This window comes from Pristiophorus japonicus, chromosome 21 (assembly GCF_044704955.1).
Source record: "Pristiophorus japonicus isolate sPriJap1 chromosome 21, sPriJap1.hap1, whole genome shotgun sequence".
Taxonomy (NCBI): Eukaryota; Metazoa; Chordata; class Chondrichthyes; family Pristiophoridae; genus Pristiophorus; species Pristiophorus japonicus.
Window position 1 is genome coordinate 78,434,106 of NC_091997.1, and position 72,089 is coordinate 78,506,194.

The following is a 72,089-nucleotide window of genomic DNA, read 5'->3' on the forward strand; positions in this document are numbered from 1 at the left end:
CAGGGCCTTGGTGAGGCCACACCTGGAGTATTGTGTACAGTTTTGGTCTCCTAACTTGAGGAAGGACATTCTTGCTATTGAGGGAGTGCAGCGAAGATTCACCAGACTGATTCCCGGGATGGTGGGACTGACCTATCAAGAAAGACTGGATCAACTGGGCTTGTATTCACTGGAGTTCAGAAGAATGAGAGGGGACCTCATACAAACGTTTAACATTCTGACGGGTTTAGACAGGTTGGATGCAGGAAGAATGTTCCAAATGTTGGGGAAGTCCAGAACCAGGGGTCACAGTCTAAGGATAAGGGGTAAGCTATTTAGGACCGAGATGAGGAGAAACTTCTTCACCCAGAGAGTGGTGAACCTGTGGAATTCTCTACCACAGAAAGTAGTTGAGGCCAATTCACTAAATATATTCAAAAGGGAGTTAGATGAAGTCCTTACTACTCGGGGGATCAAGGGGTATGGCGTGAAAGCAGGAATGGGGTACTGAAGTTGAATGTTCAGCCATGAACTCATGGAATGGCGGTGCAGGCTAGTAGGGCTGAATGGTCTACTCCTGCACCTATTTTCTATGTTTCTATGTTTCTATGATCGGATCAGCCATGATCGTATTAAATGGCGGAGCAGGCTCGAGGGGCCGTATGGCCTACTCCTGCTCCTATTTCTTATGTTTTTGTGCATGTATCGCAGGTGCTATCGACGACAATTCCCATCCTTAGCCTCCAATGACCGCGACATTGGCCCTTCCCTTTCAGGGAGGGAAGGATCCTGTAAATCTGACAGTGCTGAACGAGACATTGTGCAGCGATTTGCTGCTACCGCCCCTCTTACTCCCTTTAATGCTCCAAGGGAAGTGGTAGCGCTTGATTTAAGTTTCCACTTCCCTCTTGGAGCTTGAAATCGGGTGTTCCCATCAGAATCAATTGTGTAGCGCTCAGCGATACTTTTGCACTCCTGGAAAGGTTATCACCCCAAACGGGCCCTACGCAATTTCTAGCCCAATATAACTATATTTCCAATGGAAGTCAACATTTTATCAAAAAATTCGGTTGGCATTACATAAATGTTCACATCAGGGCCTTCTTTGCACCCTATTTTGCATATTAACCCGTATCCCCATGCTCCAGATGGAAACCAAACATAGGCATTTGAATGCATCGGGGTGGGGAAACAATTTATTAAACAAACACAAGACAATTTGGTCGTTGTAATGTATTTGCTTCAGGGGCTCTTTGCTTAAGAATTCATAACAACACATTGTTATTAAGAACTAGTTGGTTGATTAACAAAGGTTTAACAATCACACTACACGTTACCAGTTCATCCACCAGGCTCACAATTGCATACCTCATCGTGGATGAGCTAGACTCAACTTGCTGGGATTTTATTGAGTCTTGTGAACATCACGTGACTGGCTAAGCCACTCACAACTCAACAGCTCCACAAACCTGTGAGCATACTCGCAGGTGCATACATTACAGTGGGGTTTGGTTGTGGGAGAGTGACTGGTTGGGGTAACCTTTGGGTAATAGACAGTTAGATTTTTGGACTCTAGGGGAATGAAGGGATATGGAGATCGGGAGGGAAGGTGGAGTTGAGTTCGATGATCAGTCATGATCTTATTGAATGGCGGAGCAGGCTCTAAGGGCCATATAGCCTACTCCAGCTCCTAATTGTTATGTTCTTATGTAAGGTATAGAAACATAGGAATTGTTAGATGGAAAAAGATCATTTAATTTGCCTTTTCATCTGTGTAGCGCGTGATACAACGATAATAAAGGTGTTGACTCATCATAGCAATCGATCTCTAGCAATGAGTCTACAGCATACTGCGATATGAGGTGAGGAAAATGGCCAGTGGTGGAGAGCTTTGGGGTAGTGTGCAGAATGTTTCAGTATAAAGGGTGTCGCAGTTGTGTGAGGTGGACTGGTTGGGTTGGGTGTTCTTCGCCTTTCGGTCATTGTTCATAGGTTTATATTTAACCTTCAAGGCTGCTAACCAAGGGCTGAGCGACTCTTTGTCAGCCAGTATGGACACGATGGGCTGAAATGGCCTCCTTCTGCGCTGTAAATTTCTATGTTTCTATGTTTCAAACCACTGGTCCAAAATCACCTGTACCTCTGAAGCAATGCTGCACTTACCATGTCATGTCTCAAATTACTCATATACGTATCTCAAAATGTTATTGTGTGAAAGAGATCTATCCAATTTGCATTTCATTGCATCAATACGAATAGCTTCCACTGTCTCACAAGGGAGCGTGTTCCATAGATTTACCATTCGCTCACTGAAATAAGTAAAGAGTTAGCAAGGCCATTAAAAAAAGCAAACCAAGCACTAGGGTTTAATTCTAGAGGTACAGAATTGAAAATTGAAGTAGTTATGCTAAACCTGTATCGAACCTTGGTTAGACCGCACTTGGAGCACTGCTCAGAGTTCTGGTCGCCATATTATAAAAAGAATATAGAGGCATTGGAGAGGGTGCAGAGAAGATTTACAAGGATGATACCAGAAATGCGAGGGTATACATATCAGGAAAGGATGAACAGGCTGGGTCTCTTTTCTCTTGGAAAAAGAAGGCTGAGGGGTGACCTAATAGAGGTCTTTAAAATTATGAAAGGTTGTGATAGAGCGGATACAGAGAGAATGTTTCCATTTTTGGGAAAGAGCATAACTAGAGGCCATCAATATAAGATAGTCACCTAGAAATCCAATAGGGAATTCAGAAGAAACTTCTTTACCCAAAGTGGGTGAGAATGTGGAACTCGCTGCCACAGGGAAAGATTGAAGCAAATAGTACCGACGCATTTAAGGGGAGGCTGGACAAGCATATGAGGGAGAAGGGAATAGAGGGTTATGCGGGAGGAAAGGAGAAGGCTCGAGTGGAGCATAAACGCCGGCATGGGTTGGTTGGGCCGAATGGCCTGTTTCTGTGCCGTATATCCGGTGTAATTCAATGTTCAGAGCTCACACAACCTCACCTTTACAAGTAGCGCAGTTGAGTTAATCTTCTTGCATCCTTGCGACACAGGCATCAGCTGCTGGGACAATGTTGAGACAATGAGCCCCCTATCAGATGATGGGGGGCGGGGGGAGTGGGATTATTCATTCTCACTTGGACCTTCGGCTGCTACTGAACCCATCTTGCACACGATTGACAATAACGTCACTCTGACCCTCCTCTGATCTCAGGCACCTGTAAGGCTAAGTGAGTCTTTTCTATGACACAAGCAAAATACCGCGGATGCTGGAATCTGAAATAAAAGCAGTGAATGCTGGCAATCTCAGCGGGTCAGGCAGCATCTGTGGAGAGAAACAAAGTAAAGGTTTCAGGTCTGGGACCCTTCATCAGAACTGGAAAAGTTCAAAATTATCAGATTCTTCAGCAGCACTGAAAGGTGTGTGTGTGGTGGTGGGGGCCGGGGGGGCGGGGCAGGGGGAGGGAGGAAAGAACAAAAGGGAAGGTCTGTGACAGGGTGGAAGACAGGAGAGATTTGAGAGATAAAAGAGATGATGGGACAACTTGAGATGGTAATGGCGGAAGTTAGAAAAAGCTGAGTCTAGATAGGGTGTGAATGACAGAATAATTACCCGCTGCCATGGAAACAGAGAGAGAAAAACATGCATACGATCAGGGGACGGGTTAATTAAAAAAGGAGGAAAGAGAGAAAAATATGGGCAGAGGTTATGGTCTGAAATTGTTGAACTCGATGTTGAGTCCAGAAGGCTGTATATTGACTCTTTTCTATGCCTGCATTCGGCTGATACAACCTCAGAGGGCAGCTCACCATTTCACTCCCTGTCCTAATACGCTGTATCTTTCTGCATCTGCTCGGTTAAAGAACCAAGGCAATCTAAGTGAACTAGTAGTATAGTATTAGGCAGTCCCTCGTATTGAGGATGACTTGCTTCCACACCAAAAAGGGATGAGTTCACGGGTGTTTCAATGAAGGACCGAATATTCCATCTTGAAGGGTGGAAGATGCCTGTGCGTGGATTTTTTTTAACGTGGGATGGCTGTTGCACACCAGCCACCACACGGGCTTGACAGAGCTAGGTCTTGGTCCAGTGTCAAAGGTTAACCAAGACGCCTGGAGACCAGCTCTGCCGCACGGACCCAGTGCACACTCTACTGTTCATAGATCACAGTGTGGGCTGGCCCATGCTGCCCCTGGGCCCTCGTCTCTTCTGGGCACAACTAGCAGAGAAACAGCTAAAGAGAGTCAGCTTGCTCCCTCGAGAAAAAGCTTACTACAGACTGTTTACCGATGCTATCATTGCTGACCATCAATTGGCTATAATGAGGGAGATATCTCTACATTCCTTTAACCAATCAGGATGAGACTGGTGTCAGAAGGCCTCACCCTTCCCACTAATCAAACCTGATTGTGGAGTCCTGTGTCTGCCAATGAGTCTCGTTGGTTTGGCTTTTCTCCCAGCGAGACAGACTTTGTATCTACGATTTTTACGAGCCTCCTATTAATCTCGAGAGTTCTTTCTCCACACAGTGTCAGCTGTGGCTCAGTGAGCAGCACACTTGCCTCTGAATCAGAAGGTTATGGGTTCAAGAGCACAACAAAATCCAGCCTGACACTCCCGTGCAGTGCTGAGGAAGCGCTGCACTGTCGGAGGTGCTCTCTTTCGGATGAGACGTTAAACCGAGGCCCCGTCTGCTCGCTCAGGTGGACATAAAAGATCCCACGGCACTATTTTGAAGAAGACCAGGGGAGTTATTCCCGGGTGTCCTGCCCAATATTTTATCCCTCAATCAACATACCAAAAACAGATTACCTGGTCGTTATCACATTGCTGTTGGTGGGAGCTTGCTGTGCACAAATTGGCTGCCGCGTTTCCCACGTTACAACAGTGACTACACTCCAATTGTACTTCATTGGCTGTAAAGCGCTTTGTGATGTCCGGTGGTTGTGAAAAGCACTGTACAAATCCAAGCCTTTATTCCTTCTTTTCACACAAATGGAAAGAAGTAACGTCTTGAAGTTCCATTCAGTGATTCCTGAGTGATGAGCGTCAAGGATAAAGGCTCCACATACCAGGGATGCCTATAGTATAATGACAGATCTTCCTGTTGCAATTAATCAAACTGTTTTATGGCTTTAATTAGTATATGGCCGGCAGCTCAGAACATTTTATGGCTGAAAAACCTGGCGAGTCTTTGAACTATCTGATAATTGTGTTAGCTATAAGCCATTTCCCCGCTTCCAGTTTGACAGCAGAACTCTACCGTGTGTGGTCATTTTTAGGGCGATCCCCCCCCCCCCCCTCACCAAACCTCAAAGGAACCCAATGGCACTTAGCAGGGCGCTGTTCCGCCAACCTTCCCACCTTGGTGGCAAACAAAACAACAACAACTTGTATTTATATAGTGCCTTTAACATCGTAAAACATCCCAAGGAACTTCACAGGCAAAACAAATAAATTTGATGCTGAGCCACATAAGAAGAAATTACGGCAGGAAACTTGGTCAAAGAGGTAGGTTTTAAGGAGCGCCTTAGAGGAGGAAAGAGAGGTAAGAGAGGTGGAGAGGTTTAGGCAGGGAGTTCCAGAGCTTGGGGCCCAGGCAATGGAGGCACGGCCACCAATGGTTGAACGATTATACTCAGGGATGCTCAAGAGGGCAGAATTAGAGGAGCGCAGACATCTCGGGGGCTTGTGGGGCTGGAGGAGGTTACAGAGATAGGGAGGGGCGAGGCCATGGAGGGATTTAAAAACAAGGATGAGAATTTTGAAAATGACCAGTGCTCCCCCCCCCCAACCCCCACCAAGGTCTTCTCGGTGCTCCATACTGCACTGAAATTGCACAGGAATCAGCTGCTTTATGGTGATCACACAGTGTTGCTCAAGACAGTAGTTGCATTCCTCACACTGTAAACAGGTGCAGGTGGGGTTATTGAAGCTGGTGATTCATCGGCTCACCCATTGTAATATCGCTGCACCATCTTGTGCAAAATAAAAAAGTGTGACACTGCGGGTTCGGGGTTCTTGTATGTAATGCTGGAGCAGTGCAAGCAAGATTCTGTTAACCCTTGATTAACTCCATTAAAGTCGTGTCCGTTCAGTGGGCAGCACACTCTCCTCTGAGTCAGAAGGTTGTTGTTTAAGGTCCTACTCCAGGGACTCGAGCACAAAAATCTAGGCTGACACTCCCAGTGCAGTGCTGAGGGAGCACTGCACTGTTGGAAGTGCTGTCTTTCGGATGTGACGTTGAACCGAGGCCCCGTCTGCTCTCTCAGGTGGATGTAAAAGATCCCATGGCACTATTTTGAAGGAGAGCAGGGGAGTTATCCCCAGTGTCCTGGCCAGTATTTATCCCTCAATGAGCATCTGTATAAAACAAAAACAAATCATTTGGTCAATTTCATGTTGTTGTTTGTGGGAGCTTGCTGTGCGTGAATTGGCTGTCCAGTTTCCTACAATAGAACAGTGACTACACTTCATTGGCTGTAAAGCACTTGGGGACATCCTGAGCTGGTGAAAGGTGCTATATTTTTTCTTTCTTTTAAGCACATAAGGGGTCGAAATTCGTTACCGCCATTTTAGAGGCGGTGTTACCGCCTGAGTGCTGAATTTACAGACAAAGGTGAGGGAGCGGCACTAAAATGTGGCGTTGTATGCTCACCCTCGGGCGGGAGCTCAGGAGGCCGACTGAATTTTGTACCAGGAGGCTGCCGCCGTGCCCGCTGGGAAACGGGAAGAAATGGGAAGAAAGAAAAAAAAACCTCAAACTTCTCCGACCCACACACACAAACGTCCCCAATGAAGAAATAAAGAAAGAATAAAACTTACCTCGCTCTCTGGCCAATTCCTCCTGAGTTCGGCTGGTCACTCATCACTTGTTTCAGGCTGTAAGAACGACTGCCGGGAATGCCAACGTTCAAACTAAACATCGCCATAGAGACGCCAAGGACGCGCTTCACGCGTACTGACGTCATGGTTTCCATGGCGTTAGCCGGCGGGATGTTAAGTTTTAACAACCTTAAACAAGGACCATCGAATTTCGCGTCCGGTGTGACGAGCACCCAGCGCCACTCCCAACCGTCTAACTCCCAGTTAAAACCTAACGCCAGCGTTATCAGCAGCCGTTAGCAACCGGATTTCGACCCCTGAGTCTTTTCGTGTTTCTTACTGATTGAGCTTCAGAACAAATGCTACAGTCACTGAGAAAAAGGAGTTCAAAGAAAAGGTTGCACATTTGCGCAGAATATTTGTGATGTATGGCATGAATAGCCTGGGGCTCTTTTCTGCAGAAAAGCGAAGGCTGACAGGTGACCTGATAGAGATCTTCAAAATGATGAAGGGGTTCGATTGGGTAGACGTAGAGAAGATGTTTCCACAGGTAGGGGATAAAAAAACTAGGGGCCACAAATATAAGATAGTCACTGATAAATCCAATAGGGAACTCAGGAGAAATGTATTTATACAAAGAGTGGGTAGAATGTGGAACTCGCTACCACAAGGAGTGGTTGAGATACACAGCATAGAGGCATTTAAGAGCATGCTAGAGAAAGACACGAGGGAGAAAGGGGATGCTCAGGAGGGCAAAATTAGAGGAGAGCAGATATCTCGGGGGTTGGAGGAGATTACAGAGGTAGGGAGGGGTGAGGTCATGGAGGGATTTGAAAACAAGGATGAGAATTTTGAAATCGAGGCGTTGCTTAACCGGGAGCCAATGTAGGCCAGCGAGCACAGAGGTGATGGGTGAACCGGAACTTGGTGCGAGTTAGGACACGGGCAGCCGAGTTTTGGATGACGTCAAGTCATTTGGTTTCATCCTTCCTGAAAGGCAACCCTGCCATCTTTCTGACACAGTATCGAGATATTCCTTAAATGTTTCCAGTGCCCTAATCAATTGTGCACCTCCACCTTCCTTCACCCCAACAATTCATCTGCCAAGGTCCCACTAGTAAGAGTTCAGTTCTAAAACCCTCCCTCCTCGCCACCTTCCTTTCCACATTTTAGATTCTCCTTTAAACCCAAGCTTTTGGTTGTCCCTCTGAATCTCTCCTTCTTTGGATTACCATACGATTTATCTTACATCTCTCTGAAACAGCTTGGACTGCTTTTCAACATTAAAGGCAAATTATTGTTGACTTGCCCAACCTTCCAGGCAATCCATTCGAACTATTGATCTTATTTAAAAAGAAAATCGTGTTGGCTGCCCTGAACTTGCTCCTCAATGCCCTGGACTGCATAAAGAAGCCCTACTAAAACTGAAGTCAATGGGAATCAGGGGGAAAACTCTCCACTGGCTGGAGTCATACCCAGCACAAAGGAAGATAGTTGCGGTTGTTGGAGGTCAATCATCACAGCCCCAGGACATCGCTGCAGGAGTTCCTCAGGGCAGTGTCCGAGGCCCAAACACCTTCAGCTACTTCATCAATGACCTTCCCTCCAACATCAGGTCAGAAGTGGAGATGTTTACTGATGATTGTACAGGTTCAGTTCCATTTGCAACTCCTCAGAAAATGAAGCAGTCTGTGTCCACATGCAGCAAGTCCTGGACAACATTCAGGCTTGGGTTGATAAGTGTCAAGTAACATTCGCGCCACACAAGTGCCAGGCAATGGCCATCTCCAACAAGAGAGAGTCTAACCACCTCCCCTTGTCATTCAACCGCATTACCATTATCAAATCCCCCACCATCAACATCCTGGAGGTCACCATTGACCAAAAACATTACTGGACCAGCCACATAAATACTGTGGCCACAAGAGCAGGTCAGAGGCTGGGTATTCTGCGGTGAGTCATCTCTTAACCCCCCCAAAGCCTTTCCACCATCTATAAGGCACAAATCAGGCGTGTGACGGAATACTCATCACTTGCCTGGATGAGTGCAGCTCCCACAACACTCAAGAATCTCGACACCATCCAGGACAAAGCAGCCCGCTTGATTGACAGCCCATCCAACACCTTAAACATTCACTCCCTCCATCACTGACGCACCGTGGCTGCAGTGTGCACCATCTACAAGATGCACTGCAGCACCTCCAAAATCCACGAACTCTATACTACCTAGAAGGACAAGGGAAACAGGAACATGGGAACACCACCACCCCCACGTTCCCCTCCAAGTCACACACCATCCTGACTTGGAAATATATCGGCTGTTCCTTCATCGTTGCTGGGTCAAAATCCTAGAACTCCCTCCCTAACAGCACTGTGGGAGCACCTTCACCACACGGACTGCAGCGGTTCAAGAAGGCGGCTCACCACCACCTTCTCAAGGGGCAATTAGGGATGGGCGCCAACCTTGCCAGCGACGCCCACTTGCCAGGAACGAATAAATAAAAAATCTCTCTCATCTTGGCAGACCTGAGTATTGTTCTCGGTTTACTTTCTTCTTGGGAAGGTTAAGTAAAGCTGCGTGGGAAAAAGGTTGGAAGAGCTTATACAGGTCAACATAGTTATTAAAAAAAAGAAAGCAGAATGGGGAACGGCAAAGAAAGGGGAACCGTGGGGATTAGCCTCATTGATTGAAATCACGACATAACTGAAACATAGCTGTAACTGGGACAGGATTGGTAATTAAATATGCCTGGGTGTAAAGCTTTCAAAAGAGAGAGGAAAGGAAGAAAAAGGCGGAGGGCTAGAGGTATTGATTAACAACATTAAACCATTGGAGCATCAAGATTTAAACAAAGAATGGTCCAAAGAGAACCCGTACAGATTGTATTGAAGACTAACAAGGCACATTACTGGGAGTATATTACGGACTGCCAAATACTCGAAAGGAAATTGAGGATGAAACATACAGACAATTAGAGAGAGATTTGTTATAATTGTCGGAAATACTTGTTATGTATGTAACTATGTAAGACTTGCCACCAGAGGGCGCGACTGTTGGAGTCCTAATAGTCACCTGCACACACGTGCAGGGCCAGTATAAAAGGTTGGCTGCCATGTTGTTTAGGCACTCTGGAGTTGGAATAAAGAAGATTAAGGTCACTCTAAGTTTAACTCACAGTACTCAGCCTCGTGGAGTTCTTCTATACACAACAATACTCATTATCCCAAAATTAACCAGGATGGGGAAAATATTGGTGGTCAACTGGGGTCAGTTTCTTGCAGTGTGTTCAGGACCATGTTGTTATTCTGACAAATCACTACCTGACCTGATTCTGGGTAATGAAGTGGGCAGCCTAAAAGTAAAGCTACATTTGGAAACTAGCAACCCAACAGAATTAGCTTCAGTATAAGGATAGAAAAGGGAAATCAAAAAAAGAAATTGCAGGAGGATCTCTTCTGTCGTTTCCTGCTGGCTTCACTCACTTGTCATTTAATAATTACCGTGTTCTGTCTTCACCAACGTGTTCTTCTTTAAACAAAGCAAGCAATGCAGTACAGAGCTCAGAATCTCGTGTTTCGGTGCAGCTTTGACGAGAAGACGGCTGAGGTTCCTGCGTTTTTAACATGGAAATGTTGATAATTAACAGAGTATAGATAATGCAAACTACCGCACAAATGGGTGGGGTTGGGGGGGGGGGGGGTCACCTTGGATCATTGGAGTACACAGCTTGAAACATTTATATTTATAGTGGAACGACATGCACTAAACAGGAGTCGAGTACAGTTCTCTCCTGATAAACAAATAATCGCTTGCCAGGAAATCTCCCGCATAACTCTGAAGTTCTAAGTGCAGCGTTTAAAATTTACCAATCCACAAAAATACTATACGACAGCCCAGTTTCCCATTTACTCAGCAAAAACCAACAGGAAATACATAATACTCCTTTTCTTAGGCAGTCCCTCGTATCGAGGGTGAATTGTTTCCATGGCAAAAATGGAGGAGTCCACAGGTGTTTCGATGAAGGACCTGATATTCCCGGTCCCGAACTACATGTTGAAGAGCGTAAGATGCCTGTGGTGGATTTTTTTAACGTGTAGTGGCCGTTGCACCTCGAGTCTTGTCACCGCGAGCATGCAGCAACCAAGCGCAGGCAGCTGAAGGAGCGTGCAGCAAACCAGTCCCACCCACCCTTTCCCTCAACCACTGTCCCACCTGTGACAGAGACTGTAATTCCCGCATTGGACTGTACAATCACCTGAGAAACATAGAAACATAGAAAATAGGTGCAGGAGTAGGCCATTCAGCCCTTCGAGCCTGCACCGCCATTCAATGAGTTCATGGCTGAACATGCAACTTCAGTACCCCATTCCTGCTTTCTCGCCATACCCCTTGATCCCCCGAGTAGTGAGGACTACATCTACCTCCTTTTTGAATATATTTAGTGAATTGGCCTCAACCACGTTCTGTGGTAGAGAATTCCACAGGTTCACTACTCTCTGGGTGAAGAAGTTTCTCCTCATCTCGGTCCTAAATGGCTTACCCCTTATCCTTAGACTGTGACCCCTGGTTCTGGACTTCGCCAACATTGTGAACATTCTTCCTGCATCTAACCTGTCTAAACCCGTCAGAATTTTAAACGTTTCTATGAGATCCCCTCTCATTCTTCTGAACTCCAGTGAATACAAGCCCAGTTGATCCAGTCTTTCTTGATAGGTCAGTCCCACCATCCCGGGAATCAGTCTGGTGAACCTTCGCTGCACTCCCTCAATAGCAAGAATGTCCTTCCTCAAGTTAGGAGACCAAAACTGTACACAATACGCCAGGTGTGGCCTCACCAAGGCCCTGTACAACTGTAGTAACACCTCCCTGCCCCTATACTCAAATGCCCTCGCTATGAAGGCCAACAGGCCATTTGCTTTCTTAACTGCCTGCTGCACCTGCATGCCAACCTTCAGTGATTAATGTACCATGACACCCAGATCTCGTTGCACCTCCCCTTTTCCTAATCTGTCACCATTCAGAGAGAGTCTGTCTCTCTGTTTTTACAACCAAAGTGGATAATCTCACATTTATCCACATTATACTTCATCTGCCATGCATTTACCCACTCACCTAACCTATCCAAGTTACTCTGCGGCCTCATAGCATCCTCCTCACATCTCACACTGCCACCCAACTTAGTGTCATCCGCAAACTTGGAGATACTACATTTAATCCGCTCATCTAAATCATTAATGTACAATGTAAACATCTGGGGCCCCAGCACAAAACCTTGCGGTACCCAACTAGTCACTGCCTGCCATTCTGAAAAGTCCCCATTTACTCCTACTCTTTGCTTCCTGTCTGACAACCAGTTCTCAATCCACGTCAGCACACTATCCCCAATCCCATGTGCTTTAACTTTGCACATTAATCTCTTGTGTGGGACCTTGTCGAAAGCCTTCTGAAAGTCTAAATACACCACATCAACTGTTCCCCCTTGTCCACTCTACTGGAAACATCCTCAAAAAATTGCAGAAGATTTGTCAAACATGATTTCCCTTTCACAAATCCATGCTGACTTGGACCTATCATGTCACCTCTTTCCAAATGCGCTGCTATGGCATCCTTAATAATTGATTCCATCATTTTACCCACTACCAATGTCAGGCTGACCGGTCTATAATTCCCTGTTTTCTCTCTCCCTCCTTTTTTAAAAAGTGGGGTTACATTAGCTACCCTCCACTCCATAGGAACTGATCCAGAGTCTATGGAATGTTGGAAAATGACTGTCAATGCATCCGCTATTTCCAAGGCCACCTCCTTAAGTACTCTGGGATGCAGACCATCAGGCCCTGGGGGTTTATCGACCTTCAATCCCATCAATTTCCCCAACACAATTTCCTGACTAATCAGGATTTCCCTCAGTTCCTCCTTCTTACTAGACCCTCTGACCCCTTTTATATACAGAAGGCCATTTGTGTCCTCCTTAGTGAATACCGAACCAAAGTACTTGTTCAATTGGTCTGCCATTTCTTTGTTCCCAGTTATGACTTCCCCTGATTCTGACTGCAGGGGACCTACATTTGTCTTTACTAACCTTTTTCTCTTTACATATCTATAGAAGCTTTTGAAGTCCATTTTAATGTTCCCTACAAGCTTCCTCTCGTACTCTATTTTCCCTGCCATAATCAAACCCTTTGTCTTCCTCTGCTGAGTTCTAAATTTCTCCCAGTTCCCGGGTTCGCTGCTATTTCTGGCCAATTTGTATGCCACTTCCTTGGCTTTAATACTATCCCTGACATCCCTTGATAGCCACAGTTGAGCCACCTTCCCTTTTTTATTTTTACGCCAGACAGGGATGTACAATTGTTGTAGCTCATCCGTGCGGTCTCTAAATGTCTGCCATTGCCCATCCACTGTCAACCCCTTAAGCATCATTCGCCAATCTATCCTAGCCAATTCACGCCTAAACCTTCAAAGTTACCCTTCTTTATGTTCTGGACCATGGTCTCTGAATTAACTGTTTCATTCTCCATCCTAATGTAGAATTCCACCATATTATGGTCACTCTTCCCCAAGGGGCCTCGCACAACGAGATTGCTAATTAGTCCTCTCTCATTACACAACACCCAGTCTAAGATGGCCTCCCCCCGAGTTGGTTCCTCGACATATTGGTCTAGAAAACCATCCCTTATGCACTCCAGGAAATCCTCCTCCACCGTATTGTTTCCAGTTTGGTTAGCCCAATCTATATGCATATTAAAGTCACCCATGATAACTGCTGCACCTTTATTGCATGCACCCCTAATTTCCTGTTTGATGCCCTCCCCAACATCACTACTACTGTTTGGAGGTCTGTACACAACTCCCACTAGCGTTTTCTGCCATTTGGTATTCCGTAGCTCCACCCATACCGATTCCACATCATCCAAGCTAATGTTTTTCCTTACAATTGCATTAATTTCCTCTTTAACCAGCAACGCCACCCCGCCTCCTTTTCCTTTCTGTCTATCCTTCCTAAATGTTGAATTCCCTTGGATGTTGAGTTCCCAGCCTTGGTCACCCTGGAGCCATGTCTCCGTGATGCCAACCACATCATATCCGTTAACTGCTATCTGCACAGTTAATTCGTCCAACTTATTCCGAATACTCCTCACATTGAGGCACAGAGCCTTCAGGCTTGTCTTTTTAACAGACTTTGACCCTTTAGAATTTTGCTGCAAAGTGGCCCTTTTTGTTTTTTGCCTTGGGTTTCTCTACCCTCCACTTTTACTCATCTCCTTTCTGTCTTTTGCTTCTGTCTCCATTTTGTTTCCCTCTGTCCCCCTGCATTGGTTCCCATTCCCACCATAATAGTTTAACTCCTCCCCATCAGCACTAGCAAACACTCCCCCCTAGGACATTGGTTCCGGTCCTGCCTAGGAACAGACCGTCCGGTTTGTACTGGTCCCACCTCCCCCAGAACCGGTTCCAATGCCCCAGGAATTTGAATCCCTCCCTGCTGCACCACTGCTCAAGCCACGTATTCATCTGCGCTGTCCTGCGAGTCCTACTCTGACTAGCACGTGGCACTGGCAGCAATCCTGAGATTACTACTTTTGAGGTCTTACCTTTTAATTTAGCTCCTAGCTCCTTAAATTCGTCTTGTAGGACCTCATCCCGTTTTTACCTATATCATTGGTACCAATGTGCACCACGACAACTGGCTGTTCACCCTCCCTTTTCAGAATGTTCTGCATCCGTTTCGAGACATCCTTGACCCTTGCACCAGGGAGGCAACATACCATCCTGGAGTCTCGGTTGCGGCCGCAGAAACGCCTGTCTATTCCCCTTACAATTGAATCCCCTATCACTATCGCTCTCCCACTCTTTTTCCTGCCCTCCTGTGCAGCAGAGCCAGCCATGGTGCCATGGACTTGGCTGCTGCTGCCTTCCCCTGATGAGTCATCCCCCTCAACAGTACTCAAAGCGGTGTATCTGTTTTGCAGGGGGATGACCTGCACTACCTTCCTTGCACTGCTCTTCCTGTTGGTCTTCCATTCCCTATCTGGCTGTGGCCCCTTTACCTGCGGTAAGACCAACTCACTACATGTGCTAATCACGTCATTCTCAGCATCGTGGATGCTCCAGAGTGAATCCACCTTCAGCTCCAATTCTGCAACGCGGTCCGTCAGGAGCTGGAGGCGGATACACTTCCCGCACGTAGTCGTCAGGGACACCGGAAGTGTCCCTGAGTTCCCACATAGTACAGGAGGAGCATATCAAGTGTCCGAGCTCTCCTGCCATGACTTAACCCTTAGATACACTTAATTTGGCGACAACAATGTTAACAGGTTACTTACTGATATAAAAAGAAAAACAAAAGCTACTTACCAATCACCAGCCAATCACTTACCCCTTTGGCTGTGATGTCACCTTTTGATTTCTTTCTACTTTTTTGCTTTCTCTCCCAGCTGGAGCTGCACAAGCTCGCCTCCCCGACTCACGCTAGGCCTCCCCGACTCACGCTGGCCTTTTGTAGGCCTGGGACGCTGCTGCTCCGCCTCTCGACCTCCCGCTGGGCCTCCCTGACTCACACTGGCCTTTTGGTGTGGAAGCAAGTCATCCTCGTTCGAGGGACCGCCTATGATATTGATGATTTACTATGTGTCAACTGCTTGAGGAATGACAAATGTAGCCACCACCCGGGCTTGACAGAGCTAGGTCTTGGTCCTGTGGCAAGGATTAGCCAAGACGACTGGAGACCAGCTCTGCTGCACGGACCTAGTGCGCACACATATAGCAGTGTGGGCTGGATCATGCTGCCCCAGGACCCTTGCCTCTTCTGGGCTCCCGAACTCACGCCCCTCCTGGGCTCCGATCACGTTGCGTCATAATACTAACATACAAAATTACACAAGTTTATTTCAATCCGAGTCACAGGATTGTGGGTTCCTGCCCAATCCCGAGCACATAAACTAAGCTGACGCTCCAGTTCCGACATTGCCCGAAACCCGTCCTTTGGGTGAGAAGTTGAATCCCGCAGCCTGTTCCGTCAGTTCAGGTGGACATGAAAGACCCATTGGATCTAATGGAAGAGAAAAAAGGAGAATTCCTGGTGTCCAGGCTTGGTTTTTATCCCTCAACCAACAGCACCAAAAACAGACGAACAAGTCATTGGAATTTTGTGGCTTTGCTGTGTGCAACAATGGCTCATCATCATAGGCAGTCCCTCGGAATCGAGGAAGATCTGCTTCCACTCTAAAAATGAGTCCTTGGGTGGTCTCCGCAATGTAAGTGCTCTACTCGCAACTCCTTCACGGCAAACGAACAATGACTACTGCATTTGTCCATACATTAGTCAGTCATTCTATTTAACCCTTGCCACTGGATAAAGGCCTAGCTCTGTCAAGCCCATGCGGTGGTTGATATGCAACAGTCACCACACGTTAAAAAAATCCACGCACCGGCATCTCCACCACTTCAATTGGAGTTCAGGACTGGAACATCGGGTCCTTCATTGAAACATCTGTGAACTCGTCCCTTTTGATCAGGCCAACATCCCCAGCATCGAAGCACTGACCACACACGACCAGCTCCATTGGGCAGGCCACATTGTTCGCGCATGCCCAACACAACGCTCCCAAAGCAAGCGCTCTACTCGGAACTCCTACACGGCAAGCAAGCCCCAGGTGGGCAGAGGAAACGTTTCAAAGACACCCTCAAAGCGTCCCTGATAAACTGCAACATCCCCACCGGCACCTGGGAATCCCTGGCCCAAGACCGCTCTAAGTGGAGGAAGAGCATCCGGGAGGGCGCTGAGCACCTCGAGTCTCGTCGCCGAGAGCATGCGGAGGACAAGCGAAGGCAGCGGATGGAGCGTGCGACAAACCAGTCCCACCCACCCGTTCCTTCAACCACTGTCTGACCTACCCGTGACAGAGACTGTAATTCCCATATTGGACTGTTCAGTCATCTGAGAACTCACTTTTAGATTGGAAGCAAGTCTTCCTCGATTCTGAGGGACTGCCTATGATGATGATGTTGATTTATTATGTCTCAACTGCTTGAAAAATGACAAATGCAAATATTAGTTTCAGTGTGTCAAGCATGACTTTGACACAATGGCAATGTAAAGTTATAGCTTGCTGCACGGCAACATTGTATTGGGAATGACATTGCAAGTAATAGGAGTTTATAGAAGTAGGAATGACCCATTGAGGTCATTGAGCCCATTTTTCACATGCACCAGAAACAACTTGCTCCGCCCTGGATTCGCTCCAACCGATCCCGTTTCCGAAGGAAAACAAACAATCAAAGATAAAACTATCAAGAATAAAGAATTTTAGGAAACGTTTTCCCTGACTTTTCCCGAACTTATTCCTTCCCAAACACCTCTGCCTCACTTTCCCTAGCTTTTCAAACATGCTTTCAGACCCCTCACTATTTCTGCATCTGTATCTGGGATCTGTTCCCTTATTTCTGCAAGCAAAAACTCTAAAGTATTAGTCTAACGTTAGAATCCAAAATGGACAACCGTCACTGCATGTATTGTCCAATTGAAACATATAGATTCTGAGGGGGCTCGACAAGGTAGATGCAGAGAGGATGTTTCTCCTCGTGGGGGAATCTAGAACTCGGGAGCATGGGGCTAGACTTTTGCCTTCATTGTCGGCGATTTTCTCGGCATTACAGCTGTTTTTCCGCCCGGCGAAAGTTTCCACTTAAGTTTTTGAACGTTATCGCCCATATCTGAAGTCACCCGCCGGGACCAAACTGCCCACGTGCAATGGCAAGAACTACCGCAGGGCATAAGTTTGGCCTAAACCGTCGACGTCCAGATCTCCGAGAGACCCACCCTGTAAAAGCCCTGCAAAGAAACGTAAGTTAAAGGTTCTTTATTTATTTTTTTAAATTTTTAAATGGCGATTCGGAATGCTATTTAGGAATGCTTTGCATGTTTTTTTTTTACTGACATTTTTTTTTAAGTTTTTCCCCCTCCCTAGACCCAACCGCAGCCTTGGACTAAATTTTACTCCTTACCGTCCATTCTGGTAATGACGGCCCGTGTTACTAACTTTCCACTTAACCACCGAGAAAACTGCCGACAATGAGTGTGCAACGCCTATTATCGCGCTGGGCAATTAGTTCTAATTACCGTACTTTAAACATAAAAATGGAAATTCTTGCCAGCGTTACTCACCGAACGTTAGCGATTCTTCTCAGCGGACAATCGGGCGTTGAGGGGCTTTAGGAAAAGTCTAGCCCATCGTCTCAGAATAAGGGGCCGCCCATTTAAAATGGAGATGAGGAGGAATTTCTTCTCTCAGAAGGTTGTGAATCTTTGGAATTCTCTGCACCAGAGAGCTGTGGAAGCTGGGTCATTGAACATATTTAAGGTGGAGATAAGACAGATTTTTGAGCGATGAGGGAGTCAGCGGTTATGGGGAGCAGGCAGGAAACTGGAGCTGACCCCAAGATCAGACCAGCCATAAACAGAAGAACATAAGAAATAAGGGCAGGAGTCCGCCATTTGGCCCCTCGAGCCTGCACTGCCTTTCAATAAGATCATGGCTGATCTGATCTTGGCCTCATCTCCACTTCCCTGATAGGGAGGGATTTGAAAATAAGTATGAGAATTTTGAAATCGAGGCATTGCTGAACCTGGAGCCAATGTGGGTCAGTGAGCACAGGGGTGATGGGTGAGCGTGACTTGATGCAAGTTTAGCAACGGGCTGCCGAGTCTTGGATGACCTCAAGTTTACATTGGGTAGAACGTGGGAGGCCAGCCAGGAGTGCGTTGGACTAGTCCAGTCTAGAGGTAACAAAGGATTGTGACTTAGGAATAGTGATCAGGCGAAATCTTCCTGCTGTGTTTAGGAAATTAGCAATAAGCAATAACTAGGGGAAATCATCTCCCGTCTAGTGCTTTACCGACATACATTCTGATGTCTCTCAGTATCTCTCATCTTGCTGTACAAACACAGGATCAGACCTGTTTATTAATGGTGAGAACATTGCAGGAGTTAAGCTCTCTTCTGCCACAACTTGCTCATTACCTGTAACTGTTGCCATACCATAATGTGCATGCAAATCTAGGTCCATTCGTTGCTGGAAAACATGCCAATCATGTTACATCAGACCAATGTTCCCTGTAAGCAGCGTTTTGTTCCGCATGGCCTGTTGCTTTTATTGCGCGGTGCCTTCAAATTTCTGCGCATGCGCGGTGCTTACAATGTAAACGCCGGTGAGGGCCTGCTCAGGACTTTTCAGATCACTGCCCGGTTGCGCGCACATTAGTGGGAACATTGCATCAGACTGTGAATTCCTGTCAGATTGTATTACAGCAGCATTGAGCTGCTTTTATTTCTGCTGGGTCTGTCCTTCACAAGTCTGGCAAGTTTATTATGGTATCGTCAGCTCTTGCACAAGATGCTTTTAAAAATAACCGGCACTCGCTTATTTTTATAATAGTGCGGTAATGTATTTTTTTATCATTCGTTCCTGCAATGTGGGCGTCGCTGGCAAGGCCGGCATTTATTGCCCCTCCCTAATTGCCCTTCAGAAGGTGGTGGTGAAGCCACCTTCTTGAACCGCGGCAGTCCGTGGGGTGAAGGTGCTCCCGCAGTGCTGACGTTGTCGTAGCAGTTTGGTATAACTGAGTGGCTCGCTGGGTCATTTCAGAAGACAGTTAAGAGTCAACCACGTTGATTAAGTGATAAATATTGGCTAGGACATAGCGCCATGGGATCTTTTACATCCACCTGAGAGAGTAGTCAGGACCTCGGTTTAACATCTCATCCGAAAGGTGGCACCTCCGACAGTGCAGCATTCTCCCAGCACTGCACTGGAGTGTCAGCCTAGATTTATGTGCTCAAATCCCTGGAGTGGGATTTGAACCCACAACCTACTGACTCAGAGGCGAGTGTGCTACCTGTTATGTATGGAGAAAGAGTCAGACTGAACACTGTGAGCTCAAAGTAACGCGTGACCTTAGTCTTTTATTGCAGGTCTCCAGAGTTTCTCTCCAACCTCCGAGGCCTCCTTAAATACCTGTGCTCTCAAGGGATTATGGGATCCATTGGGACTCCAGGGGATGAGCCCTCTGGTGGCCTTCATTGCGAGAGGGATGGAGTACAAAAGCAGGGAGGTCCTGCTGCAACTGTATAGGGTATTGGTAAGGCCGCACCTGGAGTACTGCGTGCAGTTTTGGTCACCTTACTTAAGGAAGGATATACTAGCTTTGGAGGGGGTACAGAAATGATTCACTAGGCTGATTCCGGAGATGAGGGGGTTACCTTATGATGATAGATTGAGTAGACTGGGTCTTTACTCGTTGGAGTTCAGAAGGATGAGGGGTGATCTTATAGAAACATTTAAAATAATGAAAGGGATAGACAAGATAAAGGCGGGGAGACTAGAATTAGGGGGCACAGCCTCAAAATACGGGGGAGCCAATTTAAAACCGAGTTGAGAAGGAATTTCTTCTCCCAGAGGGTTGTGAATCTGTGGAATTCTCTGCCCAAGGAAGCAGTTGAGGCTAGCTCATTGAATGTATTCAAGTCACAGATAGATAGATTTTTAACCAATAAGGGAATTAAGGGTTACGGGGAGCAGGCGGGTAAGTGGAGCTGAGTCCACGGCCAGATCAGCCATGATCTTATTGAATGGCGGAGCAGGCTCGAGGGGCTAGATGGCCTACTCCTGTTCCTAATTCTTATATTCTTATGTTCTAATGTGGCTGTACAGAGTAAATACAAGTTTACATATATAGCAACATTCCCCCCAAAGTCACTAGTGTAACTATTTACAATGTGAGTCGATCTGGGGCCCTTCTTGATTGTCTTGGTTTGAAAGCTGGTGTTGTTGAATCATTTGTTGGGCCCTCGCTAGGCTGCTGTGCAGCTGGCCTTGCTGGGCTGCTTGGTGTGTTGGGCACTGCAGGGCTGCTGTGGATGATGGATTCTGCTTCGTGGTCAACCGTGGTGCCGGTTGCCAATGGTGTGTATGTTGGGGGATCAAAAAAGGTAGGGTCCAAGGTAGGTTGCTCAGGATAGTCCGTGAATCTGAGTTTGACTTGGTCCAAGTGTTTCCAGTGAATGAGTCCATTTGAAAGTTTGGCCTGAAACACCTTGCTCCCCTTTTTGGCCACGACAGCCACTTGGGACCTTGTCCATAATTCAATACAAATACAGCATCACTGATTTCAATCTCGCGTGACACATTTGTGACACATTTGTGTTATCATGGTATGTACTCTGTTGAAGCCGCCTGCTCTCTACCTGTTCACGTAGATCAGGCTGAATGAACGACAGCCTTGTCTTTAGTGCTCTTTTCATGAGCAGTTCAGCAGGTGGGTTCCAGTGAACGAGTGGGGTCTCGTGCGGTAGCTAAGCAGGACTCAGGATAGGCGAGTCTGCAGTGAGCCTTCAATTACCCTCTTCAAGCCTTGCTTAATGGTTTGCACTGCTCTCTCTGCCTGACCATTGGACGCTGATTTAAATGGGGCAGATGTGACATGTTTGATCCCGTTATGGTTCATGAATTCTTTGAACTCAACACTGATAAAACATGGCCCGTTGTCGCTCACAAGGACATTGGGTAGCTCGTGTGTGGTAAACCTGGCCCGCAGGCTTTCAGTAGTGGCAGCGGACGTGCTAGCCGATATCATCCCATATTCAATCCACTTGGAGTACTCATCTACAACCACAAGGAACATTTTACCCAAGAACGGGCCTGCATAGTCGACGTGTACCCTCGACCACAGTTTGGAGGGCCAAGACCATAAACTTAGCGGCACCTCCTTGGGTACATTGCTTAACTGCGAGCATGTATTACATCTGTGAACGCAGGACTCTAAGTCCGCATCGATGCCTGGATAGGTACTGTGGACGTCATTGATGAAAATGCCTCTGTCCTTCTTGGAAACCACTATTTGATTCCCCACAGAAGGCAGTCTGCCTGTATAGACATTTCATCTTTGCAACGCTGGAACAGCTTTATCTCTTCCTGCATTTCCACTGGGAAACTGGACTAACTCCCGTGAAGCACATAGTTTTTGACTCGGAAAAATAAGGGGTCCTGGCTCATCCTGGTTTTGATCTGCCAGGCAGTGACGGGTAATTTCTCACTCTCAAAAGCTTCCATACCATGGCTAAATCTGCGGGCTGCGCCATTTCCACCCCTGTGGTAGGCAATGGCAGCCAACTGAGAGCATCGGCGCAGTTTTCTGTGCCTGGCCTGTGGCGGATGGTGTAGTTGTATGCGTACAATGTGAGCCCCCATCTCTGGATGTGGGCCAATGCATTGGTATTTATCCCTTTACTCTCAGAAAACAGGGATATAAGTGGCTGATGGTCAGTTTCCAATTCGAATTTTAGCCCAAATAGGTATTGATGCATTTTCTTTATCCCATAGACACACGCTAACGCTTCTTTCTCAATCATGCTGTAGGCTCTCTCAGCCTTAGACAGACTCCTGGATGCATAAGCAACTGGTTGCAGTTTCCCGAAATCATTGGCTTGTTGCAATACACACCCGATGGCATATGACGACGCATCACATGCTAGTACCAAACGCTGACATGGATCATACAACACAAGCAATTTGTTTGAGCATAACAATTTTCTCGCTTTCACAAAGTCATTTTCTTGGCTTTTGCCCCAAACCCATTCATCCCCTTTTCATAGTAAGAAGCTACCAAAGTAGTTCAGGAGTCCAAGAAACGATTGCAGCTCTGTCACGTTCTGTGGCTTCGGTGCGTTCTCAATTGTCTCCGTCTTCGAATCGATGGGCCTGATGCCGTCCGCCGCAATCCGCCTCCCCAAGAACTCCACTTCAGGTGTCAGGAAAACGCACTTCGAGCGTTTTAATCTGAGCCCCACGCGGTTGAATCGACTAAGAACCTCCTCCAGGTTCTGCAGATACTTGACTGTGCCCGCCTTTGACCAAGATGTTGTCCTGGAAAACCACAGTGCTCGGGACCGACTTCAGTAAGCTTTCCATGATTCTCTAGAATATCACCGCCGCTGATCGAATTCCAAATGAGCACCTGTTATAAATTAAAAGACCTTTGTGCGTGTAGATGCAGGTGAGACCCTTCGATGATTCCTCCAGTTCCTGCATCATGTAGGCTGAAGTCAAATCCAGCGTCGTGAATGTCTTTCCTCCCGCCAGCATTGCAAAGAGGTCGTCAGCCTTTGGTAGTGGGTATTGGTCCTGCAGGGAGAAACGCTTGATAGTTACTTTGTAATTGCCACAGATTCTGATGATGCTGTCTCCCTTGAGGACAGGAGCGATCAGGCTGGCCCACTCGTTGAACTCGATTAGTGAAATTATGCCCTCTTGTTGCAGCCGGTCGAGCTCAATCTCTACCCTTTCTCTCATCATGTGTGGTACTGCTCTCGCCTTGTGATGGATGGGTCACGCCCCCGGAATTAGGTGGATCTTCATTTTTGCTCCTTGGAATTTCCCGATGCCTGGTTCAAAATGCGAAGGGAACTTGCTTAAGACCTAGGCACACGAAGTGTCGTCAGCGGGCGATAGCGCTCGGACATCGTCCCAGTTCCAACGTATATTTCCCAGCCAGCTCCTGCCAAGCAGCGTGGGATCATCGCCCGGTACCACCCGAGTGGTAGCTTGTGCACTGCTCCATTGTCGGAGCACTGCCGATTATGGGAATCAGTTCTTTTGTGTAAGTTGTTAGTTTCGTATGAATTGGAGTTAAGACTGGCCTTGAGGCCTTGTTGCACCACAATCTTTCGAAATTCTTTTTGCCCATGTCCTCGTGCCCGTGTCCAGTTCCATTGACACTGGGAATCCATTAGTTCAACATTCAGCAATATCGGGGGACAATTCGTGGTGAATGTGTGCACCCCATGTACCTTTGCCTCCTCGGTCTGAGGCTCTGGTTCGTCGTGATCCTCAGTGGATCTATCCTCCTCTGCAACATGGTGGTTTGCAGGGTTAACAGGATTTGCAACTCGCCTGCACATACGTTGGAGATGTCCCATTGATCCACAGCCCTTGCAAATGTACCCTTTGAATCGGCATGAATGGAAATGATGATCACCCCCGCAGCGCCAACAAGGTGTTAATGGCGGGAGTCGAGAGAGGCAGCGGCTTATAAAAGGCTCAGCAGTCCGGGGAGCGTCGAGAGAGGCGGGAGTCGAGAGAGGCAGCGGCCTATAAAAGGCTCAGCAGTCCGGGGAGCGTCAAGAGAGGCGGGAGTCGAGAGAGGCAGCGGCCTATAAAAGGCTCAGCAGTCCGGGGAGCGTCGAGTGAGACGGGAGTCGAGAGAGGCAGCGGCTTATAAAAGGCTCAGCAGTCCGGGGAGCGTCGAGAGAGGCGGGAGTCGAGAGAGACAGCGGCTTATAAAAGGCTCAGCAGTCCGGGGAGCGTCGAGAGAGGCGGGAGTCGAGAGAGGCAGCGGCCTATAAAAGGCTCAGCAGTCCGGGGAGCGTCGAGAGAGGCGGGAGTCGAGAGAGGCGTACCGGTGCAGCTCCAGCTGGGAGAGAAGGCAAAAAAGGCAAAAAAGAAGTAGAAAGAAATCAAAAGGTGACGTCACAGCCAACGTGGTAAGTGATTGGCTGCTGATTGGTGAGTAGTTTTTCTTTTTCTTTATTAGTCAGTAACTTTTAACATTGTTGTCGGCAATTTAAGTGTATCTAAGGGTTAAGTCATGGCAGGACAGCTCGGTCACGTGATATGCTTCTCCTGTACCATGTGGGAACACGGGGACAACACCAGTGTCCCTGACGACTACATGTGCGGGAAGTGTGTCCACCTCCGGCTACTGACGGTCCGCGTTGCGGAGTTGGAGCTGAAGGTGGATTCACTCTGGAGCATCCACGATGCTGAGAATGACGTGAGTATCACGTGTAGCGAGTTGGTCTTACTGCAGGAGAAGGGTCCACAGCCAGCGAGGGAATGGAAGACCAACAGGAAGAGTAGTGCAAGGAAGGTAGTGCAGGGGTCCCCTGTGGTCATCCCACTGCAAAACAGATACACTGTTTTGAGTGCTGTTGAGGGGGATGACTCATCAGGAGTGGGCAGCAGCAGCCAAGTTCATGGCACCGTGGCTGGCTCTGTTGCACAGGAGGGCAGGAAAAAGAGTGGGCGAGCGATAGTGATAGGGGATTCAATTGTAAGGGGAATAGATAGGCGTTTCTGCGGCTGCAACCGAGACTCCAGGATGGTATGTTGCCTCCCTGGTGCAAGGGTCAAGGATGTCTCGGAGCGGGTGGAGGACATTCTAAAAAGGGAGGGAGAACAGCCAGTTGTCGTGGTGCACGTTGGTACCAATGACATAGGTAAAAAAAGGGATGAGTTCCTACTAAATGAATTTAAGGAGCTAGGAGCTAAATTAAAAAGTAGGACCTCAAAAGTAGTAATCTCGGGATTGCTACCAGTGCCACGTGCTAGTCAGAGTAGGAATCGCAGGATAGCTCAGATGAATACGTGGCTTGAGCAATGGTGCAGCAGGGAGGGATTCAAATTCCTGGGGCATTGGAACCGGTTCTGGGGGAGGTGGGACCAGTACAATCCGGACGGTCTGCACCTGGGCAGAATCGGAACCAATGTCCTCGGGGGAGTGTTTGCTAGTGCTGTTGGGGAGGAGTTAAACTAATATGGCAGGGGGATGGGAACCAATGCAGGGAGATAGAGGGAAACAAAAAGGAGGCAAAAACAAAAGACAGAAAGGAGATGAGGAAAAGTGGAGGGCAGAGAAACCCAAGGCAAAGAACAAAAAGGGCCATTGTACAGCAAAATTCTAAAAAGGACAGAGGGTGTTAAAAAAACAAGCCTAAAGGCTTTGTGTCTTAATGCAAGGAGTATCCGCAATAAGGTGGATGAATTAACTGTGCAAATAGATGTTAACAAATATGATGTGATTGGGATTACGGAGACGTGGCTCCAGGATGAGCAGGGCTGGGAACTCAACATCCAGGGGTATTCAACATTCAGGAAGGATAGAATAAAAGGAAAAGGAGGTGGGGTAGCATTGCTGGTTAAGGAGGAGATTAAGGCAATAGTTAGGAAGGACATTAGCTTGGATGATGTGGAATCTATATGGGTAGAGCTGCAGAACACCAAAGGGCAAAAAACATTAGTGGGAGTTGTGTACAGACCTCCAAACAGTAGTAGTGATGTTGGGGAGGGCATCAAACAGGAAATTAGGGGTGCGTGCAATAAAGGTGCAGCAGTTATAATGGGTGACTTTAATATTCACATAGATTGGGCTAACCAAACTGGAAGCAATACGGTGGAGGAGGATTTTCTGGAGTGCATAAGGGATGGTTTTTTAGACCAATATGTCGAGGAACCAACTAGAGGGGAGGCCATCTTAGACTGGGTGTTATGTAATGAGAAAGGATTAATTAGCAATCTCGTTGTGCGAGGCCCCTTGGGGAAGAGTGACCATAATATGGTGGAATTCTGCATTAGGATGGAGAATGAAACAGTTAATTCAGAGACCATGGTCCAGAACTTAAAGAAGGCTAACTTTGAAGGTATGAGGCGTGAATTGGCTGAGATGGATTGGCGAATGATACTTAAGGGGTTGACTGTGGATGGGCAATGGCAGACATTTAGAGACCGCATGGATGAACTACAACAATTGTACATTCCTGTCTGGCATAGAAATAAAAAAGGGAAGGTGGCTCAACCGTGGCTATCAAGGGAAATCAGGGATAGTATTAAAGCCAAGGAAGTGGCATACAAATTGGCCAGAAATAGCAGCGAACCTGGGGACTGGGAGAAATTTAGAACTCAGCAGAGGAGGACAAAGGGTTTGATTAGGGTAGGGAAAATGGAGTATGAGAAGAAGCTTGCAGGGAACATTAAGACGGATTGCAAAAGTTTCTATAGATATGTAACGAGAAAAAGGTTAGTAAAGACAAATGCAGTCAGAATCAGGGGAAGTCATAACGGGGAACAAAGAAATGGCGGACCAATTGAACAAGTACTTTGGTTCGGTATTCACGAAGGAGGACACGAACAACCTTCCGGTTATAAAAGGGGTCGGGGGGTCTAGTAAGGAGGAGGAACTGAGGGAAATCCTTATTAGCCGGGAAATTGTGTTGGGGAAATTGATGGGATTGAAGGCCGATAAATCCCCAGGGCCTGATGGACTGCATCCCAGAGTACTTAAGGAGGTGGCCTTGGAAATAGTGGATGCGTTGACAGTCATTTTCCAACATTCCATTGACTCTGGATCAGTTCCTATGGAGTGGAGGGTAGCCAATGTAACCCCACTTTTTAAAAAAGGAGGGAGAGAGAAAACAGGGAATTATAGACCGGTCAGCCTGACATCGGTAGTGGGTAAAATGATGGAATCAATTATTAAGGATGTCATAGCAGTGCATTTGGAAAGAGGTGACATGATAGGTCCAAGTCAGCATGGATTTGTGAAAGGGAAATCATGCTTGACAAATCTTCTGGAATTTTTTGAGGATGTTTCCAGTAGAGTGGATAAGGGAGAACCAGTTGATGTGGTATATTTGGACTTTCAGAAGGCGTTCGACAAGGTCCCACACAAGAGATTGATGTGCAAAGTTAGAGCACATGGGATTGGGGGTAGTGTACTGACATGGATTGAGAACTGGTTGTCAGACAGGAAGCAAAGAGTAGGAGTAAATGGGTACTTTTCAGAATGGCAGGCAGTGACTAGTGGGGTACCGCAAGGTTCTGTGCTGGGGCCCCAGCTGTTTACACTGTACATTAATGATTTAGATGAGGGGATTAAATGTAGTATCTCCAAATTTGCGGATGACACTAAGTTGGGTGGCAGTGTGAGCTGCGAGGAGGATGCTGTGAGGCTGCAGAGCGACTTGGATAGGTTAGGTGAGTGGGCAAATGCATGGCAGATGAAGTATAATGTGGATAAATGTGAGGTTATCCACTTTGGTGGTAAAAACAGAGAGACAGACTATTATCTGAATGGTGACAGATTAGGAAAAGGGGAGGTGCAAAGAGACCTGGGTGTCATGGTACATCAGTCATTGAAGGTTGGCATGCAGGTGCAGCAGGCGGTTAAGAAAGCAAATGGCATGTTGGCCTTCATAGCAAGGGGATTTGAGTACAGGGGCAGGGAGGTGTTGCTACAGTTGTACAGGGCATTGGTGAGGCCACACCTGGAGTATTGTGTACAGTTTTGGTCTCCTAACCTGAGGAAGGACATTCTTGCTATTGAGGGAGTGCAGCGAAGGTTCACCAGACTGATTCCCGGGATGGCGGGACTGACCTATCAAGAAAGACTGGATCAACTGGGCTTGTATTCACTGGAGTTCAGAAGAATGAGAGGGGACCTCATAGAAACATATAAAATTCTGACGGGGTTTTTAAGGTTAGATGCAGGAAGAATGTTCCCAATGTTGGGGAAGTCCAGAACCAGGGGTCACAGTCTAAGGATAAGGGGTAAGCCATTTAGGACCGAGATGCGGAGGAACTTCTTCACCCAGAGAGTGGTGAACCTGTGGAATTCTCTACCACAGAAAGTTGTTGAGGCCAATTCACTAAATATATTCAAAAAGGAGTTAGATGAGGTCCTTACTGCAAGGGGGATCAAGGGGTATGGCGAGAAAGCAGGAATGGGGTACTGAAGTTGAATGTTCAGCCATGAACTCATTGAATGGCGGTGCAGGCTAGAAGGGCCGAATGGCCTACTCCTGCACCTATTTTCTATGTCTATGTTTCTATGTTTCATCACCCTTGATGGTGGACTCTAGGATATCTGCGGACGTGTAGCTGCAGACATGTGTGGCCTGCGCTGTACGTTGCGATTTGAAAACAACATCACTTTGTTCACAGTACTTGTAGCAGCACTTGTGTGCTGAGAGATTTGCTTAGTATTGTCACTGGTGGCAATGAATGCCTGGGCTATCGCTATGGCCTTACTCGAGGTTGGGGTCTCTACAGTCAAATGTTTGCGAAATATGGTTTCGTGGCCAATGCCAAGTACAAAAAAGTCTCTGAGCATGTGCCCAAAAATATTCTTCAAATTCACAATGTCCTGCAAGGCGTCTTAGCTAGGCGACATAACTCGTCACTTCCTGGCCTTCAGACTTTTTGTAGGTGTAGAACCGGTACCTCGCCAACAGAACGCTTTCCTTCGGGTTCAAATGCTCTCGGACCAGTGTGCACAAATCATCGTATGATTTCTCCGTGGGTTTCGCTGGAGTGAGCAGATTCTTCATGAGACCATACGTTGGTGCTCCACAGACGGTGAGGAGGATCGCTCTTCGTTTGGCAGCGCTCTCTTCCCCGTCTAGCTCGTTGGTCACGAAGTATTGGTCGAGTCGCTCCACAGAAGTTTCCCAATCATCTCCCTCCGAAAATTTCTCCAGGATGCCCACTGTTCTTTGCATCTTTGGGTTCGCTATCTGCATCTCATCGCCAGTTGTTATGTATGGAGAAAGCGTCTGACTGAACACTGTGAGCTCAAAGTAAAGAGTGACCGTAGTCTTTTATTGCAGGTCTCCAGAGTGCTTCTCCAACCTGTGAGGCCTCCTTAAATACCTGTGCTCCCAAAGAATTATGGGATCCCTTGGACACCAGGGGATGAGCCCTCTGGTGGCTGTACAGAATAAATACAAGTTTACACAGATAACACTACCGACTGATCTTCTTGCCAAAACAAGATTGATTTAGGTCCACATCTGAACATAAGAAAAAGTACTTCATTAGCTGTAAAGTGTTTTGGGGCACTCTGAGGTTATGAAAGACATTATAAGAACATAATAAATAGGAGCTGGATTAGGCCATTTTGCCCCTCGAGCCTGCTTCGCCATTCAATAAGATCATGGCTGATCTGATCTTGGCCTCAGCTCCACTTCCCTGCCCGCTCCCCATAACCCTTCACTCCATTATCACACAAAAATCTGTCTACCTCCACCTTAAATATACACAGCTCTCTGGGGCAGAGAATTCCATTGATTTACAACACACTGAGAAGAAATTCCTCCTTATCTCAGTTTCAAATGGGCGGCCCCTTATTCTGAGACTTATGTCCCCGAGTTTTAGTTTCCCCTATGAGTGCAGATATCATCTCTGCATCCACCTTGTCGATCCTCCTCATTATCTTATAAGTTTCAGTAAGATCACCTCTCATTCTTCTGAACTCCAATGTGTATAGGCCCAACCTACTCAACCTATCTTCATAAGTCAACTCCCTCATCTCCGGAATCCACCTAGTGAACCTTCTCTGAACAGCCTCCAATACAAGTATATCATTCCTTAAATACGGAGACCAAAACTGTATACAGTACTCCAGGTGTGGCCTCACCAACACCCTGTACAGTTGTAGCAGGACTTCTCTGCTTTTATACTCCATCCCCTTTGCAATAAAGGCCAACATTCCATTTGCCTTCCTGATTACTTGCTGTGCCTGCATTCTAACTTTTTGTGTTTCATGCACAAAGACCCCCAGGTCCCTCTATACTGCAGCACTTTGCAATTTTTCTCCATTTAGATTATAATTTGCTTTTGTATTATTTCTGCCAAAGTGGATAACCTCACATTTTCCCACATTATACTCCATCTGCCAAATTTTGCCCACTCACTTAGCTGTCTATATCCCTTTGCAGATTTTTTGTGTCCTCCTTACAACTTGCTTTCCCACCCACCTTTGTATCATCAGCAAACTTGGCTACATTACACTCGGTCCCTTCATGCAGGTCTTTACTATAGATTGTAAATAGTTGAGGACCCAGCACCGATACCTGCGGTACCCCACTAGTCACTGTTTGCCAACCGGAAAATGACCCATTTATCCTAACTCTTTGTTTTCTGTGAGTGAGCCAATCCTCTTTCCATGTTAATATATTACCCTCAACCCTGTGAACTTTTATCTTGTTCAGTAACCTTTAATGTGGCACCTTATCGAATGCCCTCAGGAAATCCAAATACACCACATCCACTGGTTCCCCCTTATCCACCCTGCGCGTTACATCCTCAAAGAACTCCAGCAAATTTGTCAAACGTGATTTTCCTTTCATACAACCATGCTGACTCTGCCTGATTGAATTATGCTTTTCCAAATGTCCTGCTACTGCTTCCTTAAAAATGGCCTGCAGCATTTTCCCAACACAGATGTTAGGCTAACTAGTCTACAGTTTCCTGCTTTTTATCTGCCTCCTTTTTTTAAACTAGGGGCGTTACATTTGCAGTTTTCCAATCCACAACTATGTAAATACTAATGCTTTCATTATAAAAAGGTTCAAAATAGACCTCATAAAGGAGAGCATTAGCTTCACATCAAGTTACCCAACTGAATATCAGATAACTTAACACAACTTTGCCTCTAGCACATATATGTTGTGACAGGGCTTAGTATATTTCTTTCATGAGTCACTTCCTCGCCCCACCCATCTAATCCCACCCCAGTTTGAGTGTTATTTTTGAATTTTTTTTAGCACAATCGCCATTAACGTAGAGTTATAATTTTGATATCTGAGCTAAAGATTTAGTTGCCCATGCAGCTGGAACCAACTGGAAACATTATGATTATTCCAATGCCTTATAATTTTTTCATTTTTATTATATTATAGTCAATAATATATTTACTCTCGAGGAGGCTGAGGGGAGACTCACTTGAGGTGTATACAATTAGAGTGGATAGGAAGGACCTATTTCCCTTAGCAGAGGAGTCAATAACCAGTGGGCACAGATTTAAAGTAGTTGGTGGAAGGGTAATAGGGGAGTTGAGGATAATTTTTTTCACTCAAAGGGTGGTGGGGGCCTGGAACTCATTGCCTGAAAGGGTGGTAGAGGCAGAAACCCTAATAGCATTTAAAAAGTACTTGAATGTGCACTTGAAGTGCCATAACCTGCAAGGCTCCGGACCATGTCACGTGTGAATGCTTGGGGTTTACTAGCCACCAGGTGGCGCCACTGTCGGAGGTCATTGGGCTGTGCGCACGTGTGTACGGCCCAGGTATAAAAGGCCAGCCATCTTGTAATGTATTCATTTTGGGCCCGAATAAAGTAGAGCCAGATTTGTACCTGTGCGGAGTTTACAGTATTCAGTCTATTGAGTTATTGTATACACAACATTTGGCGACGAGATAAAAAGAAACTTTGAATGCAAAAATTAGCACTATTGGAATTCTGGAGCGATTCTGGAGGGAGAAGATTGGGCAGACTTTGGGAGCCCGCTTGAACCAACAAAATGGAGCACGAGACTGATGCAGTTCGGCGCCAGGTGGACCTCCTCACGGTTTGCGATCCGAAAATTTATGGACTCATAAAGTATCTCTTCTCGCCTTTATATCCAACGGACAAGGACTATGAAACATTGTGTACTCTGGTACGTGACCATCTCAAACCAGATGAAGGCATCATCATCTCAAGATATCGATTCTATACGCAAGTTCGTTCTGCGGACCAAGGTGTATCGGAATTCATTGCCGACCTAAGACGTCTAGCTGGACCATATAAGTTCGAAGCTGCAGTGGCAGACATGCTGCGGGACTTCTTTGCAATCGGCACAAACCACGAGTTGATCCTGTGTAAGCTACTGGCGGCGGAGACGCTGGATTTGAGCAAGGCCATCACAATTGTCCAATCATGCATGACGATGGACAAAAGCTTAAAACAGATATCATTGAAAAATTGGAACTCGGCAAGTACTGTAATAAGATAGTGTCAGCGTTTGGCAGAGCTGCATATGGCACGGCCTACCCGACTGCGTACGGGACACCTGTGGCTGCTCAAAGTCCGCCAATGGGAATGAATCCGATATCACCGTGTTGGCGTTGTGGGGGAAATCATCGACATCATCAGTGTCGGTTTAAACAGTACATTTGTAAAGGCTGTTCGAGAATGGGGCATCTCCAGCGCATGTGTCCGCAATTGAGCAAGCGTGCTGTGACACACCACATGGAGGATGATGACCAGTCTAGCGCAGATCCGGATATGCAATCTGAGATACCAGAGGAGGAAGTGTATGGACTGTATTTGTTCCTAACAAAGAGCCAACCGATAATGATTAATGTAACACTTAATGGTGCGCCAATATCAATAGAATTGGACACGGGTGCGAGTCAATCAATAATGAGCCAGAGGACATTCGACAGGCTGTGTGATACTAAGGCTGTGAGGCCTAAGCTGAGTCCGGTCAATGCCAAGTTGTGTACGTACACTAAAGAACCATAACGGTGATTGGCAGTGCAGTAATCAAGGTGTCATATGATGGTGTGGTTCACGATTTACAGTTATGGACTGTTCCAGGCAATGGTCTAACGCTGTTCGGCAGGAACTGGTTAGAAAAATATCAAGTGAAACTGGAACGAAATCAAAGCGTTGTCGTCAGAGGAGGATACTCCATGTGCTCAAGTGCTGAGCAAGTTCCCCTCGCTGTTTGAACCAGGCATCGGCAATTTCACAGAAGCCAAGGTGCAGATCCACGTGGACTCAGATGCAAGACCCATCCATCATAAAGCTCGGGCAGTTCCGTACATGATGAGGGAGAAGGTCAAAATCAAACTGGACAGACTCCAGCATGAAGGGATCATATCACTGGTCAAATTTAATGAATGGGCCAGCCCCATTGTTCCCGTGTTGAAAAGTGATGGCACTGTCAGGATTTCTGGAGACTACAAGGTTACGATCAACCGAGTTTCGAAACAGGATCAATACCCATTACCAAAGGCTGATGACCTGTTTGCAATGCTAGCCGGGGGGAAGTCATTCACAAAACTGGATCTGACATTGGCCTACATGACACAGGAGCTGGTCGACACATCGAAGAAACTTACATGCATCAACATTCATAAAGGACTGTTTATCTTCAACAGGTGCCCTTTTGGAATTCGCTCAGCGGCAGCCATATTTCAGAGGAACATGGAGAGTCGACTGAAGTCCATCCGCAGAACCGTCATGTTCCAAGATGACATACTGGTCACAGGTCGTGACTCCACCGAACATCTGAACAACCTGGAAGAGGTTCTACATCGTCTGGACAAAATGGGACTCAGACTGAAACGCTTGAAGTGCGTCTTCATAGCACCGGAAGTCGAATTCCTGGGGAGGAAAATTGCTGCTGACAGTATCAGGCCGACGGACTCGAAAACCAAGGCCATCAAAAATGCACCCAAGCCTCAGGGTGTGACGGAGCTGCGTTCGTTCCTTGGTCTACTCAACTACTTTGGTAATTTCTTACCTAGGTTGAGCACCTTATTAGAGCCACTACATATGCCGCTAAGAAAAGACGATAACTGGTTTTGGGGTGCATCTCAAGATAGAACTTTTGAGAAAGCTATTAATTTGCTTTGCTCTAACAAGCTGCTGGTAGATTATGATCTGTGTAAGCATCTAGTATTGGCCTGTGATAGAAACATAGAAAATAGGTGCAGGAGTAGGCCATTCAGCCCTCCTAGCCTGCACCGCCATTCAATGAGTTCATGGCTGAACATGAAACTTCAGTACCCCCTTCCTGCTTTCTCACCATACCCCTTGATCCCCCGAGTAGTAAGGACTTCATCTAACTCCCTTTTGAATATATTTAGTGAATTGGCCTCAACTACTTTCTGTGGTAGAGAATTCCACAGGTTCACCACTCTCTGGGTGAAGAAGTTTCCCTCATCTCGGTCCTAAATGGCTTCCCCCTTATCCTTAGACTGTGACCCCTGGTTCTGGACTTCCCCAACACTGGGAACATTCTTCCTGCATCTAACCTGTCTAAACCCGTCAGAATTTTAAACGTTTCTATGAGGTCCCCTCTCATTCTTCTGAACTCCAGTGAATACAAGCCCAGTTGATCCAGTCTTTCTTGATAGGTCAGTCCCACCATCCCGGGAATCAGTCTGGTGAATCTTCGCTGCACTCCCTCAATAGCAAGAATGTCCTTCCTCAAGTTAGGAGACCAAAACTGTACACAATACTCCAGGTGTGGCCTCACCAAGGCCCTGTACAACTGTAGCAACACCTCCCTGCCCCTGTACTCAAATCCCCTCGCTATGAAGGCCAACATGCCATTTGCTTTCTTAACCGCCTGCTGTACCTGCATGCCAACCTTCAATGACTGATGTACCATGACACCCAGGTCTCGTTGCACCTTCCCTTTTCCTAATCTGTCACCATTCAGATAATAGTCTGTCTCTCTGTTTTTACCACCAAAGTGGATAACCTCACATTTATCCACATTATACTTCATCTGCCATGCATTTGCCCACTCACCTAACCTGTCCAAGTCACTCTGCAGCCTCATAGCATCCTCCTCGCAGCTCACACTGCCACCCAACTTAGTGTCATCCGCAAATTTGGAGATACTGCATTTAATCCCCTCGTCTAAATCATTAATGTACAATGTAAACAGCTGGGGTCCCAGCTCAGAACCTTGCGGTACCCCACTAGTCACTGCCTGCCATTCTGAAAAGTACCCATTTACTCCTACTCTTTGCTTCGTCATGTGGAGTTGCTTGCATGCTCCAACAAGCTAATGAGTCAGGCAAATTACATCCTGTTGGATATGCTTCAAAAAGTTTGTCAAAGATGGAAAGAGCCTACAGCATGGTAGCGAAAGAAGCACTAGCCTGTGTGTATGGGATTAAAACAATGCATCAGCACCCGTTTGGTCTTCGGTTTGAACTGGAAACAGATCACAAGCCACTCATTTCATTATTTTCGGAAAACAAAGGTATCAATACCAATACCATCCAGAGGTGGGCGCTGACATTATCTACCTATGATTATGTCATTTGCCATAGATCTGGCACTGAGAATTGTGCCGATGCATTGAGCCGTCTGCCGTTGCCCACACCGGAGGTGGAAACGTCACAACCGGCAGACCTACTGTTAGTCATGGATGCTTTTGAAAGTGAAGGAACTCCTGTCACAGCTCAACAAGTTAAGACTTGGACCAGCCAGGACCCAATATTATTGGTTGTGAAATGTTGCATCCTTAGTGGTGATTGGTCTGCCATACCCAAGCAAATGTGTGAGGAGACCAAATCTTACATCCGTCGCAATTACAAACTATCCATTCAATCAGATTGTATACTGTGGAGTAATCGTGTTGTTATGCCCAAGAAAGGCAGAGAGAAATTTGTGCATGATCTACATAGCATGCATCCCGGTATTGTCATGATGAAAGCCATTGCCAGGTCTCATGTATGGTGGCCTGCAATTGACTCTGATCTGGAATCATGTGTGCATCAGTGCAACACTTGCATGCAGCTCAGCAAAGCACCAGCGGAATCGCCGCTGAGTCTGTGGTCGTGCTCCACCTCATAGTTGATAAGTTCCCCGCTGGAACGGAGCTAAACTATAGAACCAGTGGGAAGCTGTTCAACCTTCGATGTCTCCAGGCCAGGTCCAAGACCACTCCAACCTCTGTCGTCGAGCTACAGTACGCGGACAACGCCTGTGCCTGTGCACACACAGAGGCTGAACTCCAGGACATAGTCGACATATTTACCGAGGCATATGAAAGCATGGGCCTTACGCTAAACATTAGTAAGACAAAGGTCCTCCACCAGCCTGTCCTTGCCGCACAGCACTGCCCTCGCAAACATCAAGATCCACGGCATGGTCCTGGAAAACGTGGACCACTTCCCCTATCTCGGGAGCCTCCTATCAACAAGAGCAGGCATTGATGATGAGATCCAACACCGTCTCCAGTGCGCCAGTGCAGCCTTCGGCTGCCTGAGGAAAAGAGTGTTTGAAGATCAGTTCCTCAAAACTGTCACCAAACTCATGGTCTACAGGGCCGTAGTAATACCCGCCCTCCTGTGTGGCTCAGAGACGTGGACCATGTACAGTAGACACCTCAAGTCGCTGGAGAAATATCACCAGCGTTGTCTCCGTAAGATCCTGCAAATCCCCTGGGAGGACAGATGCACAAACATTAGCGTCCTCATCCAGGCCAACATTCGCAGTATTGAAGCACTGACCACACTTGATCAGCTCTGCTGGGCGGGCCATACAGTCCACATGCCAGACATGAGACTCCCAAAGCAAGCGCTCTACTCGGAACTCGTCCACGGCAAACGAGCCAAAGGCGGGCAGAGGAAACGTTACAAGGACACCCTCAAAGCCTCCCTGATAAAGTACGACATCCCCACTGACACCTGGGAGTCCCTGGCCAAAGACCGCCCTAAGTGGAGGAAGTGTATTCAGGAGGGCGCTGAGCTCCTCCAATATCGTCGCCGAGAGCATGCAGAAATCAAGCGCAGGCAGCGGAAGGAGCGTGCGGCAAACCAGGCTCCCTGCCCATCCTTTCCCTCAACGACTATCTGTCCCACCTGTGACAGGGACTGTGGTTCTCGTATTGGACTGTACAGCCATCTAAAAACTCATGCTAAGAGTGGAAGCAAGTCTTCCTCGATCCCGAGGGACTGCCTATGATGATGATGTGGTCGTGGACATCTAAACATGATCCAGGATCCACATCGACTTTACAGTATTCAGTCTATTGAGTTATTGCATACACAACAGACCAAGAGCTGGAAAGTGGGATTAGGCTGGGTAACTCTTTTTCAGCGGGTACACACACAATGGGCCGAATGGCCTCCTTGTGCGCGTAAATTTCTAGGATTCTATGATTCCACATTATCCTTGTTCGTCTCAAGCTGTAAATACACCATTCTACATGCTCCTCTAGATGCTTGTGCTGAAATCAATACTCATTGTACTGTCTCTAACCCTAACTCCTACTTTCCCAACATCTCAAAGCCATGGAATTCCTTCCGGCTGATCTTCTCGAGAGGAATGCTGAGCTCCCAGGGTACAGGGAAATGTTTTCACGTGCATGCCTTCAGGAGTGAACTTAGGAAACACTTCTACATACGAAGGGCGGTGGAGGTTTGGAACTCTCTTCCGCAAACGGCAACTGACGCTCGATCAATTGTTAGCTTTGAATCTGAGAGTGATAGATTTCTGTTAACCAAAGGTATTGAAGGATATGGGCCAAAGGCGGGTATATGGAGTTAGGTCACAGATCAGCCATGATCACACTGAATGGCGCAGCAGGCTCAAGGGGCCGAATGGCCTACTCCTGTTCCTATATTCCTCAGCAACAAGCTGCCAGGGCACCGTGAAATCAAAACGTGCAACAGCTAGAAGCAAGCAGACAAACGTTTCACCAACTGACGTCTTGGCTAATCAAATGGTCAGCACTGTATAAGAACAGAATAAATAAGAGCAGGAGTAGGCCCTCCGAGCCTGCTCCACCATTCAATAAGATCATGGCTGGGAGTGTCAGCCTAGATTTGTGTGCTCAAGTCCCTGGAGTGTCAACTTACATTTTTGTGCTCTAGTCCCTGAAGTGGGATTATGAACCCCCTACCTTCTGATTCAGAGGTGAGACTGCTACCCACTGAGCCACAGCTGACACTTCTTCACTGCTGCAGTCAACGCGATGCATGACGAACTTCCGACTCTATTGGCAAAGAACAATTTCACCCTTGTGGTCCTCCTTTCACCAGCCGTGCCACCTTAGCTGCAGGACTCTACCTGCACTAGAGGAGTTGGGCCAGTAAGCAGAGGGACGGTTTCAAGATGTGCCTTGATTTCTGGGACACTGCGCTGGCTCTGGCTGTTGTCGTGGAGCTGGTCCAACTTCATACCACTTACTTTGGCTGATCTTGCTGGAAGTGCAGCAAGGAAATTGAAGTGTGGTCTGTACCAGATGTGGCCAGTATGAAGTTGGCACAAAAACCATGTATATAAGTTCCAGCTTGCAACCGAGGAATTCACTCATCATTCAAACAGAAACGACCGTACTTACAAACAAGCATTTCATTAACCAAGACCTCTGCAGAAACTACAGTACAGCATGCAGTTGATCATAGCAATAGAATGCATACAATTAAGTAAGAATAACAGAGCCTGAAATCTAACGACTGCAAGGATTTCGAGTGTCTCTGCTTATTGTAGAGCTTGTGACATTTCAGATAGGAATGAAGACTGATTTGCTAACACCAACCAAGAATGCATCCAACAATAACAACAACAACTTGTATTTATATAGTGCCTTTAACACAGTGAAACATCCCAAGGCGCTTCACAGGAGTATTATAAGATTAGAAAATTTGACACCGAGCCACATAAGTAGAAATTAGCGCAGGTGACCAAAAGCTTGGCCAAAGAGGTAGGTTTTAAGGAGCAACTTAAAGGAGGAAAGAGAGGTAGAGAGCCAGAGAGGTTTAGGGAGGGAGTTCCAGAGCTTGGGGCCGAGGCAACAGAAGGCACGGTTGAGCGATTATAATCAGGGATACTCAAGAGGGCAGAATGTGAGGTTGTCATCTCAGGGGTTTGTGGGGCGGGAGGAGGCTACAGAGATAGAAGGGGGAGGCCAGAGAGGGATTTATAAACAAGGGTGAGAATTTTGAATCGAGGCGTTGCTTAAGTGGGAGCCAATGTAGGTCAGCGAGCACAGGGGTGATGGGTGAGCAGGACTTTGTGCGAGTTAGGACACGGGCAGCCGAGTTTTAGATCACCCTCTCATTCTTCTCCACTTTATTGTTTGCAAGTGGACATGACGCATAAACAAAGCTGGGGTAATAATCAGCATTCCTCTCACTATGATGTTCGGGTCACAGCGGTAGCCAGCTTGCACACAGCAGGATCCCATAAATCCCACTCCAGTGCAGGACTGAGGGAGTTCTGGACCGTCTGGGGGGGGCCAGGGGCGGGGGTGCGGGCGGTGGTGTTAACTTTAGGATGAGACGTTAAACAAAGGCCTCGTCCTCTCTCTCTCAAGCAGTCATAAAAGATCTTGTGGCATGATAAGAAGAGCAGGGGAGTTATCCCCGGTGCCTTGGTCAATATTTATCCCTCAACGAACATCACTAAAAACAGATTATCTGGTCATTATCATATTGCTGTTGTGGGAGCTTGTACACAAAATTGGCTGCCGTATTTCCTACATTACAACAGTGACCATACTTAAAGAAGTACTCTGAGACATCCTGAGGTTAAGAAAGACCCTGTATAAATTGGAGTTCTTTTGGTGCCAAATTGTTTTATCTCATCATCATCCTAGGCGGTCCCTCGAAAGAGGATGACTTGCTTCCACATGAGTTCTCAGATGTTTCAATGGAGGACCCGATGTTCCGGTCCTGAACTCCAGGGGTGGAAGATGCCAGTGCGTGGATTTTTTTAACGTGGGGTGACCGTTGCACACCAGCCACCACACGGCCTCGACAGAGCGCGGCCTTTATCCAGTGGCAAGGATTTACCAGGACGACTGGAGACCTGCTCTGCTGCACGGACCTAGTGCGAACACATATCGCAGTGTGGGCTGGGCCCGTGCTGCCCCTGGGCCCTCGCCTCTTCTGGGCCCCGTACCCTCATCTGCCGCACCTTCGCCCACGATCTCTCGCCGCTCCTCTGCCACAAACATCCGCCGCACCTCTGCCACGATCTCTCAGCATTCCTGTGAGGCACCTTGGGACGTTTCACTATGTTAAAGGCACTATATAGATACAAGTTGCTGTTGTTAATATCTAACACATGCAGCTAAACTTTTCTGCTTAGGCAGTGCCCCCGGAGTCTAAGATGACTTGCTTCCACGGCAATATGAATTCTGAGGTGACTGATAAGCCTGATGTTCCAAGTCCTGAACTTCATTTTAAAGTGTGGAAGAGATGCCTGTGCGTGAGTTTTTTTAACGTGGGGTGGCCGTTGCACACCAGCTACACACGGACTTGACAGAGCAAGGTATTGGTCCACTGGCAAGGGGACCCAAGACGATTGGAGACCAGCTCTGCTGCCTGGGCCTAAAACACACACACACACACACACACATATTCCTACTGATGCCCCCCCCGCACCACCCCCAACTCCCTCGGGTCCTCGCTCCCTGGTTTTGAGAGGTCAAAGTGAGGGTGAACGCAGCTAATCTATAAACCTAGTTGCAAAGTGTCATGTATTCAACCAGCATTTTAACCCATGTATAAACTGACCTAAATTGTACAGTGTGAGAACAATGACCACAAGGGGGTGAACTTGTGGGAGACACTCCTAACCTGGACCTTCAGGTATAAAAGGGGAAACTCCACCCACTTTTATCACTTGAGTGCTAAGGAATAAAGGACAGGTCACAGACTGACCTCCTCTCAAGCATGGGCCTCGTGTGCATTTATACTGTGTAGTAAGGACGTATCAATGGCGACGAGAAACTGGGATTTAAACCACGCGAGCATGACCACTAACAGAACAGACGAGAGGTACTGTGTTAAGGAATGGTTGGGACAGAGATTCAACATTGCTAAAGCAGCACACAGTTCTCCAGGCAGACAAGGGCAATCGGGCATGCCCCAACATGTAGTCGAACCCAGAGGGGGAGTTCGACAGAGACAATGGCAAGCTGCACTGCGATTCACGCCATTGCAAGGGACAATGCGGCCAATAATGGGGCCATCAACACCAGTTAGTGGCGCACTCAAGGACAATCACAGGGGCAGTCAGGGACGATCGACTGGCAAGGGACCTTTTGTTTCCAACAGCAGCTCATGTTGGAGGCGTGGAGGCACACACTCAGCCGGATTTTGCAGAGATCAGCAAAATACCTGCAGAAATTGCAGAAATGAACGCTGGGGGAAATCGCTGGAAGCTGAAGTTCAGCGAGTTCATGTGGAGCACATATACAGTTCACACACCAGGACGCCGCTGATAATGATGAAAGTGCTCCTCAATGGCATCCCAGTATCAATGGAGCTAGACATGGGGGCCAGCCATCCTTGATGGGTATCAAACAGTTCGAAAAGTTGTGGGCGTCCAAGGCCAGGAGGCCAAAATTATCGCCGATTGACACACAGATACGGACATACACAAAGGAGATCATTCCGGTGCTAGGCAGCGCCACGGTAGTCATGACCCACAAAGATTCGGAGAACAGGTTGCCACTCTGGGTTGTCCAGGGGGACAGTCCCGCACTACTGGGGAGGAGTTGGCTTGCTGTCATGAACTGGAAATGGGGTGATGTCAATGCAATTTCTTCTGTGGAGCGAGTATCATGCTCACAGATCCTGGACAAATTTGACTCATTATTTCAACCCAGCATTGGCACTTTCATGGGGGCCAAGGTAGTGATTCACATAAACCCGGACGCCAGGCCAGTACACCACAAGGCCACAACGGTGCCGTACGTGATGCGGGAAAAGATAGAAGGCGAATTGGACCGCCTGCTGAGGGAAGGCATCATCTCGCCAGTCGAATTCAGTGACTGGGCGAGCCCGATTGTGCCGGTGCTCAAGGCGGATGGGTCGGTCAGGATATGTGGCGATTACAAGGCCACCATCAATCGGGTGTCACACCAAGACCAGTACCCGCTACTGAGAGCAGAGGGCCTCTTTGCGACGCTATCCGGTGGCAAACTTTTTTCAAAATTGGACCTGACCTCAGCTTACATGACCCAGGAGCTGGCGAGTGAGTCGAAGAAGCTGACCACCATCACGACACACAAGAGGTTGTTTGAGTACAACAGATGTCCGTTCGGGATTCGCTCGGCCGCCGCAATCTTCCAACGAAATATGGAAAGCCTCCTCAAGTCGATTCCAGGGACGGTGGTTTTTCAGGACGACATCCTCATCACGGGTTGCAATACTGAAGAACACCTCCACAACCTGGAGGAGGTGCTACGCAGACTGGAGCGGGTAGGGCTGCGACTGAAAAAGGCGAAGTGCGTCTTCCTAGCTCCAGAGGTAGAATTCCTGGGGATGAGGGTAGCAGCAGACGGGATCAGCCCTACTGCATCCAAGACGGAAGCGATCCAGAGAGCACCCAGACCCCGTAACACAACGCAGCTGCATTTGTTCCTGGGGCTCCTGAACTATTTTGGTAACTTTCTTCCCAAATTGAGCACGCTGCTAGAGCCGCTACACGGGCTCCTACGCAAAGGTCGCGAATGGGTCTGGGGGGACAGCCAGGAAAGGGCTTTTAATAGAGCACGCAATTTGTTATGTTCCAACAATCTGTTAACGCTATATGACCCATGTAAGAAACTTGTGTTAACGTGCGATGCGTCGTCTTATGGTGTCGGGTGTGTGTTGCAGCATGTCAATGCCATGGGTCAGTTATAGCCGGTAGCTTATGCCTCCAGAAGTCTGTCCCAGGCAGAAAGGGGCTAAGGGATGGTAGAAAAGGAGGCGCTCGCATGTGTATTTGCGGGAAAGAAAATGCACCAGTACCTGTTTGGCAGGAAATTTGAGCTGGAGACAGATCACAAACTCCTAACGTCCCTTTTGGCCGACAACAAGGCCATAAATGCAAATGCATCGGCCCGCATACAGAGGTGGGCACTCACGTTAGCCGCCTATGACTACACAATTCGGCACAGACCGGGCACCGAAAATTGTGCCGATGCACTCAGCAGGCTCCCACTAGCCACCACTGAGGGGCTACTGAGCATGCTGCTGAGATGGTCATGGCTGTTGAAGCTTTCGGAAGCGAAGCCCGTCAGATTAAAGTCTGGACAAATAGAGACCCGCTATTGTCTCTAGTCAAGAAATGTGTCCTGAATGGGGACTGGGCAGCCACGTACAGGGCATGCCCTGAGAAATTTAAACCATTTCACAGGCGCAGGGATGAACTCTCGATTCAGGCCGATTGCCTACTGTGGGGAAACCGCGTAGTCATGCCCCAGATGGGCAGAGAGGTGTTCATCAGAGAACTCCACAATGAGCACCCGGGCATTGTCATAATGAAGGCAATTGCCAGGTCACACGTTTTGTGGCCAGGGATAGACGCAGATCTGGAACTTTGTGTTTACAGGTGCAACACGTGTGCCCAGCTGGGCAATGTGCCCAGGGAAGCCCCCCTTAGCCCCTGGCCATGGCCCGCTAAGCCTTGGTCATGCATCTATGTGGACTATGCAGGTCCTTTCATGGGAAAAATGTTTTTGGTTGTAGTCGACGTCTACTCCAAATGGATCGAGTGTGACATTTTAAATTCAAGCACATCCTCTGCCACGGTAGAAAGTCTACGGGCAATGTTCGCCGCCCACGGTCTACCGGACATCTTGGTCAGCGACAATGGCCCGTGCTTCACAAGCACTGAATTCCAGGACTTCATGGCAGGCAATGGAATTAACCATGTCAGAACAGCACCGTTCAAGCCGGCCTCAAACGTCCAGGCAGAACGAGCAGTGCAGATAATCAAACAGGGGATGCTCAGAATCCAAGGGGGTTCCCTACAAAGCCACTTATCACGCTTCCTGTTGGCCTACAGATCCCAACCACACTTGCTCACAGGGGTTCCACCCGCAGAGCTGCTAATGAAAAGGACGCTCAAAACCCGGTTATCCCTTATACACCCAATCATGAAAGAAATTGTTGAGCAGGCGCCAGTCACAATGTGACTACCATGACAGGAATGCAAGGGCGCGATGTATTGATGTAAATGACCCTGTTTTTGTCCTTAACTACGCTGCAGGGCCCAAATGGCTTGCAGGCACTGTGGTTGCCAAAGAGGGAAATAGGATTCTGGTAGTTAAACTTACCAATGGACAAATCTGCCGCAAACATCTGGATCAAACAAAAAGGAGGTTCAGCAACCCCATAGAAGAAGCAGAGGAAGAACACGATATAGAGTTCACTCCACCACAGGTGACCGAACACAGGAACCAAAGGGAGGAGAGCCCAGTCACTGTGGGCAGTCTGGACAGGCCTGAGGCACTGCAAACAGCAGACACTCAGGCCAGTGCCCAACAACCGGAGCCCCAACTCAGGCGCTCTACAAGGGAGCGTAAACCACCAGAGAGACTCAACCTGTGATCCCAATAAGACTTTGGGGGGGGAGGTGATGTCATGTATTCAACCAGCATTGTAACCCATGTATAAACTGACCTAAGTTGTACTCTGTGAGAACAATGACCACAAGGGGATGAACTTGTGGGAGACAATCCTAACCTGGACCTTCAGATATAAAAGGGGAAGCTCCACCCACTTGCTGCACTTGAGTGCTAAGGAATAAAGGACAGGTCACAGACTGACCTTCTCTCAAGCATGGGCCTCGTGTGCATTTATACTGTATAGTAAGGACGTATCACAAAGGCCCATCGAAAAGTAAAATAAACCAACCTTTTAAAAGTTGCAGTCACAGCAAATGTTGGTATCGTTTTTTGGTTTTAGTTGAAGTTTTTGATGCGTCGCAACAAAAGCAGAATGTTACTTTTTCTGAACCTTTTAATTTATCAACAATGGAGGCAGAGCTCTGTTCCAAAATTATCCCAAAAGCAATAATTTTATCATTGTAAATGTGAGTGTGATTGTTTAACGAGGACACCATTGGGAAATGAAACTGAACGTTCAAGATATTAGAAGAGAAATTCTTTCATTTAATCATTTGACTGATATTGAGCGTGGGCTGGGGAAGGGGAATGTGTTCAGTTTTATAGGATGTTAAATGATGTGATCCATATTAGATAAATATTGCAGTTTGAACAATGCACTATTGAACTCCTGTCTATTAATTGTTTTGCTTTTCCTCCATTTTCATCTCTTATTTTCCTGAAAACACTGACTTGTGTAGGTTGTTACATTAAAAGTGGTAAATAAATGCAAAATGTATTTTAAAAAGCTGCCAATGATGGTAATACAAGCAAGTCAGTCAGCAGCTGTAGAAAGAAAGACTTGGATTTGTATAGCGCCTTCCATGACCACCGGATATCTCAAAGCGCTTTGCAGCCAATGGAGTACTTTTGGAGTGTAGTCACCCAAACCCTAGTCCAGAGGCACTGCAGGACATTGCCCCAATCCAGCCCAGGGAATGTGCAGACCATTGCCCTAACCCAGCCCAGGGAGTGTGCAGGGCATTGCCCTAACCCAGCCCAGGGAGTGTGCAGGGCATTGCCCTAACCCAGCCCAGGGAGTGTGCAGGGCATTGCCCTAACCCAACCCAGGGAGTGTGCAGGGCATTGCCCTAACCCAGCCCAGGGAGTGTGCAGGGCATTGCCCTAACCCAGCCCAGGGAGTGTGCAGGGCATTGCCCTAACCCAGCCCAGGGAGTGTGCAGGGCATTGCCCTAACCCAGCCCAGGGAGTGTGCAGGGCATTGCCCTAACCCAGCCCAGGGAGTGTGCAGGACTTATCCTCAGTATCCGAGCGGGGGTCAGCACCTCCAGTGGCAGCTGCCCGACCAGTGACGCCGATGAGGCCTGCCACTCGCTCCTCAATGTACGTGAGTGGCGGGGTCTGAGGCGGACCGCCGCCTGTCCGCACATGCTCTCAGCGATTATGAGACTTCTTTGCCTGCAAAGATGAAAATAGGAATGGTTACAAGAGGGTCCATCTGCTCTTGTGGCACAGATCGCCACCAAAGCACTTACCTACTGTCTGAATGTAATAGAGTCCTCTGTTTAATGGCCTTGGAAGTTGCACATGGTTCATCAGGAGGACATCGAAGTGCGGAGCAATCTTATGAGATCTCAGAAAGCAATCTTAATATTGTGTCAAGATCATTTATGGCAAATAGGTGCCGAACTAAGCCTAACTATGTGCCATGCATTTTAGGAGGCAACCCACAGAGTGTTGAGAGGCAGCAACAGCATGAGAACAAATAGTGTGTTGGATTTATCCTCGTAATGAAGGAGTGCATGAATTAAAATGGTACTCTCTCTGATGACCCTGGTGAAATCGTTAAATTTCTTTCGGCACTGTGTGCCAGTCCTGAACACAGTGTCCGAGGCAGAGACCTCTTCTGCTATTTCTTTCCAAATCCTCTTAAATATGGCAGGCAATGGTCTAGAACCACCTCAAAGATGCAACTCCTGCCTTCTCCGTTCCACAGTCCCCACTAAAGCTTCATTTGCCTCGTGGCTGAAGCGCCTGGCACGCTGTCAGCAATCGTCCTCCTCCACCATCAAATTCAAAATGTGAAATGGCTGATTCTGCCCCGGTTGTACTGCGCATGCGCTCATAGGAAGTGGCCGCTGCCTGCATTAGCGTTTGCGACAGGAAACCGGAAGGTGGAAGAGCGGGGGGAAAAAAAAGCACATGCGCAAAAAGGCAGATTGTGTAAACGAGGGAACTTTCAGCTCCGGCGCATGGAGTCTGTGGTGCAACGCTGGAGTTAACGCTAATGCTCCTCGTGAACTTTCATTCGGCGAAAGTTCCTCGCTCCGGCGCTAACGTTTTTGCTTCACCTCAAATTTTGCTTGGAAACAGGCAGAAACGCAAAAAACCGAAAATCCAGCCCAATTTTGGTGTACTGTCAACGTCAGGGGTCTTGAATATTATTTCACACATAGGCACGCCCTGAGATCAGCACTGGAGTGTGGTGATAGGTTGTTATGTCCCAGAAAGATCGCACTCAACCTTTATTATACCACTGCTTGGGCATATCATATTAAGGTGCTTATTGCAGCAAGCGCTTTATGGACATTGTTTAATCCTGTCAAATGCGATTCTAGTTTGTGGAAGTTTACATGATTCGGATAAATCGCGGAATGTTACGGTAAGTTTTGGTACATGTCACTTTTGTAGGGCGTGCACGCTGGGTTTGAGGTGGCTCTACATATTTAAACCACACTTACTTTTTTTGAAGAGTCCCACCAAGGGAAGGGCCTCGCAGAAGGATGTAAGGAGCAAACTAACAGGATGATGAGCCAAGTTGTTTAGCATTTTTTCATCTCCAGAATATATGCTATAAGTCCCAGAGTTGACATGCATGTGTGTGTATGCCTCACGATTGACATGCATATTGTGTTTGTCCCCTAGTTGCATGTATGTTTTAGAAATGACAGTTTTACATTGCACGAAACACTGGAAATTCAGTCACAGAAATGTGCTACTTCCTATGTAAGGATAAAGAATAATAGACTTGCATTAATATAGCATCCTTCATGATCTCAGGACGTCCACAAGCGCTTTACAGCCAATGAAGCACTTTTGACGTATAGTCACTGTTGTAATGTAGGAAAAGTGGCAGGCAATTTACGCACAGCAAGGCCCCATAAACAGCAATGAGATACATGATAAGATAATAAATCTGTCTTAGTGATAATGATTGAGGGATAAATATTGGCCAGGACACCAGGGATAACTCCCCTGCTCTTCTTCGAAATAGTGCCATGGGATCTTTTAGGTCCACCTGTGAGCGCAGACGTTGGTTTAATGTCTCATCCGAAAGACGGCACTTCTGACAGTGCAGCACTCCCTCAGCACTGCACTAGAGTGTCAGCCTAGATTTATGTGCTCTTCTGTAAATACCACCAGCTATACCACCCCTTTTGGTATTAGGCACCCTACAATACCATAGTCAATTCCAGGATATTATTTGGCAGTTAAGTATGGTGCCCATCAGTAAAGGAGCAAGAGCAATAAAGGTTTGGGCTGGTGAGATTTTGGACAGTCCTTTATGTTAACTCTTCTCCTAATGTGATGGAAAACAGAAAGGAAGGAAATAAATGTTGATTGAGGGATACATGTTGGCCAAGACACCAGGAATAACTCCACTACTTTGCTTCAGAATAGTGCACTCAACTCTTTTATGTCCACCTTAGTGTGCAGACAGGACCTCGGTTTAATACTTCATCTGAAAGACGGCACCTCCGACAGTGAAACACTTCAATGGAGAATCAGCCTAGATTTTGGGGCTTATGGTCCCTCGAGTGGAACGTGAACCTTCTGACTCAGAGGTGAGGGTGCTATCCACTGAGCCACAGCTGACACCAAGCAAGTGGCATTGAATACCAGCTTTGCTGCAAGACTGTGGAAAAGGGATTTAGCGGCATAAACACCAGCAGCCAGCTCACAACCAAATGAGAAAGACACTGTAAAACAACTAGAAACTAAAACTGCAAAAAGATGATGCAAGTTAGCAGAGCAAAAGGCAATGAAGGAGTAGAGGTGAAGGAACAAATAAACTGATTTTACCTGCAAGTTGGTGCATTTCACTGTTTTTCAGCCTATGGATGGTAGAAATTAAGTCAACCGAGCATCCCTCTGATATAAATATAAAACATTATTCATATTGTGGTTTGTAGTTTGCAAAACAGTTCAGCAGTAGCGTCATGAACATCCCTTTTTGATTTCTGGGTCATAGGATTAATTGCAGCTCTCAATTCTTGTTAGTTAAATGTTTTGAGCTTGTACGAGTCATCATGTCAGAAAGTTATAGTAGATATTGTAGATTGTAGAACGACTGTGAGAAAATGCGTAGGTGTTGTTTCTCTGAGCAACAAGGATCACTTGGTAGCTCTCCTATTTATACATCCTGCCTTTTTGAGCTCTTGGCAAGTTCTACATGTCTAGTTGTCTATGCTACATGTCTGAACCAATGAGGTTTAGACCTTGTGCCTATTTTTAATTTCCCTAATATATTATGTGATTGTGTTGAATAAAAGATAGCGGCTTTCTTGGGGTGATGGTTCGATGCAGAGTGCTTGTTATTGTGCAGACTGCACAGGAAATAGATTGCACCAGCGCTCTGCAGGAAAGAGGAAAAAGGAAGCAGTCAGTTCAGCGTGACTTCAGTTGTTTTTTCAAGGGGATTGTCTTCCTTCCATACTTCCTCACACATTGTCATCCCAAGCCATGCTCAGTTCCTGTGTCAGACCATTAGCCTGACTCCATAGCTCCTCACTTCACTGCACACTGTGCACCGGAACACAGGAGTGCTCCACAGTACAATGCGTTGGAGGAGAAACACATTAGTGTAGAAATTACTGCTGTCGCTCTCAGTGGCCAACTGCCCAACATGTTGGAATGCCCTTCCTCTGTCGGTTATTTTAACACAGTTATTGACACCTTTATTTTATCTGCACACCCTCGTCTCTGAGTCAGAAGGTTGTGGGTTCAAGACCTGCTCTAGAGACTTGAGCACATAAATCTAGGCTGACACTCCAGTTGCACTGTCGGAGGTGTCGTCTTTCAGAAAAGACGTTAAACCGAGGCCCCGTCTGCTCTCTCAGGTGGATGTAAAAGATCCCATGGCACTATTTCAAAGAAAAGCAGGGGAGTTATCCTCAGTATCCGGGGCCAATATTTATCCCTCAACTAACATCACTGAAACAGATTTTCTGATCGTTATCGCATTGCTGTTTGTGGGAGCTTACTGTACGCAAATTGGCTGCAAAGTTTCCTACATTACAACAGTGACTACACTTCAAAAAGTACTTCATTGGCTGTAAGGCACTTTGGGATTTGCAATAGTCGTGAAAGGCGCTATAGAAATGCAAGTCTTTTTTTTGTGTGTTAGCAAATGAAATAAATGTAAATGAGTTTGGTGTAACCTGTACAGCGTAAACGGTGAGTGAGATTTTGATTACTTTTGGGGTTTGGCTTCAAAGATGCAAAGTTCGCGTTGTGGCAATGAATCTAAAGATCAAATTCTTATCCCAATGCACAATAATTTATGGACACCAATTGTAATGTATTTGCTTCATGGGTTCTTTGCTTAAGAACTAGTTGGTTTATTAACAAAGGTTTAACAATCACACTACACATTACTAGTTCATCCACTCGGCTCACAACTGCATACCTCATCATGGATGACCTAGACCCAACTGACTGGGGTTTTATTGAACATCACGTGACTGGCTAAGCCACTCACAATGCAACAGCTCTACAACTATTTTTGTGTAGAAACAATCAAGTGCCCCCTGATTAAAGGGGGGGGTCACACTCCAAGAACTTTTCAAGTGCCCCCTTTTTTTTGAGGGCACAGAAAAACACAAATTATTCAAGTGTCCCCTAGCTGAAAGCAGGGGGCGGGGGGGGGGGGGGGGGCACTAAAATCGACAAACTTAAATAAATGAAACTTTAGAGGTGGTTCAATTTAAAATTTGGTTGCCGGGGATCCATCACTCCAGTCCCTCCGGCGCCCACCTCTCGCGGAAGGCCGCGAGCGTACCGGTGGACACCGCGTGCTCCATCTCCAGGGAACTCTGGCTCAGGTGTAACTGCGGAAGAGAGGCAGGCAGTCAGGCTGAATGACCCCCTCGACCGCCCGCTGCATGGGTCGGCTGATGGCCCCCTTGGCCGTGCCCAGGAGCAGTCCTACGAGGAGGCCTTCTGACCTGCCCGATCCCTCCGCACAAGGTGCCCAAAGATCAGGAGTGTGGGACTGAAGTGCAACCAGAATTTGAGGAGCAGCCCCTTCAGATATTGGAAGAGGGGCACATTCAATAAAAACATGGAACACGGACTCCTCTAGACCGTAGAAATTACAGGTGGCCTGGGAGCCTGTGAACCGACTTAAAAACTTATTGCATGGGACTGTGTCGTGCACCACGCTCCAGGCCAAGTCCCCAATAAATAAGGGGAGGACTCCCGCGTAGAGAGCACTCCCTTCGGGACCCCCGCTTCCTCCAGACGGCAAAATGGTGCGCCATGGCATGTCCGAACGGCAACCTCAGTACCCCATTCCTGCTTTCTCGCCATACCCCTTGATCCCCCTAGTAGTAAGGACTACATCTAACTCCTTTTTGAATATATTTAGTGAATTGGCCTCAACAACTTTCTGTGGTAGAGAATTCCATAGGTTCACCACTTTCTGGATGAAGAAGTTTCTCCTCATCTCGGTCCTAAATGGCTTACCCCTTATCCTTAGACTGTGACCCCTGGTTCTGAACTTCCCCAACATTGGGAACATTCTTCCTGCATCTAACCTGTCTAAACCCATCAGAATTTTAAAAGTTTCTATGAGATCCCCTCTCATTCTTCTGAACTCCAGTGAATACAAGCCCAGTTGATCCAGTCTTTCTTGATATGTCAGTCCCGCCATCCCAGGAATCAGTCTGGTGAATCTTCGCTGCACTCAATAGCAAGAATGTCCTTCCTCAAGTTAGGAGACCAAAATTGTACACAATACTCCAGGTGTGGCCTCACCCAGGCCCTGTACAACTGTAGCAACACCTCCCTGCCCCTGTACTCAAATCCCCTCACTATGAAGGCCAACATGCCATTTGCTTTCTTAACCACCTGCTATACCTGCATGCCAACCTTCAATGACTGATGTACCATGACAACCAGGTCTCGTTGCACCTCCCCTTTTCCTAATCTGTCACCATTCAGATAATAGTCTGTCTCTCTGTTTTTACAACCAAAGTGGATAACCTCACATTTATCCACATTATACTTCATCTGCCATGCATTTGCCCACTCACCTAACCTATCCAAGTCACTCTGCAGCCTCATAGCATCCTCCTCGCAGCTCACACTGCCACCCAACTTAGTGTCATCCGCAAATTTGGAGATACTACATTTAATCCCCTCGTCCAAATCATTAATGTACAATGTAAACAGCTGGGGCCCCAGCACAGAACCTTGCAGTACCCCACTAGTCACTGCCTGCCATTCTGAAAAGTACCCATTTACTCCTACTCTTTGCTTCCTGTCTGACAACCAGTTCTCAATCCATGTCAGCACACTACCCCCAATCCCATGTGCTTTAACTTTGCACATTAATCTCTTGTGTGGGACCTTGTCGAAAGCCTTCTGAAAGTCCAAATATACCACATCAACTGGTTCTCCTTTGTCCATTCTACTGGAAACATCCTCAAAAAATTCCAGAAGATTTGTCAAGCATGGTTTCCCTTTCACAAATCCATGCTGACTTGGACCTATCATGTCACCATTTTCCAAATGCGCTGCTATGACATCCTTAATAATTGATTCCATCATTTTACCCACTACTGATGTCAGGCTGACTGGTCTATAATTCCTTGTTTTCTCTCTGCCTCCTTTTTTAAAAAGTGGGGTTACATTGGCTACCCTCCACTCCATAGGAACTGATCCAGAGTCAATGGAATGTTGGAAAATGACTATCAATGCATCCGCTATTTCCAAGGCCACCTCCTTAAGTACTCTGGGATGCAGTCCGCCAGGCCCTGGGGATTTATCGGCTTTCAATCCCATCAATTTCCCCAACACAATTTCCCGACTCACAGGTGCATACATTACACCACTGGTACCGTGGAATGGGTTGCTTCAGGCACTGGGGCCCTATAGATATATAGTTGGACCTACAGGCCTAAGGCCTAAAAAACCTTTTTCAATATGTTTACAACTTCACTAGAAAATCATCATGAACGCCATTCTGGTGATGCTGGTACACAGAGCCACCAGAGCAATTCTCACCCCTGCATTAGTGGCCCAATACACTTGGAAGGCGAGCTTAACCCAACCCGGGTGGAGTTATCGGTTTTACTCCCCACCCAATACTGCTCGCTGTTGACCCCAATGGAGATTAACATCAGGCATGGAGTAAAACCAGCGTTACATCCGACCCCGTCAGTTTTCCGATGGGTGAGTTAGGTTTTAAATGAGCCCCGAAGTTTCAATCTGAGATGATCTGCGTTCAGAATTGATCTGAATCAATCCCTGTGACAATCCCAAGTGACCTGCAACCTCTAATCAGACTCTAGACTTGGCTAATCCAGCGCACGCCTGGCTGGCCTCCCACGTTCTACCCTACGTAGACTAGAGGTGATCCAAATCTTAGCTGCCCGTGTCCTAACTCGCATCAAGTCCTGCTCACCCATCACCCATGTGATCGCTGACCTACATTGGCTCCCGGTTAAGCAACGCCTCAATTTCAAAATGTTCACCCTTGTTTTCAAATCCCTCCACAGCCTCGCCCCTCCTTATCTCTGTAATCTCCCCCAACCCCACAGCCACCGCCCCCACCTCGCCCCTTCCCTGTCCCAAGATACCTGTGTTCCTCTAATTCTGCCCTCTTGAGCATCCCTGATTATAATCGCTCAACCATCGGCGGCCGTGCCTTCTGTTGCCTGGGCCCCAAGCTCTGGAACTCCCTCCCTAAACCTCTCCACCTCTCTATCTCTCTCAAGATGTTCATTAAAACTTACCTCTTTGACCAAGCCTTTGGTCACCTGCCCTAATTTCGCCTTATGTGGCTCGGTGTCAATTTTTTCATTTGCCTCATAATACTCATGCAAAGTGTTTTAAAGGCGCTATATAAATACAAGTTGTTGTTGTTCAAATCTCAGAAACAACAAGATTTCAGATGGGTTAATGTCTTTGTCAACACACAGTAAGGTTTCATTTCATGGCAGACTCTACCTTATTATAAAATATTTTCCAACGTCAAGACATTCCAAAAGGATATGGCTTCTTTCATATTCTTTCACCGATACTTAGACTTTTGTTTTTTAATTCCAGTGTATGTAGACATCTTGGGCCCTCAATGAAGAATTGTTGGGTTAAAAATGTATGACTCATCTTGGCCCCTATTAATCACTGAGATCATCCCTTATGCTCAGAACAAAGCAACCATTGTCTTCAAGAAGCTTTCATGGCAAAAACAGGAAGTTATTTCAGTTGTGAATTTGTTGAATGGGAAGTCGGTGCTTTGGCCAGTTGTTGCCAAAAAGGTTTTCTCGTAAATCGGAACCTTAAGCGTGTTTACCAGCAAGCAAATGTCTCCAGGCTCGAATACTCCAGTGCAACGCCCAGAACAAACAGTGCGGAGAATGCAGGGGGGGCGCGGGTGGCGAGGCAGGGGAAGAGATTTAGTTGCACTGGTCATCATTCCTGCTGACCACTTAAACCACACCATCAAACCGATCTTGGCATGAAACCTGTTATAGCTTCAGTAACTCACAAACACACACACAACCTTAAGATGGCAGAACACTCGGGAACTCTAGTTAGGTGACCTGTTCCCTCTTTATTCGTACATAGCACTGGCTGCAGTACCATAGGAGCTCACAGGTGGAACTATGTATATTACAAAACCTAATGGGGAGATTTGGAAATGTGTGCATGAATGTATAGATTAGCCAATTTAAGAACATAAGAACATAAGAAATAGGAGCAGGAGTAGGCCATACAGCCACATGAGCCTGCTCCACCATTCAATAAGATCATGGCTGATCTTCTACCTCAACTCCACTTGCCTGCACTATCCCCTTCTCTTCTGTGGTGGGTTTGTGGAGGAGAGTCATGAGCCAGGAGGCTAGGACATATCCTTTGTCCCCGACCAGCCAGCTCTGCCCATCCCTTTGTCACTGCAACACTTGCGAGACACTACTCTCACGCAATATAAGAACATAAGAAATAGGAGCAGGAGTAGGCCATACGGCCCCTCGAGCCGGCTCCGCCATTTAATACGATCATAGCTGATCTGATCATGAACTCAGGTTTACTTCCCTGCCCGCTCCCCATAACCTCTTATTCCCTTATCGGTTAAGTAAATGTCTATCTCTGTCTTAAATTTATTCAATGCCCCAGCCTTCACAGCTCTCTGAGGCAGCGAATTCCACAGATTTACAACCCTCTGAGAGAAGAAATTCCTCCCCATCTCAGTTTTAAATGGGCGGTCCCTTATTCTAAGATCATGCCCTCTAGTTCTAGTCTCCCCTATCAGTAGAAACATCCTCTCTGCATCCACCTTGTCAAGCCCCCTCATAATCTTATACGTTTCGAGAAGATCACCTCTCATTCTTCTGAATTCCAATGTGTAGAGGCCCAACCTACTCAACCTTTCCTCATCTCCAGAGTCAACCTCGTGAACCTTCTCTGAACTTCCTCCAAAGCAAGAATATCCTTTCGTAAATATGGAAACCATTAGCTTGATATTAGCTTATCTTTGGTCTTTCATATAATCAGGATCGAGTGCAAACCACTAAGTGGATATATTTATGTTTAATCAGAGTTTAGGCCAGAATATGCCACACAAGTTATACAGCAAAAACATACGACCGTTACAAGCAGCTGATGCCGATCCCGATCGGACAGACAGCTGGCAGCGTGAACGGTTCTCTGGCTTACAGCTTCTCTTCCTCTCGTCTAGAACCTCCAAGCGTGTTAACTTAGGTCAGCATGGATCTACTCTCAGAAGAGCATTCCGCCAGCCCCACTCTTGTATGGCTCTCCCCTCCACCATCTGTGCTAAATAAGTTATCTAGGTCTTCTTTTTATTCTCTATTTAGGGGGTGGCCCTGGGGTAGAATGGACAGCATCATTCAACCTATAGAGGTTCCCCTAAAAACTCCGTGCTCAACTCTTAAATGAAAACACTCGCCTAAAGGGGACTCATGCTTTTTTTGTTCACATGTCTTTCCTGTTTATATTCTCTGAAGGCCCTGTTTCCTGCTATCTCTCCCGTGCTTATCCTCCCAAGGTTGGTGTCAGGCGTGCCCTTCTTGACCTTCAGATGTTCGTAGCTGCTTGTTATCAGTTATTATGTTCACACTGCTCAAGAGCTTTATCTATGCAAAACTAATTAATTCATTCCATTATCAAACTATCGTACAATGGAATGAATCATTAAATTATAATATGGTTATTAGCAGCAATGGGAGAAATGTAGGCGCTGGGCCTTAATTGGCCAATTTATAGTTCATTAAGCAACTTTCCAAGCACACGAACAGCAGATAGCTAGCCTATAAACAAGGTCATATGTGACCGTCACGGTGCAGTATGTTATAACATCCGCAGGGGATCAAAAAACATAAGCAAATTCTAAGGGGGCAAAATTGCACCTTCTTGTGCTGGTAGTGCCTCCTGGGGGCGCTAACGAGGCAGATGAGATTTTTCACCCGGGGGAGGGGCGCGCTACCGCCTCCCGGGAAATTGGCCGGGGGTTTGCGGAGGGGCGGCCACATCAGCGGCGCGCCCCGTGGTTAGCGCACCGGGCTGCTGCGCAACCGGCGACGATGTCATCGCCGTGCGCGGCGAGATGCTTAATGCCCCACCCGAGGCTGGTGTGAGCGGATGTAAACACCGGCCTCGCGCGTCGCGAAGCTCGCCGATATCCGCCGTCAGGGAGCTCCTTAAAGGGGAGGGCGCCAGCGCCCCGGACCACCACCTTTTTTTTATGCCTGCCGACTCTCAGGTTGGCTCAATGATGGCAGGCCTAGCGTGGTCCGGGCCGACATCATGCAGCCTGGCACTCCGGTTTGGGTTCCAGGCTGCAGCCGCGGCACCATGCTGCCCTGGTGGCCAAGTGGAGGCCGTCAGAAGCCATACAGAGTGGGCAGCGACCCTCCCCTTTAAGCGAAGGGGTGGGGCATTGAAGTGCACCAGCACTACACGGAATGTCCACGTAGCGCTTCCCACAGCGTTCCAGTACCGCCCCGGTTACTGTCCCCAAAGGAATGGGGTGCGCGAGGTTACGCTCTGCTTCCTTTGAGGGACGGTAAGGGCAATTCCGTTGTGGGGGCAGGACCTCTGCACCGGGCACTAAAAGTCCCGACCGCCAGATGGTTACCGCCCCTAATTGGGGCGCAGGGCAATTTTGCCTCTTAAGCATCAAGCAGTTATTCTAAAACCAGTCTGAAGAGACTTTTTTTATCTCAAATTATTTCTTCCAATCCACGATTTCTTACAAAAAGTCACAATCAATTTGGAATACACAGTGGGGTGGGTTCCCACTGGCCATCGGAGAAGAGTTTCAGGTCAGTTCCGACCACCAATTGCCACCTTACACAGGGTAGAAGAAGCCAATATAATACCAAGTAAATAGAACAAAGCACCGATTCCCAGAGTTTCCCTGGAAGTTCTCTGAACCAGAACTTCGGCAGATTACGTAACTGCGGGGAATAGGACGTGTTTCATCGTGGCGCTCCAGATGAGGGTGAGGACCATCCTTACCCTGCCTCCCTGCATCTGACTCCAGTCCCTCATCAACCGCGGTCACTCTGAACTGTGCTATGAAGTGGCCCAGAGTACTACGTGCAGTTTTGGTCTTATTTAAGGAAGGATATACTTGCATTGGAGGCAGTTCAGAGAAGGTTCACGAGGTTGATTCCTCAGATGAAGCGGTTGTCTTATGAGGAAAGGTTGAGCACGTTGGGCCTATACTCATTGGAGTTGAGAAGAATGAGAGCTGATCTTAATGGAACATATAAGATTCTGAGGTGGCTTGATAGGCTAGATGCAGAGAGGATAATTCCTCTTGTGGGGGAATCTAGAACTAGGGGGCATAGTTTCAGAGAAAGGGGTCACCCATTTAAGACGGAGATGAGGAGGAATTTCTTCTCTCAGAGGGTCATGAATCTGTGGATTTCTCTGCTCGAGAGAGCTGTGGAGGCTGGGTCATTGAATATATTCAAGGCGTAGATAGACAGATTTTTGAACTATAGGGGAGTCAAGGGTTATGGAGAGCGGGCAGGGAAGTGGAGTTGAGACCATGATCAGATCAGCCATGATCTTATTGAATGGCGGAGCAGGCTCGAGGGGCCGTATGGCTGACTCCTGCTCCTATTTCTTATGTCCTTATGTAAGTGGCCTGGAATACCATGTATCAACACTGCAACCCACAGCGGTTCAAGAAGAAGGCCCACCATCACCTTCTCAGGGCAGCTGGGAATGAGCAATACCTGCCAGCCTTGCCAGCAACACCCACAACCCGTGAATTCAATAAACATTAGCAGAAGTTATATTTAAATAAATGAGATAACATCTCTGTTAAACTTGCACATGAGCACATTAAGCATTTGTATGCCGATGATCACGCATTGTAATTTTAAGGTCTTATGCTACTCCTTTCCTTGAATTTGTGTTGTCAGTATTATTATTACTGCTGAACAGCATGCTAGAACCATTGCGGAGAGTGACACAGTTAATTCAGAGACTAGGGTCCTGAACTTAAGGAAAGGTAACTTCGATGGTATGAGACGTGAATTGGCTAGAATAGACTGGCAAATGATACTTAGAGGGTTGATGATATATACGCAAACATTTAAAGATCCACATGGATGAACTTCAACAATTGTACATCCCTGTCTGGAGTAAAAATAAAACGGGGAAGATGGCTCAACCGTGGCTAACAAGGGAAATTAAGGATAGTGTTAAATCCAAGGAAGAGGCATATAAATTGGCCAGAAAAAGCAACAAACCTGAGGACTGGGAGAAATTTTGAATTCAACAGAGGAGGACAAAGGATTTAATTAGGAGGGGGGAAATAGAGTATGAGAGGAAGCTTGCCGGGAACATAAAAACTGACTGCAAAAGCTTCTATAGGTATGTGAAGAGAAAAAGATTAGTGAACACAAACGTAGGTCCCTTGCAGTCAGATTCAGGTGAATTTATAATGGGGAACAAAAAAATGGCAGACCAGTTGAACAAATACTTTGGTTCTGTCTTCAAGAACGAAGACACAAATAACATTCCGGAAGTACTAGGGGGCCGAGGGTCTAGTGAGAAGGAGGAACTAAAGGATATCCTTGTTAGGCGGGAAATTGTATTAGGGAAATTGATGGGATTAAAGGCCGATAAATCCCCAGGGCCTGATAGTCTGCATCCCAGAGTACTTAAGGAAGTGGCTCTAGAAATAGTGGATGCATTGCTGATCATTTTCCAACAGTCTGTCAACTCTGGATCAGTTCCTATGGACTGGAGGGTAGCTAATGTAACACCACTTTTTTAAAAAGGAGGGAGAGAGCAAACGGGTAATTATAGACCAGTTAGCCTGAGATCAGTAGTGGGGAAAATGTTGGAATCAATTATTAAAGATGAAATAACAGCGCATTTGGAAAGCAGTGACAGGATTGGTCCAAGTCAACATGGATTTATGAAAGGGAAATCATGCTTGACAAATCTTCTGGAATTTTTTGAGGATGTAACTAGTAGAGTGGACAAGGGAGAACCAGTGGATGTGGTGTATTTGGACTTTCAAAAGGCTTTTGACAAGGTCCCACACAAGGGATTGGTGTGCAAAATTAAAGCACATGCTATTGGGGGTAATGTACTGACGTGGATAGAGAACTGGTTGGCAGACAGGAAGCAGAAAGTCGGGATAAATGGGTCCTTTTCAGAATGGCAGGCAGTGACTAGTGGGGTGCCGCAGGGTTCAGTGCTGGGACCCCAGTTATTTACAATATACATTAATGATTTAGATGAAGGAATTGAGTGTAATATCTCCAAGTTTGCAGATGACACTAAACTGGGTGGCATTGTGAGCTGTGAGGAGGACGCTAAGAGGCTGCAAGGTGAATTTGTGAGGTTAGGCAAATGCATGTCAGATGCAGTATAATGTGGATAAATGTGAGGTTATCCACTTTGGGGGCAAAACGTGAAGGCAGAATATTATCTGAATAACGGCAGATTAGGAAAAGGGGAGGTGCAATGAGACCTGGGTGTCATGGTACATCAGTCATTGAAAGTTGGCTTGCAAGTGCAGCAGGCAGTGAAGAAGGCAAATGGTATGTTGGCCTTCATAGCTAGGGGTTTTGAGTATAGGAGCAGGGAGGTCTTACTGCAGTTGTACAGGGCCTTGGTGAGGCCTCACCTGGATTATTGTGTTCAGTTTTGGTCTCCTAATCTGAGGAAGGACGTTCTTGCTATTGAGGGAGTACCAGACTGATTCCCGGGATGGCTGGCCTGACATATGAGGAGAGACTGGATCGACTGGACCTTTATTCACTGTAGTTTAGAAGGATGAGAGGGGATCTCATAGAAACTTATAAAATTCTGACGGGACTGGACAGGTTAGATGCAGGAAGAATGTTCCCGATGTTGGGGAAGTCCAGAACCAGGGGTCAAAGTCTAAGGATAAGGGGTAAGCCATTTAGGACTGAGATGAGGAGAAACTTCTTCACTCAGAGAGTTGTTAACCTGTGGAATTCCCTGCCACAGAGAGTTGTTGATGCCAGTTCATTGGATATATTCCCGAGGGAGTTAGATATGGCCCTTACGGCTAAGGGGATCAAGAGTTATGGAGAGAAAGCAGGAAAGGGGTACTGAGGGAATGATCAGCCATGATCGTATTGAATGGTGGTGCAGGCTCGAAGGGCTGAATGGCCTACTCCTACACCTATTTACCATGTTTCTATGTTTCTATGTTTCCCTTGTTAGCATTTAGTGTTCTGTACAATTTGTGGCAGAATTATGCCCAACAATAAAACCTACCAATTTTCAGCTAGCACTTATTACCGATGAAGGGGCATTACATTTTAATGGGGGGCATAATAGTTTATAGTCAACCAGTGGCTCAGTGGGTAGCATCCTCATCTCTGAGTCAGAAGGTTGTGGGTTGAATTCCCACTCCAGAGACTTGAGCACATAAATCTAGGCTAACACTCCAGTGCAGTGCTGAGGGAGTGCCGCACTGTCAAAGGTGTCGTCTTTCGGATGAGACGTTAAGCAGAGGCCCTGACTGCTCTCTCAGGTGGATGTAAAAGGTCCCATGACAATATATCGAAGAAGAACAGAGGGAGTTCTCCCTGGTGTCATGGCCAATATTTATCCCTCAATCAACCTCACTAAAGCAGATTATCTGGGTCATTATCACATTGCTGTTTGCGGGAGCTTGCTGTGCGTAAATTGGCTGCTGCGTTTCCCACATTGCAACAGTGACTACACTCCAAAAAGTGCTTCATTGGCTGTAAAGCGCTTTGGGACGTCCATGGGTCGTGAAAGGCGCTTTATAAATGTAATTTCTTTCTTTTACTGACCATCTCCTGATTTTCCATTGTTACAAAAGAAATTTCTGCACCAGAAAATGTCTCCTCTTTTGAAGGTGATTCAATCTTATTAGACGTTTAGCCCAGCTTTCTGTCTCAATACCAGCACTCTGGAAAGCTGCCAGTATCAAGCACTCTCAGGAATTATTGGAAATGAAATAAAGCCACTTGTACTCTACAACCAACGTTCCCTTCAAGCTGGGAGGTCACACTGCAGCGCAGCGCTCCAGGAGTCCCACGCAGCCGCTGAGCCGGCTTTGAAATTGGAAAAAAAAACGCGCATGCGCAGACTTTTGAATGGGGCGCGCAGCCGGTTAAAGGGTCCTCACGATCCAGAATAAAAATGACGCGGAACACCGTCTACAACAGCAACTTGCATTTATATAGCGCCTTTAATGTCGTAACAAAATCCCATGGCGCTTCAGAGGAGCGTTATCAGACAAAATTTGACATCGAACGGCGCAAAGAGATATGAGGACAGGTGAACAAAAGCTTGGTCAAAGACGTAAGCTTTAAGGAGTGGCTTAAATGAGGTAGAGAGGCAGAGAGGTTTACCCTGACACTGTGCCTTAACTTCAAAATTAGAAGACTTTACTGCGTCAGTGTGAAAATGATTTTTCTCCCCCATTTTATCACATCTGCTACAGCTTTGAGGCATTTACATGGCTGCAGTACAAACGAGATGAGAGCAATGACTGTCATGTATTGTCATGATAATAAATTCAAATGATATTTAAATGCAGGATGCTTTTGACATTTATAAACTCTTCTATTACAGTAATCAATCCATCAAACTGAAGACAGCATTGAATATAAAAGCACTTCCTCGGGGATTTGATAGGTTTTATTACGATCTATATTTGCATCCCCTTTGCATTGTCTGTGTCTGTTAGCTTCCTTTCCCAGTGATGTTTTAGCCTGCTCTCTGGCATCCATTTCTTTGAGGCTAATTTCTACTGTCTCTATCTGTTGCACAAAAGGTTGCACTGATGTAACTACTGAAATTCAATCTCCCTTGGTGTCGCACACAGGGAGTAGCGGCCAAGGGCATTCTTCAGGTGAAGCGTAGGAACAGGAGGAGGCCATTCAGCCTCTCGAGCCTGTTCCACCATTGAATTAAATCATGGCTGGGAAATTATCCCCAGTGTCCTGGCCAATATTTATCCCTCAATCAACATGATAAAAAAAAACAGATTATCTGGTCATTATCACACTCTGGGAGCTTGCTGTGCGCCAATCAGCTGCTGTGTTTCCCATATTACAACAGTGACGACACTCCAAAAGTACTTCATTGGCTGCAAAGTGCTTTGAGACATCCGGTGGTCATGAAAGACGCTATATAAACGCAAGTCTTTTTTTCTTTCATGGCTGATCTGTACCTCAACTCCATTTACCTAACTTGGATACGTAATCCTTAATATCCTTACCTAACAAAAATTGATCAGTCTCAGTTTTGAGGGATAGAGGCCTGATACTAATTGAACCAGGGCAAGCAGATATAATGCAGTCCCCATTCTTTAAAGTCATAAAAGTTGTCCTTATTTTTATATTCCCACTATAAATCCCTTTGGACACATTTGCAATGGAAACTGCCCATGTAAACTTGTCAGTATAAAAAGCGGGCCATCATCAACAACAACCTGCATTTATATAGCATCTTTAATATAGTAAAATATCCCAAGGTGCTTCACAGGAGCATTATCAAACAAAATTTGACAACAAGCCACGTAAGGAGATATTGGGACAGGTTGGTCCACGAGGTAGGTTTTAAGAAGCGTATTAAAGGGGGAGAGAGAGGTAGAGAGGCGGAGAGGCGTAGGGAGGGAATTCCAGAGCTTAGTGCCCAGGCAGCTGAAGGCAAGGCCACCAATGGCCGAAGAAAATCAGGGTTGCGCAAGGGGCCAGAATTGGAGGAGAGCCGAGATCTTGGTCAGCTGTAGGGCTGGACCGAGATGAGGAGAAACTTTTTCACCCAGAGAATTGTGAACCTGTGGAATTCTCTACCACAGAAAGTTGTTGAGGCCAGTTTGTTCGATATCTTCAAAAGGGAGTTAGATGTGGCCCTTACAGCTAAAGGGATCAGCAGGTATGAAGAGAAGGCAGGAGTGGGGTACTGAAGTTGCATGATCAGCCATGATCATATTGAATGGTGGTGCAAGCTCGAAGGGCCGAATGGCCTAATCCTGCACCTATTTTCTATGTTTCTATGTTACAGAGATAGGGAGGGAAGGAATGGTTAGCTACAGAAACATGCATGCTTGGGTCCCTGTGGTGACTTCTTATGTCCTAATGGGAAAGTGGTTTTGCTGCAAAAATAGCTCTCCTCTTGAATCTTAGGATCAAGAACCAGAATATGGCTTAGAAATTCTATAGTCCGTCTTTTCGTTGGTTTTACTGCAATCTGGAACCTTTTCCCCAAAGAAATTCTAGTCATCAAAAGGCGATTTGTCAGAAAAGGTTCATAAAACATGGGTAGATTTCTCAATAATTGGGTTAAACATGTGAACACCTCATTAAAACAGTAGGCAGAGAAATTTCATACAATCAGATCAACGCACTTGTATGCTAATGTTACACAGCAGGATCTCGCCCCCAAGTTATTTTAACAGATTTGTTTCAGCAGTGTCTCAATAAACATTTGCCACCCCAACAGCAATCTAAACCTGATTTGAAAAAAACAAATAGCGCTTAGCATGAAGCCCCAGCCTGTTGTCAGACCGATCAGTTTGTCATTGTAGTGCATTTTTAACTCTTCAGTACGTTCACATAATTTGTAGCAATGAAGCTTTCTCAAGGGTAAATTTAATTAATACTGTTACAAGAACGTAAGAAATATGGAGCAGGATTAGGCCATACGGCCCCTCGAGCCTGCTCCACCATTCAATAAGATCGTGGCTGATCTTCTTCCTCAACTCCACTATCCCGCCCTATCCCTATGTCAATGCTCCCTGTAAACTGTGCAGCCATGCGGCTGTGCAGCACTCCAAGGGTCCTGTGCAGCCAGCTTGCCGGATAGAAAAACCATTGTGTTGAATGGACCGCGCAGCCCAAAAGAAAATGACAGGGAACATTGCCCCATATCCCTTGATTCCTCTTGTGCCATTGCTAAGAGCGTGTCATGGAATAAGGTTTTTTTTTAACAATAGGGGACTGACCAACAAAGTGTGACAGGAAAGGTGTAACAGGAAGTGCGCGTGACACTTGCAAGAAATGTGCACTATATGCAAGACTCGGCTGCCCATGTCCTAACTCACACCAAGTCCCACTCACCCATCACCCCCTGTGCTCGCTGACCTACATTGGCTCCCGGTTAAGCAACGCCTCGATTTCAAAATTCTCACCTTTATTTTCAAGTCCCTCAAGTCCCTCGCCCCCTCCCTATCTCTGTAATCTCCTCCAGCTCCACAACACACCTCAAGATATCGGCGCTCCTCTAATTCTGCCCTCTTGAGCATCCCTGATTATAATCGCTCAACCATTGGTGGCCGTGTCTTCTGTTGCCTGGGCCCCAAGCTCTGGAACTCCCTGCCTAAACCTCTCCATCTCTCTAACTCACTTTCCTCCTTCAAGACGCTCCTTAAAACCTATTTCTTTGACCAAGCCCTGCCCAATTTCTCCTTATGCGGCTCAGTGTCAATTTTTTAATCTCATAAAACGCCTGTGAAATGCCTTGGGATGTCTCACTACATTAACAATGCTATATAAATATCATTTCTTGCAGTTGTTAATTGTTGTAGGCATTAGGCACCTGCTGAATATATCAAAACACTAGGCATTAGGCACCTGCTGAATATATCTAAACTCATATAGGTTTAAAGTGGCTACATATAAAATGGCTGCCCAAGCATGATGGGAACTCAGTTAGTCAAGCAATGAACTGTTGACTGAGGCTGACCGAGCAATGACCTAGTGAGGCCCACCACCGGGAATGCCTTGGATCATCCGCTTGAGACAAGATAACTATAACGAATCATTATAGTACCTGGTATGGAATGTCCTTAATCAAGGACTTCGCACAGCAGAGCCCCGAGGAACAGAGATAAGGGGGGGGGGGCCTACCTCACATAACGAGGTCATTAATCAGCCCGAGCTGACAAGAACCGAACATACAGCCCCTGAGGTATCAGGGGAATTCTATTGGGTTAAAAAAACCTATATGTAATCTATAATCGTTATGATTGGATTGTGTCCAGCCGAAGTGGGCTGAGTAGCTGTAATGAACCATTGTAAAACATATAAATATCGATGAATTTCTTTGTGCGGTGGAGAGAGGTGCCTGCATCTAGACCAGAGGCTTCCTCCCCGCCGGCGTAATAAAAGGCCGCTTTGGCGTTGGAACCGACTCTGAGTGTTGAGTGATTCTTCCGAGAAAACATTCACGCTAACATTAATATATTATAAATATTATGGCTGTATTAGAAATGGGCATAGTTACCCTGCTATGAACAAAAAATCTCAAGTGGCAATTGATCTTCTACTTTGGATGTTCTAGGCTACAATTAGTAGAAAGGGTGGCTGTTAAATAGACTTCACTGGATCAAGCTTGAAGAAGTCATGGTACTCTCACTAAACATCGATACGTTTGGAAATTTCACCAGCTGCTAGCTTCAGTGAAACTCATACTAGCCCAAGTTTGTCAATCTGGTGAAAATAGCAAATGGTTCTCACACTGAAACCCAACCGAGATCCTATTTCACCTATTTCGTCCGATGTGTCACGTTTTCCATCAATAACAATTTTTGTTTTTCCAGTTCAAGCTGCTCTTCTGAATAGCAGCCTTTCATTTGGGTTGCGTCAGAGGGTCACATACCAAAACAAGCTCCAAAAATCCCACCACAGCATAGTGAGGTCTGTGCCATGTTGTCAATTACTGCGCTGGTGTCATTTCTTGGCACATCGACTTGAATGTCAATCATTCACTCATTAAGTCCCAATGCCAAACCTCCACACACAGCAGTGGTGACCGTAATACATTGGTGCAAAGCTAAAATGAAGCCCCAAGTTAACCGAATATTACAATTTGTGACCAGCATTAGACGTTGGCAATTGGTTCATTGCTGCCCAGCCTGCCAAAACATTCATTACAGGCAATATCCTTCTGCCCTTGATTGCATAATCGGGAATAAACTCTGCAGTCTTCAATGCATAATTGTATTAAACAAAAGAAAGACTTGCATTTATGTAGCGCCTTTCACAAGCACCGGACATCTCAAAGCACTTTACAGCCAATGAAATAGCTTTAGAGTGTAGTCACTGTTGTAATGTGGGAAACGCAGTTGCCAATTAGCGCACAGCAAGCTCCCACAAACAGCAATGTGATAATGACCAGATAATTTATTTTGTTGTGTTGATTGAGGGATAAATATTGGCCAGGACACGAAGGAGAATTCCCCTGCTCTTCTTCGAAATGGTGCCATGGGATCTTTAACTTTCACCCAAGAGAGCAGATGGCGTTTCAGTTTAACACCTCATCTGAAAGACAACACCTCCCACTGGAGTGTCAGTCTTGATTTATGTACTCAAGTCCTTGGAGTGGGACCCGAACCCACAACCTTCAGATTCAGAGGCGAGAGTGCTACCCACTGAGCCACAGCTGACACTCAAGCACTGCAGCACAGCTGACATTAAGCATTGCATATGTTTGCAACAAGAAAGGTGCAAGATCATGGGTAATGTGTGTGTGACCATATTCTTTGCAAATATCAGAGCCTGTGTATGGTTAGCACTCAGTTTAAGTCATGTGGGGCAGGCTTGATGCACCAACTGGTCATTCCCTCCCCTGCATTGATTGTATGTCAGTTGTGACTGTTAGAAATTAGGGGTGCTTAAAATTGCAGAGGGTTATGCGAATGAATCTGTGACACGAATAATGCTGTGTTTAAATGATTGTATGTTTCTGCTCGAGACAAGTGGGGGTTAATGTATAAGTTGTGTCTTACTGGAACCGTGTAAGTTTCAGTTTCCCGGTTATATTAAACAAGGGGCGTGAAATTCATTATCGTCCCGTTTGGGGGCGGTAACAGTTGGGAGGCGAAAAACATAGTGCCATGTGCTAAAGTTTCGCCACTCCCAAAAAATTTGGGTTACCACCCCCGGAAGGAAGAGGAGCACTAAATCAAGTGCTCCACTTCCTTCTTGGAATGCTAATAGGGTGGACGCCTCAGGAGCGCTGCACACTGGGCCGTGCAGGCTGCTGCCTCCAAGGGCTCCTTCCCTCACTGCAGGCTCTGACAATTACAAAGGGAGCGACCTGGACCAACATGGAGCGGGGGTGCTGCACAATCAGAGAGTGCCGGGCTGAGTGATCATGGCCAGGACTCCGCGAAGTAAAGGCGAGTGTTTTTTTTTTATTTTCCATCGGCCACCGCGCCTTTAATTTTTGCCCCGGAAACGGCCAGCGTCCGGTCTGCGTGTCCTGCAGCTGCCGGTGTTTACGCCCGGCACTGCTGCAGGGGACAAAAGTGCATTCCAGTGCAGGGGCGTTAATGGGCGACGCATGCGGGCACAGCAGATTGTGACGCAAAGCCGTAACGCCGCCGCTAAAACTCCTGTCCAATTTGTTGTGGACCTCTATCGATTACGCGGTCTTGTCCGCTATTCTTCCTCAGTCCCACCCCTAAAAAGAGAATACAAGGAAGAGCTAAAGAACCCTGCGCTCAGACAGAGGAACGGCAAACTGCCAAGAGTGGATCAGGTGGTTCCGAGGATGGGATGATGCTGATCCTAATCTAACACTCTTGGATAGTTCCAGAGAGAGGGAGACACGTGAGACAAGAAGGAGAACGAATAAGGGTCGTTCGCGCATGCTAGCCATCTATCTGATCGGGTCTGGTACCAGTTATTTGTCACGATCGTAAGTTATCCCATGCTAAACTCCCATTAAACACCATATTGATTTGCACTTGTGCCTGATTATCTGAAAGACTATAGATAAGTTAATCTCAACAGTCTCACAAACATAAACAATTGAGGTAGGATGCTGGTTACCATGACTTTCTTCTCTGCGTTAATATTAGGCTTTGGAAATAGTCTAATTGTCATTCATGTGAGTCAGATGTTGTCACCACGGAATTATTCAATGGATGCTGTAATGGGCCGACTAGGTCAATGCAGGGGTGAGCTAGATTGTCTTGTCCAATCTGCTCAAGTTGGGCTATCTGCTTGATGTTTATTCTGCCTCGGTCGTTAATCTCCTCCTTTTGTACACAGCTATTTTCTGATAACTGCCCAGCAATTGCCTGATTATCCTGCTTACTGATTAAAACAGTCCCAAGTTCTTTCAATGATTAATTCGGTCTCATGTTCCTTCCATAGTCAAATATGGAAAGATGCTAGAACTTCCAACTTGAAAGTGTTTGAATGATTGGCAATTGCGCCTCATTAGTTGATATAGATGAGCAATAAAAAAACAAATATTTTTACGGTTTGTTACCAGCTGGAGTTAATAATGGTGTCAGCTGTGGCTCAGTGGGCAGCACCCTTGCCTCTTGAAGTCAGAAGGTTGTGTGGGTTCAAGTCCCACTCCAGGGACTCGAGCTCATAAATTCTAGGCTGACACTCCCAGTGCAGTGCTGAGAGAGTGCTGCACTGTCGGAGGTGACGTCTTTCGGATGAGATGTCTGCTCTCTCAGGTGGATTTAAAAGATCCTATGGCACTCCTAATGCATTTTATTAGCTGCAAAGCGTTTTGAGATGTCCGGTGGTCGTGAAAGGCACTATATAAATGCAAGTCTTTCTTTCTTTTTTAAACGCTACAGATAATATTTTTTTCTCTCATTCGTTTGTATAGTCTGCACTGGGAAGTAGTCTGGAGGGTGACCTGGAAGTGCTCAGGGTCAGAGAAGCTGGAGTTGGCTGCCAACAGCTCCGTAAATGAGCAACGGATAAAGAACCCTGCAGAGCAGAGAGCTCCAACAGCGGAAATGAATAAATGAAACAAAGGTGTATTTTTATTTCAATAATCAAATGATAGAAGAAGTATTTTGTACTGACGTTAAAGAAAAAGAGAGGGCTATCACATGCATTTATCATAAGCATTGTTCATATTCTGACCTATATATTAGCATGGATAGAGGATTGGCTAACTAACAGAGAACAGAGAGTCAGGATAAATGGTTCATTCTCGGGTTGGCAACCAGTAACCAGTGGGGTGCCACAGGGATCAGTGCTGGGACCCCAACTATTTACAATCTATATTAATGACTTGGAAGAAGGGACTGAGTGTAACGTAGCCAAGTTTGCTGACAATACAAAGATGGGAGGAAAAGCAATGTGTGAGGGGGACACAAACAATCTGCAAAATGACATACAGGCTGTGAGTGGGCAAAAATTAGGCAGATGGAGTATAATGTTGGAAAGTGTGAGGTCATGCACTTTGGCAGAAAAAAAATCAAAGATCAAGTTATTATTTAAATGGAGAAAAATTGCAAAGTGCTGCAGTACAGTGGGACCTTGTGCATGAAACACAAAAGGTTAGTATGCAGGTACTGCAAGTGATCAGGAAGGCCAATAGAATCTTGGCCTTTATTGCAAAGAGGATGGAGTATAAGATCAGGGAAGTCTTGCTACAGCTATACAGGGTATTGGTGAGGCCACACCTGGAATACTGTGTACAGTCTTGGTTTCCATATTTACAAAAGGATATGCTTGCTTTGGAGGCAGTTCAGGGAAGGTTCACTAGGTTGATTCCAGAGATAAGGGGGTTGACTTATGAAGAAAAGTTGAGTAGGTTGAGCCTCTACTCATTGGAATTCAGAAGAATGAGAGGTGATCGTATCGAAACGTGTAAGATTATGAGGGGGCTTGACAAGGTGGATGCAGAGAAGATGTTTCCACTGATGGGGGAGATTAGAACTAGGGGGCATAATTTTAGAATAAGGAGCCGTCCATTTAAAACAGAGATGAGGAGGAATTTCTTCTCTTAGAGGGTTGTAAATCTGTGGAATTTGCTGTCTCAGAGAGCTGTGGAAGCTGGGACATTGAATGGATTTAAGACAGAAAGACAGTTTCTTAACTGATAAGGGAATAAGGGGTTATGGGGAGAATTCCGGGAAGTGGACCTGAGTCCATGATCGGATCAGCCATGATCGTATTAAATGGCAGAGCAGGCTCGAGGGGCAGTATGGCCTACTCATGCTCCTATTTCTTGTGAACTTATGTTCTTATGAGCTCAGGACAACCTACGTAAACTAGAGGTGATCCAAAACTCGGCTGCCCATGTCCTAACTCGCACCAAGTCCCTCTCACTCATCACCCCTATGCTCGCTGACCTACATTGGCTCCTGGTTAAGAAATGCCTCGATTTCAAAATTATTATCCTTATTTTCAAATCCCTCCATGGCCTCGCCCCCTCCCTATTTCTGTAATCTCCTCCAATCCCACAACCCCCCCTGAGATGTCTGCGCTCCTCTAATTCTGCCCTCCTGAGCATCCCTGATTATAATCGCTCAACCATCGGTGGCCGTGCCTTCTGTTGCCTGGGCCCCAAGCTCTGGAACTCCCTGCCTAAACCTCTTCGCCTCTCTACCTCTCTTTCCTCCTTTGGGACGCTCCTTAAAACCTACCTCTGTGACCGAGCTTTTGGTCACCTGCCGTAATTTCTACTTAGGTGGCTCAGTGTCAAAGTTTATTGGTTTACAATACTGTGAAGCGCCTTGGGATGTTTTACTATGTTAAAGGCGCTATATAAATACAAGGTGTTGTTGTTGTTTAAAAGTAACTCATTGGCTGTGAGGCACTTTGGGGCGTTGTATGGCCATCAAAATCGCTGCAGAAATGCAAATTCTTTCTTCTGATACCCAAGAATCTTGATGACTCGATGAAGGTACTACAGATAAATCCAGCAGATTGTAGATTGTCACTGTGAGTAATAAAGTATGTGGTTTTTGGAAGAATGAGTCACTCTTGAGATTATGGAAATATCTTTAAAGCCCATGAATCCTCCACCTTAATCTTGTGAGTATATTTTAATCTCATGCAATGCCGACTAAATGGCTACTTCCCCTATTCTGCCATTCAACCCACGACAGTAAGGGGGAGTGTATGCGGGTGTAATTTTACCTCACGGAGAACCAAACACAAGCAATCTCGGATCAGCTGCCTGCCAGATACCCCCTGCCCATCCCGACATTCCTCTCCGTTGAAGCGCTGGGTTTAATAGCGCCTATCCGCGACGTATCCTTTTACGGCCCCATTGAAGTTGAATTTTAACCCCTGTACGTCAAAGCCGAGGTAGCCCATTTTAAAACAATTTATTCCCCCCCCGCCTCTTGGGGAGGTAGTCGAGCTTTCATGGGGAAGGCCAATTTCAGGAACCTGTGGTTTGTGCAGTTGCGTGCTGGCTGTGGCTTCCAGCCCTGTGATTGGCAGAAACCTAGAGCCAAAGTGCAAAGGTCATTGATGTGGCGCTCAAATGTGAAAACTTGAATGTTCTGGTAATGGATGATTAAATATTAATTTTAACTGATGCTAGTATTTTGGGGATTGGGGAGATAACCAGGAAGAGAAAAAAAGAAACACATGCATTTCAGTCAATGAATGACTTTTGAAGTGTAGCCACTGTTGTAATGTAGGAAAGGCGGCAGCTAATTCGCGCACAGCAAGCTCCCACAAACAGCACTGTGATAATGACCAGATAATCTGTTATAATAATGTTGTTTGAAGGATAAATATTGGCCAGAACAAAGGAGAACTCCCCTGCTCTTCTTCAAAATAGTGCTGATATGTCCTTACTATGCAGTATAAATGCACACGAGGCCCATACGTGAGAGAAGGTCAGTCTGTGACCAGTTACCTTTATTACCAAGACCTCAAGTAATGAAGGTGGGTGGAGCTTCCCCTTTTATACCTGAAAGTCCAGGTTAGGAGTGTCTCCCACAAGTTCACCCCCTTGTGGTCAATATTCTCAAGGTGTACAACTTAGATCAGATTATACATGGGTGACAATGATAGTTGAATACATGACATCACCTCCCCCCAAATTCTGATTGGGATCACAGGTTAAGTCTCTCT

The 72,089-nt window shown here is 46.6% G+C and overlaps 1 long non-coding RNA gene across 2 annotated transcripts; it reads right to left on the bottom strand.

Moving 5' to 3' along the window:
• Positions 1-5,325: 5,325 nt before the first annotated feature.
• Positions 5,326-48,663, bottom strand: LOC139233725 (uncharacterized). Of its 2 annotated transcripts, none has more exons than XR_011588202.1 (3): positions 48,583-48,663; positions 10,307-10,416; positions 5,326-6,343 (listed from the first exon to the last, which is right to left on the bottom strand). It is a non-coding gene; the product is annotated as an uncharacterized lncRNA (long non-coding RNA). The 2 variants fall into 2 exon arrangements; XR_011588203.1 differs by having other exon boundaries at positions 10,289-10,416.
• Between the last annotated feature and the right edge of the window lie 23,426 nt (positions 48,664-72,089).